Raw genomic sequence first — 72,089 nt, forward strand, 5'->3', positions numbered from 1 at the left:
ATCTTTGACTTTGTGGATAACAACAAAATGTGGCAAGTCCTCAAAGAGGACCTGATCATCTTCTCTTCTGAGGAACCTGTATGTGGGACAAGAAGCAACAGTTAAACTAAACATGGAACAACTGATTGGTTTGAGATAGGAGTATGTATGAAGAAATCTCAGATATGTAGATGATACCACTCTGATGGAAGAAAGTGAAGAGGAATTAAGAAGCCTCTTGATGAGGATGAAACAAGAGAATGTAAAAGCTGTCCTGAAGCTTAACATCATGACAACTAAGATCTTGGCCACTGGTCCCATCACTTCCTGGCAAATAGAGGGAGAAGAAATGGAAGCAGTGCAGATTTTATATTCTTGGGTTTAAAAGATCACTGCAGATGGTGACTGCAGTCATGAAATTAAAAGATACTTGCTCCTTGGAGAGAAAGCTATGGCAAATCTGGGCAGCATACTAAAAAGCAGAGACTTTGCCTTGCCACAAAGTTCTGTATAGTCAGAGCTATGGTTTTTCCAGTAGCAAGGTATGGCTATGAGAGCACCTACTATGTACACTATATACTATAGTGTACTATACTATACACTATACTATATACACTGTGCTACGCATTTATGTATTATCTCATTTGATCATCATAACAACTCTGCTTTATTATCTCCATTTTACAGGGGAAGAAATTGAGGCAGACAGAGGTCAAGTGACTTGCCCAGCATCACACAAATAGTGTCACAGGTCTTCCTGACTCCAGGCCCAGTGCTCCATCCACTGTACCACACAGCTGGGGGAGAAGAATCACTGGGATGGGAAGAGTACGACAGGGTCAATGCACACTAACCATTAAGGTATAAATACAAGCAGATTATCTTGGCTGATGACAGGTCCATTGAGGGAGAGGCAGCTATTTAAACTTTTAAGGCCATTCTTCAAGGCCCAACCTTGTAACAGGTAGTGATATTCGGTCTCCTATGAGGACCAGGACACCCAACTCAGAGAAGGCAGAAGCACACAAAGGTAAGTCCTGAGGCAGTCTTCATGGGAGGTAGCATCTGGTACTTTGAGGTGGTTCTGATCTGGGAAAGTCATTCAGGGCACTGGAGAAGGCCCTGGGGCAAAGACAGAAGACACTGGCTTGGATCTAAGGATAATTCAAGGATCTCTAGGAAGTCTCAGAGATAAAGACTAAGAATATATAAACATGTAATTAGCTTATATTTGGAGAAATCACTGGTGTTATTTTTTTATAATAGGCATGTGATGCTTTTTGAAACATTTCAATTTTTTTTGTTACATTCTAAGTTCCAAGCTATTTCCCTCCCTCCCCACCCCAAACTAGAGAAAGCCACAATTTGAGAATACACACACACACATACATATCCATATACGTGTGTGTAGGCATGTAAAACCATACTATGCATGCTTCTATTTATCAGTTCTTTCTCCAGAGGTGGAAGGCATCTTCCTTCACAGGTCCCCTTTGTAATTGATTTGGATAATAGTACTTAGAATAGCTGTTCACAGTTATTCTTCAAACAATGTTGCTGTTACTGTATCCAACATTCTCTTGGTTCTGTTCATTTCATTCTTCATTACTTCATGTAAGTCTTTCTATGTTTTTCTAAAATCAACCTGCTCATCATTTCTTACAGCACAGTACAGTTCCATCACAATCATATACAATTTTTTTAGCCATTTCCCAATTGATAAGCTTCCCCTCAATTTTCAGTTCTTTGCCACCACAAAGAGAACTGCTATATAAATATTTTAGAACATATATGTTCTTTTCCTTTTTGCCTGATCACCTTGGAAAACAGACCTAATAGTGGTATTGCTGGATTAAAGGGTATACAGTTTTATATCTCTTTGGGCATAATTCCAAATTGCTGTCTCAAACTGCCGGATCAGTTCACAGTTCCACCAACAGTGTATGAGTGTCTCAATTTGTCCACATCCCAACATTTGTCATTTTCCCCTTCTATCATTTTAGCCAATCTGATGGGTGTGAGATGATATTTCAAAGTTGTGTGAATTTGCATTTCTCTAATCAATAATGCGTTAGGGTATTTTTTCATATGACTGTATATAGCTTTGATTTCTTCATCCCAAAACTGCCTATTCATATCCTTTGACCATTTATCAATTGGAGAATGTCTCATATTTTTATAAAATTTGGCAGAATTCTCTGTGTATCTGAGGTATGAGATCTTTGTCCAAGAAACTGTCTATAAATTTTTTCCCAATTTTCTGATTTCTGCATGTGATGTTTTTTATTAATAGAAGATTCTATTGAGATAGGATGCTGATATAGTTCTTTGCATGAACCACAGTGAATCATTTGGACCAATAATTATAAAACTTACCTATTTCTGCCGCTTTCAGTTTTGTAAGTTGGGGAATGACTCAATCTAATAAATTTGAATCGGTTACTAATGTCTCAGAAATTAAATCTTTATAAGAGAAACTTGCTGCAAAGATTTTTTTATCATTCACTTGCTTCTCTTTTGATTTTTGCTGCATTAGTTTTCTTTGTGCAAGAAGTTTTAAATTTTGCATAATAAATAGTTCATTTTAACTTTTGTGATCTTCTCTATCTCTTGTTGGTCATGACCCATTCCCCTACTCTGGAAATATTTTATTTGACTAATGTCATTTGTGCCATCATATTTTTAAAACAACTTTTCAAAATTCCAATCTAAGTATGCTTTTATCTCCTCTTCAAAGTCATTTGAGACACCATCTATGTTTCTGTTATCCATATCATTATTAAATAGAAATTCTGGAGTTGGATTTAAGAGAAGGTTTGCAATGACTGAATGTCCTTTGACTTTACCTTATTCAAATATAAATAACATCTTATTTTCTGCTCTCATTTCATCTAATCTGGGTTTAGAGATAAAGTTCTTCCTTATAATTTCCCTGCATTAATATGCTATACTAATATTTGTTAGATGTTTCCAATTTTATCATAATGTAGTCCTGCTTTGTAATAAATTCATTTATATATTAAGTCCATGGCCAATAAAAAGCTCAAGCCATGTGAGCTCCAGACTTCTCAGACTTGGAGGGTTACATAATCATGTGACTGACTGACCAGATGCAATGGAGATGATCAGCTTTCCAGAGAAGCAGGGCAGTGTTATAGCCTTGCTCTATATCCTCATTGTGCATATCTTTGCTGTGTTTGGGCAAAGTAAACCTCCTCCTTTATTAAATGTACATTGATTCACAGGTACCTCATTTCTTTCTAACTTTGAAGCTGAACCCTGTTTTTAGCTCCCAGCCTACAATACCTACCTTAGGCTATTTCACTAATATACAGTTTTTGTTAGGGTATTTTCCAAATCTGTTATGGTGAATTTTACAGGGTCAATAGTTTATATAAACAATAATATTACATAAGTGTTAATTGCTTTAAACAAATTTTTGCCATTAAACTTTTAAGTATGACAGCAAGTCTTTTGACAATATATAGCCACAACTTTATACATAGTATTTTTATGTTATATGTGTAAAGACCTCACAATAAGGCAAACAGCCCAGGTCTTTTTTTTTTAAAGATGATTTGTCCTTTGACCCATCAATTCTTTAGGATTTAGTCTCCAATCACATTTTTTTCAGTATTACTTTATTATTATTTGTGTTGCACTTTAGTCATTAGATATTTTCAAATATATCTTCTTCTCTGAATTTGTGAGATTTAAATGCACCTAGCTAAAATTTAATGTCATTTGCCTTATTTCATATTATTCGCCTCTACACACTACGTGCTGCAGTCAAACTGTACTACTTGTATTGTGCTAAAACTAGTATATGTGATTTCCCACAAGAAAATTTGATATTTTGCTCCAACATTTAACATTTTCCTTTTTTGTCCTCTTTCCTAGTCTGACAGATGTGAGCTAGAACCTTACAGCTATTTTAATTTGTATTTCTCTAATCATTAGTGATTTATAAAGAATTTTTTTCATATGATTGATATCTTAGATATCTTCCTTTAAAAATTACCTATTCGTACTATTTGACTGTTCATTATGGAATGGTTTTCAAGTCTTATAAATTTGGATCAATTCCTTCTATTACTTATATCAGAGAAACCTGTTGCAAAGATTTGGTGAACAGACATGTAGGCAAGGGAGATATGGTATTGTTTGAAGGAGAGGTCCTGGAAACATTCCTTATGGGTAGAACTGACCATGTCACTCCCTTATTCAATAAATTCCAGTGGTTCCTTAAATCTTCTGGGATCAAATATAAACTTTATTTCCCAGTGACTGACACATGTTAAGTATTTAATGCTTGACTGACAGGCATTATTCTTCCTACCTCACATGATGATTGTGAGAAAAGCACTTTCTAAACCTTAAAGGTTTATATAATTGTGCTATTTGATAGATGCAGTTTAGAGGAATAGACAGACCATTTTAGGCTTGAGGAATAGCGTGGACACCCAAAAGACACACGGAAGAAAAAGAATAGGTGTATGTTGCTCTATTGCTCCTTTAAACATAGATTGTGCCCAAAGACTTTATCCGTTTTTGTATCTCCCAATACTACACTATTCAAAATAATTCCATTTGGAATGAAGTCTGTTACCTGTGCTGAGTGTATTATATCTCAATTTAACCTATTAATTTCCTCTAGGTCAAAAAAGGATGATACTGCCCCTACCTTGGTGCAAGCTCTCATTACCTCATGCTGGGACTATTGCAATAACCTGCTGGTAGTTCTGCTGTCATCCAGTCTCTCCCTATTCCAACCTATCCTCCATTCTGCCACCAAGGTGATTTTCCAAAACACAGGCTCTACCATATTCTAGCCCCTACTCAATAAACTCCAGTAGCTCCCTATTGCCTCCAAGACCAAATAAAAAATTGACTGTTTGGCATCCAAAGCCTTTCATAATCTAGCCCCCTCCTACCCTTTCCAGGTTCTGTAAACCTTATTCCCTTATTCCCCAATGCATATTTCTCAATCCAGTATTACTGGCCTCCTTGCTATTCAAAAACAAGACACTCCACCTATTCCTTGGTATTTGCACTGGCTCTTTTCCTTTTTCATCTCCACCTACCCGATTTCCTGGCTTTCTTTATTCCAACTAATATCTCATCTTCTATAATCTATAGAAGGCATTTGCCAACCCTTCTTAATTCTAGTTGTTGGTTGTGTCCGACTCTTCATTACTCCGTTTGAGGTCTTCCTGGCAAAAATACTAGAGTAGCTTACCATTTCCTTCTCCAGCTCATTTTACAGATGAGGAACTGAAGCAAACAGGGTTAAGGGACTTGCTCGGGGTCACACAGCTCTTAAGTGTCTCAGGCCCCATTTGAACTCAGGAAGAGTAGTCTTCCTGATCCCAAGCCCAGTCCTCTACCCACTTCACCACCTAGTTGCTCTTAATCCTGATGCCTTCTCTATTTCCTGTTTATTCTGTATATAGCTTGTTTGTACATTTGTTTGCCCTTTGTCTTTCCTGTTGGATTATGAGCTCCTTGAGGACAGGGATTGTCTTTTGCCCCTTCTTGTATATCCAGTGTTCATCAGAGTGCTTGGCACAAAGGTGCTTTATAAATGTTTATTGACTGACTTGTTGCGTACCATTTTAAATTAAGACCAGTAACGGGTAAATACAGTAAGAACGAAGGAGGATTCAAGGTTCTATTATGAAGACATTCAGAATCTTGAGCAGAGGGAGCCAAGAGAAGAGTCAAGAACACATGGAAAGCAAGTTCACGTTCAGAAAGTACGACTTTGCTCCAGGAGTCCTTGGAGCTAATGAAAACAGGTTAGTGTTTGTACAATGTCTCATATTTAGGTTTAATTAGCCTGGACTAAGTAGTGCGTATTTCAGGTGCGAGGTGTAAATGCGCCTCTAAATTGCTCTTATTTGCACTATGGTGGCTCCCAGTTTCAGAATCCCAGGGGGTAGTTTTTTTTTTTTTAATTTTAAACAATAACTTGAATTGGTCCGACGTATTTGCCTTTGTCCGGTTGATCCTGCCCTCGCGGATGTATTTGTAGCCTTATCATAACGGTATTTTCGATATCTGAGACGATTAAAATAAATCACCTCAAAATCCAACCTGTTAGGTGGGGCAGCGCCGCTGTGAATGCCAAACCCCATCGACTATAGGGGCACCCTGGGAGATGCCAAGAAAGAAGGGCCCTTAATTCCTCAATGGCGTGGTTGGTGACCTCCCTTAGTGCGGCCCCAGATAGCGCGTGAGTGGCTCTCACCGTCAATAAGCGACGCATCTGCCTGAACACACCTGCCCGTCGTCCCCTTCGAAGAAAAGGTTTGTTCAAGGGCCGAAGCACCGCCTACACAGTTTTTCTCGTTTCGTAGAGATCCCTTCCTTCAGGGGTACACGGCTTAACGAGATATCCTCCGCCACATCTCCGCCACACCGCCCCCTTTTAAACCACAACCTTTACAAGCCCTCCGGGCGCTAAACGCCATTTCGGATACACCCACGTTCCACCTACGTCACCCTGGCAACCGACGCCGCCACGGGTAGCGGAAGAAGCGAGGTTAATGTTCCGGAACTTCCTCTTCCGGGAGCACCGGGTGACTTCCGGTTGTCAGAATCTGGACGCAGAGGAGAAAGCGGCGGTGGTCGCGGCGGGGCGGCCTCCTCTGATGGTTGACGTGCCCTCTGGCACTTAGTGGCTCCTTACTTCCTCGTCGGGTTCCATGCATCCGCGGCGTCCAGACGGCTTCGATGGCTTGGGCTACAAGGGTGGGGGCGGCAGCCGAGAGGAACCCGGGGGCAACACCTTCTCTGCAAGGTCCTTCAGCTCCACCTCCGACCTGAGCCACTGGGTGACCACCCCGCCCGACATCCCTGGCAGCCGCAACCTGCACTGGGGAGAGAAGACCCCGTATTATGGCCCGGGAGCAGCCCCCACCCCGCTCGGGGGGACCGGCGAGGAGCCCTACCCCGGCAGCTGCAGCAGTGGGCCCGGGGCTAGTAGCGGTGAGGGCCGGGGAGTCGGGAGAACCGGGCAGTGACCGGCTCCGGGAACTGGATGTGGGCGGGTTGTGGGAGGGGATGGAGCGGGGACCTTCGGTTGTTCTGCTCCTTTAAAAAAAAAAAGTAGCTAGCTCCTCCCACGGGGTTGCTTTTCTGGATGTTTTTTATCCCTCTGTCCTCCGTGCCTCATCCCAGCTCCTTTCTTTAACTTACCACACTCCCTTCGTTTTCTTCTTTCCCCATCGAAGCCTCCAAGATGAGAAGCCCCATATGAAGTCTGAGGGTATATTAAAGTTCTAGGAAATCAGTTTGGTAACACTTAAAATGAAAATTGTTCTGAGTAAGGTGTCAAAATTTTATTTTACCCAACTATGCCCCACCACGTGACCTTGGGAATTCACTAAAACTTTAATTTTTAAAATGTCAGTAATATCTGCTCTTTCCCAGCCTTATGTATTGTGTACCCAATTATTTTCACTTTTAACTTTCATTAGTAATAACATGGGCATCAGATACATCTGTGAGTCTTCATTTTTTTTATTTAACAATTTTATTCAACAGTTTGTATTAATTGTGTGGAAGGCTTGGTCTTGAACTGTTTATTTTGGAGCCACCATTAATTTAAAATTGAAAGACATTTTTAAGTGCTCTCCTTCCTTCAGAGTAGTATTTTTTTTAATCTTCATTTTCATCTTGAACTTTTAGTTTTTATAGCTTTTCCATTCTCATTAGAAGAAACATCTTTAGGTGAACAGGAAACTGATATTTGGACTTGCCATGCAGTAAACAAAACCTTTAATGCTCATTTTGATCCTTTTTTAAATTTAATTTTACAATTTCAGCTTGAGTTGAAAAACTCATTTGCCTTTATTATGATAATGGTAAAGCAACACAACTAAGTGCCAAAATGTATGTATTTGAGGTTGTAAATAACATCCCTACACCAAAGCTGATTCCAGATTTGGAGTTATGGCTCCAAAGTTTTGTAATGTGGAAAGATTCTATTTTTATTTGAATGATTTGCTTTAACTATAGTCATGTAATTGTAGTTACAGTAACAACTATAAGTGAGAAAAGTTAGGGAGTTTCAGTGGCTTAAATATACGTCAGTAATATGAATCACAGCCAAAAAATTTAATTTGATATTAAGCTGCATTGAAGGGCATAGTGTCCTGAACAGGGTAGACCCATTTTTGCCCTACTTAGGCCATATCTACAGAACTGTGTTAAATTCTAAATACCATATTTTAGAAACTACATGAGCACATGTAGAAGAACTGGCTAGCAGTGCCATGGTAGGATCTCTTGAAGGAACTGGGAATATTCCTTGAAGGCTGCCTTCAATTATTGGGAAGATAATTGTGTGAAAGGGATTTGGTTGGTCCTAGAGGTCAAAAATAGGAGCAATTGGTGGCAACCAAGAAGAACAAGTTTTAGCTCACTGTAAAGGAAAACTTCTTACCAATGAAAGGTATCCAAAAGTAGAATGATCTGCCTTGAGGTAGTGGATTTCTCTTCAGGGAAGTCACATCTGTTTGTCTATTATGTTACAGAGGGAACTTCTATTCAAGTAAAGGTAAAGGATTTCCTTTTGTGGTCTTCTGAAGTTTATAGTGCTACTGTCTTATAGACACAATTTTTTCCCCATATACACATGCTCAACACGCAAGCATTTATAAAGGCCCATTATGTGCCTGACACTAAGACACTGTGCTTGATACATATATAAATATACCATGATTGTAAAATATTGAAATTGACAAGCCACAGATGAAAATTGCTTTCAACACATTATTGTCACTCCTTATGTTTAAAGTATTTATTTCTGGTACTAGAAAACATTTGTAGTGCAGTTGAAAGAGCCCTAGATTTGAAATTAAAAGGGCTTTGTTTCCAGTCTCAGTTGTGCCATCTACATATGTGAATTTGGGCAAGTAACTTAATCTTTATGGATCTCAGATTCCTCATATATAAAATGAAGTTGCTTAACTAGAGGAACTGAAATCTTTTCCATAGCTAAAGTGATAATCTTGTCCTCGTCAGTCACTGAGAAAATAACGAACCGTTTATATAGCTATTGTTAGAGCTCTTTTACTGTTCTTATTTTGAAGATACAAATCCTTTTTTATTCAATTTGAAATAATGTATATTAGCAGGATGAGGGTAGAAGCATGTCTGAACTAAGTCAGTTTCTTTCACTGAAAAAAGTGTATGAAGCTATTGTGGAAATGACAGGTGCCAGTAGGTAATGGTATAGTCTATACAACAAGCAATTGGATTCAATTTAGTTAATATTTTTTTCAGTACCTACCCTATATAGGTACTGTTAAGCACTGTTGGGCCTACAAAGTTGAATAAGATAACTGCTACAGCTCTTAGTTTGAAATCTAGTTTGGACCTTAAAGAAGCTCCTTGGATATGAAATTTCTTGCAAAAGAGAGAATAAAGTAGTAGTTTTTGATTTTTTGTTTCTTAAGCTTTATCGGATATTTCCCCACCCCCTTTTTTGCACTACATTCTTTCCTGGATACTAATTTTTGTGGCCAGAGTGGAGAAGACATTTCACACAAAATAAGAGAGAGGGGTGAAGAGACTCATAAAAGGATGAAAGAAAATTTGCATCTAGTCTTTTGTACTTTTTGAGGCTGATGTGAGTGCATGAATGAATAAAGCATTTATTAAACATTCCGCTAACCCAATAGTTTCTTCTCCACTCCCCTGGACACATACTAATATACTTTAGATTCTTTTAAAGGTGAAAAGAGCAAGGTCATTGCTTACTTAGAAGCTAGGAGATAGAGTAAAAGCATGGTCAAAGACAAATCTCCCTTCTCGTCTCTTTTATTAAAATATCCCCTGCAGTCCGAACTATTTGGTTCATTGTACCTGACCATAACATTTTTCTCTGCTAGGTATAGATATAAAGAAAGGTTCCTTCTGTTTCTGACATCTGTGTATGACTACTTCTAACTGGATGCTTTTCCATTGAGTTTATTATTCAAAAGGCACTAATGACACTTAAGCTTAGACCAGTAAATGAATTAAGCACTCAAAACAAATGGATTTTTTTTTGGGTGGATGGGAGGACAGGGAAGATAAGTAAGAAACTTCCTCCCTTGTATGGTTACTAGAAAAAATCTTATAAAATAGGGACTTTTATGTGATTTTCCCCCCCAGCATTAATGACTTAACATTTTAATGGTGCCGGCTGTAATTGTGTATCCATCTTTATTGTGTGCAGGAGAAAATGTATTCATGAGTAACCAGGAGTCATGGAATACTTCAGGGTCTCCAGTACAGATTCATCACTTATATAAACATTCTAAAATAGAAATTAGTCTTAAGTTGCTACAGTTTACCCAACTATAAATTATTTATCATAATCTTATTTCTTCTCTTTCAGAACAGTTGAATAGATTTGCTGGATTTGGTATTGGACTTGCAAGGTACTAGTTTTATGGATTATATGCTTTAAGTTAATTAGAAAATGAGTAATGTCTAAAATGAAGAATTGATTGAATAGGCAATAATTGTTTTGGGCAGTAAGAATCAAGATTCTGAGTTTGAGATCAGAGAAAGATAGGTTAGATTAAGGGTTCCTAACTTTTTGAGTCAGGGACCCCATTGGCAGTCTATTGAAAATTGTGTACCCCTTCTCAAAATTCTGTTTTTAAATGCATAAATTAAAATACATGGGATTACAAAGGAAACAATAAAGATATAATTTTTTTCTTGTCCAAGTTAATGAACCTCTTGAGATTTATCCTATGCTGAGAACCCCTGTGCTGATTCATTTCTGAAATTAAAATCAAAAGATAATTTCATGGTTTTGCCCCTGACATTGGAAAAAAAGATTAAGCACTGGAAAGTCTGGGTTTTATTTAAAATCAACCTGAGATTTATAAACATTATAGTCTATAGTGAGTAGAATGTATTTGTAGAATAGATTTAATGGAGTGTATGATTTTATTGTTTTGGAGATTTTAACTATGACATAGTCTTGTACTTACTAAAAATTTTTAATTGAACATCAGCTTGGCTGTATGCACAGGACATTTCTTTATATTTCCATCAAATTCAGTAAAGGACAAAATACTGAATTTTTGCTTCTTATTGTTATGATTTTATAATGCTTACTATACTTCAGGAACTTGTATGGGATTTTTTGATGTGAGAATTCCTTTCTCTGTTGTGATAACCCTCTGCAACTTAATATTGTTTCTTTGACCTCAAAACATATCACCCTGTGGCCATCATGTGTAAGCACCTCCCCAAACTTAACTGTGTTATTTATTGAACAACAGAGCACTCAGTTTCACCTTCATACCGTGATGAAGAATCAGAGGAGGACTTTTGGGGTATACATTCTGACTCCACTGTATAAACTAATAACGATTTAGAGAAATGAAAGTGGATGTTTAAGGCTTAAATAAAAAGGATTTACCATGCTTAGCACACATCCACCATTAGGGATTTGTTTTTCATAAATGAATAGTATATATTTTTTCAGTTACATAGCTACATTTCAATTGTGTGATTTTTGTTAGTAATAGTACATTACTTCTGAAGTATATTTTTATGTGCAGTCAAGATCTTTTTAATGGTAAATATATATTAACAATTTTAGAATTTTATAAGCCTATAATTCTTTAGAAAGATAGATTTTAGAGTATTTACACAATTGTTAAAAATTATTTTTGTAGTCTGTTTACAGAAAATGTTTTGGCCCATCCTTGCATTGTTCTCCGTCGCCAGTGTCAGGTAATTGCATAATTTCGGTTACTTTTTGAAAATTTTAATTAAATGCTGACTTAGTACAGGTAATGATGAAGGTGAGACTTCCAGGATTTATAATGAACTTTGGCTCATGGACTTTTTTGACTATCCATGATGTCTTCAGTTCATGTAGCTACCCCACTGAGGAGTATGAGGAGCATCATCTCTGAAGCCTTATATAAAAAAAGGATTAAGATAGAAAGGATCTTTTTAAGAGTAGGGCAAAATATTATATGCAAAGGTTGTGATCTTCGAATAGAAAAGGAAGGCTTGGCATTTTAGATCTCAGTCTGTTTTCTTTCTTTTTTTTTTTTCACAGCCATAGAGAAGCAAAGTTTATTACAGATTTGCCGTATTGGGTTGTCTTAAGAAATCTCACCCTTTGTGATGCTCATTTTCACAAGCAGGCCAGATTCCATCTGAGGTGGATGGAATCTGAGCACCTTTATGGAGGCAAGATGAAACTTATATACACAAAGATTGTAGGAGGGATCTAGGGTGGTCCTGGGGTGATGGGAGGAGGGGTTTAGGGAGAGTCTTGAGGAGGAGTGTAAGAAGGAGTTTGATGGGACTAGGATGAGGTCAGAGTCCAGGAACCAAGAGAATGGGATTAAGGGTAGGAAGAAGTTGAAGGCTACCTGGAGATAACAGACCATGTAGGGCAAGGCTAGTTTAAGGGTAACAGATTTGGGCATAGACACTTTGATAGGATCAAGGGTGGAAACTAGCCTGACAATGGAGGGCTAGACTAGGTTAAGAGTAACCTAGCCTAGAGATTTGGGCCTAACAATAATGAAAGGCTTACGGCCTCAGGCAGATACCTCATCTAGTGGAAAGATTCAAGAGGAGCTCAAGGGGGCTCCCACAGTCTAAACCTCATTATTCCCCCCTCAAACAAATGGGATCCAAATTCTTTTGGGGTTGAGGGAGAAGGTCTCAGCTTCTGAAATGTCTTCCTGCTGGCAAGGGGTGTAGAGCTGTCCCTGCCTCAATGGGTCCAATTCAAGGGGTACACAGTCTGAGCAGTCATCTGGAATTTTATGGCTTCGAGCCTGGAGGAGACATACCTGGCAAAGGAGTTAAACAAACAAGGACCAAACAAGCAGTATAGGAGTGTAGAGAATTGACAATTTCCCTGGCATAAAAGACAATTTCCCTGGGGGGAATTAAAGATGACCATTTCATACCTAGCTCTCCTAACCACTTGTCCTGTGTGCCACACCACTTTGGGGTTCAGGAGTGTGTAGCACACCCAAAGAATTAGGTCAGAGGTATCCAAGAACAAGGGTTGATATTTGGTGAGGCTGTGACTAGCCAGCCCCTGGTGGCCCTCTACCTTCAGGATGCTCTGAGCTCACTGGGCAGTCAGAACTTCTAAGGGCTGGTCAACTAAAAGTTTAGAAGCTTCCTCAATTAGAGTGGCTGTAGCAGTCATGGAGTCTAATTGTTTTGAAAAATGGGCAAATGGCCTAGGGTCAGGTCCTAAGGACTGGATTAGGACTCCCAAAGCCTATCTTCTCCTTTCATCAACATACTGAATGAAAGGTTTTTCTAGATTAAGCAAAGCTAATGCTGGAGTGGTGGGTCAATTTAGTTTTCAAAATCTCAAAAGCTTTAGCCTGGCTAGGGCCCTACCCTAGAGAGAGTGAGTCAGAGCCTTGAGTAGCAATTAATAGTTTCAGTCCCTCCCAGGCCTTGGGCTTAATTGGATATTGACTGCAGTGGGGGAACACTTTAGGATCTCTGAGGTGAACTACAGCTGGGGTGGCAGAAGTTGCCCACTCAAGAATTTCGTGATCCCAAACAGTTGGCTCAACCGTCTCCCACACTTTCAGGGGAACATGGGGAGTTCTGGTGAACAGCGGGAAAAGGGAGAAGGGAGGCATAACTAGAGAAAATTTGCCTCCCAATTTCACCATCAGGTCCCTTCTCAACAAGGGGTTAGGGCAAGAGGAGAACATAAGGAACGAGTGTTCAAACAACAGATCCTCAATTAAGTAGGGGAGGAGGCATGTCTGGAGACATCCCTTAATTTCCCCTTCGATGCCCATGACCCTATGGGTCGAGGGGCCGGTAGGGCCAGAGTAATTATTTAAAACAATAGAACATAACTTTGATAAAGTGGGTAACCTTACCTTCAGCCTTGATTGCAGGGCCCAGTGAGAGAGGTGGAGAAAGTCTCAATCTCTTTTCAATAGTGAATTTTTAAGTTCTTTCAGGGGAACTCATGCACATTAATGTCTCTTTCCTCTAATAAGGTACCCATCTATAGATTCTCTAGAATGATTTGAACTTAGAACATCAATATTTTAGGAACTTAGGTTGACTAGGTGTGTCTTCACATAACTATGTAACAAGCATATTCTACTATTGTAAAAGTATAGTTTAAATGAACTTTAATTACTTCCTGATTTTTAAAAATAAAATTATTGCTTTCCAAATATATTTCTATATTCCCTAAGATAGACATGTATTAATATCATTTAATATTTATTTGGTTTCTCTACGTGTGTAAGGGAAAATGAAATTTGTAATACACTGATAACAAAGACTTAAAAATCTTCCTAACAGGTTAATTATCATGCTCGTCATTATCACCTCACTCCATTTACAGTCATCAATATCATGTACAGCTTCAATAAAACCCAGGTGAGAATGTCAATCTACAGATTTGATTGATGTCTTTTTTAAAAGTGGTAGTTGTATTATGTGTACTCATTTACCTTAATTTTAAAAAGAACTATTCTTGTCCACTTAGATGGACAATGAAGAAAAGAGTTTTTAAAAATGGGAAAGTTTGAAATATATGTATTCGTATTTAATTGGCATATTCTTCATGACTCTAATTCAAACTACTTATCTGTAAGAATATAGCATAAGCTTCTTGAGGGCTATTTTGATTCTGGCATTGTATCCTCAGCACCTAGCAGAGTTCTAGGCACATAATAGATATTAATTCTTACTGAATTTCATACATTAAGAGTATGAAAAGAAATTAATTGAGTCAAGACTCTCTATTAAGATTTTCTCTGGGAAAGCATCAGTAACTATGACAATATAACTAAAATTTGTCCATGTTATGTAGATTTTAATGGGTATACTTTTTTTTTTTAACATTTTAGGGTCCAAGAGCCCTTTGGAAAGGAATGGGAAGCACATTTATTGTTCAGGGCATCACACTTGGAGCTGAAGGAATTGTCAGTGAATTCACACATTTGCCAAGGTATCCTTTTAAAATCTTTAGTGAAATGTAAGGGAAAAAAAATTTGTGTCCATTCTGAATCTGATATCTAGTATGAAATAGCCAAAAGAAAAATTTGCCTATAATATTATAGTCCAGTGAATGATAGAATTAATTGCATTATTTTGAATTGGGGAAGTAGCCATGGTGTAATGCATAGAGAGCCAGCCTCAAAGCCAGGAAGATCTAGTTCAAGTCCTGTGTCAGGTGTATACTGGCTGTGTGACGTTGGGCAAGTCACAACCTCTCAGTGCTCTACACAGTTCTTTAACGCTATAAGTATAAGGGAAAGTATGAACTTGAGATTGGTAAGGAGAATTTCCTTATTAAGGAGCTCCCTATGTTAATGAAATCACAGATCTAGTTCCTATTCCTATCCCTTACAAATGGAAAGGAAAAGGTTTTGGTCTATTCTTATTAAACCATAGATTCAAATTTTGCCTCCTAAAAATACACCTTTCAAAGTTTTACATGCTTTCTAATGCAGACTACAATGATAGAAGGAGTTTTCTCTCTCAAGATTTCTGTATGCCATTGAAATCACAGACAGGCCCAGTCCCAGTCTCCTCAGCTTGTGGTCCTAAAAATCTCTTAAATATAGTCATACAAAAAAGATTTGAAGTTTATACATTTAAATTTTAACTTAAAAAATTTTGGGCTAGCAAATATTTTCATCAGAATATACATACTTAAAAGTAAAAATTTCTGTTCTTGGCTCATTCATACCCTTCTTTTTTGTATATTGCTACATTGAAAGAAAATAAATTAATACTCATAGCTGAATACTCTCAGAAGTTTAGTCAGAAATATAAAAACTGTGAAAATATAATGTCATGTCAAAAAGAATATTTTTGACTGTAATGGGCTCAGCATATATACTGTGGGAAATATTCCCCAAATATAAAACATTTCCTTTGCCCTTAAGAGGCAACCACAAAAGAGAAATAATAAATATATGTTTCAGAGTAGTAGTATTGAATTTCAAAGGACAGAATACAAGAACAGAATTGGTAAGCTGATTGAATAGAGAACACATATCATTCTTACTAACCTTCCAATCTGAGTTTTTAGTCTCCAGGCTTAGTGTATTAGTTTTCATCCTTGTATGGGCTATGGTTTTATTTAACTAAAGGATGAAAGAAGCAGAAATTATTTTTCTCCTGAATTCTCCTAGTACTTTGTATTTCTCTTATGTACTTATCACAGTATGAAAATTAATTGCCTGAATCTCCTTCTGCTTATAGATGGGAAGCTCTTTGAGAGCTCAGACTATGTCTTATTCTTTCTTGTATTCCTTTCCTACCTAACATAGTGGATTGTACAGATTAGTAATGATTAAATATTTGCTGAATAAGTCAATAAAATTTTGTATGTATATACACGCAGATAGGGCAGGTAGTGGATAGAGTATTGGGTCTGGAGTCAGGAAGGCCTGAGTTCAAATTCAGCCTCAGACACTTAAAAGCTGTGTGACACTGGGCAAGTCACTTAACCCTGCTTGCCTCAGTTTCCTCATCTGTAAAATGAGCTGGAGAAGGAAATGGCAAACCACTCAAGTATCTTTGCTAAGAAGACTACCAAATGAGGTCATGAAGAATCATACTGGACTGAAACAACTGAATAACACACAGCTATGATTTCTGTAATTCATTTTGTGTCTTGCCCAAGAAAATTAATACTTAGTCTTCTATTTGGATAAATGTGGTAGTTAATTCCATTGAAGAAAAATATTTTGTAATATTAGATGAGGGACATCATTCAGTATTTATTTTCATATCTAAGTGCATTGTTGTTTTAATTCATTTGCTTGTGAATGCAAAGCTTTCTTGAATTTTTTATGTGGAAATACTGTGTGTGTGTGTGTGTGTGTGTGTGTGTGTGTGTGTGTGTGAGAGAGAGAGAGAGAGAGAGAGAGAGAGAGAGAGAGAGAGAGAGAAATAGCAACGTTGTGATAAGTTTAATGGTTTGATCAAATAGTATTCATTGGTTATGACTTCCTTATCTGCCCTCTCTTTTATCTCTCCCCACCTTTTCCTCTTAATCCCCTTCACTTCCTACTTTCCTGTTGGCTATGATAGATTTCTATACCCATTTGAGTGTGTATAGATATTCTTCCCATTTTGAACCAATTCAGATGAAAATGAGGTTCAAGCATTGCGCCATTGCACCCCCCACCCCTGTCCTCTTTTATGTGCAATAATTTTCCCCATTCTTCCTTTCCCTTCCTCCTTCTCCCAATGCATCCTTCTTTCTCACCCATCCATTTATTTTTAGATAATCCCAACATAAACTGCCCTATTTACTGTACTAATAATGATAAAATTCTTAAGCGTTACATGTATCATGTTCCCATATAGAAATGTATATAACATATACCGCATATGACATATAACATAAGGTATGTAACCTTATTGAGTCCCTTATGATTTTTTATCATGTTTTCCTTGTTATGCTTCTCTTGAGTCTTGTATTTGAAAGTCACATTTTCTCTTCAGCTCTGGTCTTTTCATCAAGAATGCTTTAAAGTCCTCTATTTCATTAAATGTCTATTCCCCCCCCACCCCCTCCGTGAAAGATTATACTTAGTTTTGCTGGGTAGGTTATTCTTGATTGTAATCCTAGCTCCTTTGCCTTCTGGAATATCATATTCCAAGTGCTCTGTTCCTTCAACATGGTTGGTTGTTGTCCTTCATTCTCGAAGAGGACCAAAATGACATCGCTGTGTTGCCGTCAAGGTACAGTATGTTCAACTAAGGCTGATTAGACCAATACAAGCTTGAAAGGCTGTACCATGGGTTGGGCGCAAATAGTCCATATGAACATTTAGACTGGAACATCTCTAGATTTGCACATCTCATGTTTCTTTTGAGCTACTGCAATTCTGCTTTGATCACAGAGCACACCTTCTTTGATGCTGGCATGCTATGCTAGACAGTCCTTTCCTAGTGTCTCCCATGTCATGCAATCAATTTCAAAGTTCTTCAGAGAGACCTTGAGACTATCCTTGTATTACTTCTTCTGACTGCCATGAGAGCAACTTCTTCGTCTGAGTTCTCCATAAAATAATCTTTTAGGCAAATGTACATTTGGCAGAAAGGACCTCAGGGTCTAGTACTTTGTTTTGCCAAATGATCTTTAGAATCTTCTAACAATTCAAATGGAAGTGTTTCATTATACTGTCTAGGTTCCACCATGAGGTCAGCACAGTGGCTCTGTAGACCATCAGTTTGCTAGGCAGTCTAATGACTCTTCTTTCCCACACTTTCCTTTGGAGCCTCCCAAACACTGAGCTACCTCTTACAATGCATATATCAACCTCATCGTCTATGTGGACAGCCCTGGAAAGTGTGCTGTCAAGGTAAATGAACTTATCCACAGTATTCAAAATTTCTCCATTTGCTTTAACTGATGATTCCATATATGAATGGTATGATGCTGGCTGGTGGAGGGCCTGTGCTTTCTTACTGTTAATTGTTAGGTTAAAATAGCATAAGCAGAAGAGAATCAATCCATACTTTGTTGCATCTTAGCTTCAGAGGTTGCATTGAGTACATAATCATCTGGGAACAAAAAAAATCATGCACCAACTCTCCCTCCACTTAAGTCTTGACTTGTAGCCTTTTCAAGTTAAATAATTTACCCTCAGTGTGGTAGCTGACCTTGATGTCCTTGTTGAAGGCATCTGACATCATTGCTGAAAATATGCACAGCCTTGCTTCAGTCCATTATGGGTGACTAGGAAAGCGCAGAAGCATCATGCATTATGAAAAACACATGCAAGCATGTTGTTATAAAATTGACAGATAATACTGATGAACTTCTCTGGGCAATCAAATTTAGATAAAAGTAAAAGACCTTTGCTGTTGCTCTTTCTGACTTCATTCCTCCCAAGAACTCCCTGCTATATCTGTAGTCTGTTCTTACTGTTGCATTAAAGTCATCCAGAATTATAATTATAAGCCTTGTCCTCTTTCAGCACATTTGATGATAAGGGTCTCCAGGTCATCATAAAATTTTACTTTGACCTCATCAGGATTCATCATGGTGGGAGCATATGCACTAATGATGGTGACATGGCACTTTCCTGCAAGTGGCAATCACATTGTCATGAGCTTGTCATTCACTCCTTTTGGGAGGCATACAAGTTTGTTGAATAGATTAGTTTTGATTGCAAAACCTGTGCCAGCTTCATGGTGCTTGCCTTCACTGCAGCCACTTCAGAAAAAACACGTATCCAGCTCTGACTTTGGCAGGCTAGCCTTCATTTCCCAGCCTTATTTCAATCACGGCTGCTATTTGGGTTTGATACCTGCTAAGTTCTCTTGCAACAAGAGCTGTTCATCTTTCAGGTCCACTGGATTTTATATTTTCCATAAGTGTGTGCACATTCCATGTACTGATGGTGAGTGGAATCAATTTTGCAGAAGTTTTTGTACATTTTTTTGTGTTTCAACCACAGGGTGGGATCCTCACATGCCACAATAAGCAGGTCAGGGTTGGGTAAAGCAGACAATTCTTAGAGCACCTTTTCTAGCCCCTTCCTCGTGCCAGGAGGTGAACAGTGAGATTTGTTCAAGAAGGCAGTCCAGATTCCCAGGGGACTGCCGAATCCCACTGCTGCTTCCAGCAAGTATATTGACCCTGTGCTTTGGGCCACTTGTGTGCAGGTTTGTGACTACAACTCCTAGTGTATCCACATCTGCTGCTTTGTCACTTGCCAATTGTTACAGGGATTTGCATTATGTAAAAATGGTAAGATAGTATGAGTGATATCTTTTGATTTGTGCATAAATTGGATTTAAGGGAGGTAGAGTTGTATAAAGTTGTTTGCCTGTCATCAGAGTCCAGTGGTAAGATAAACTCAAGATGACTGGTGGTGGCTCAGAATGCAGTGGATGCCTTGGCAACTTTGCTGTCTAACCAAGCTCTAAGCTCTCCACAGTGCCTGCTTCAGCCACCTTCATGGCTGTTGGAACAAATTGTTCTCATTTGCCCATTACACCAGGGGAAGTTTTTACGTACTTGGGGTAGACACTCCTCTAAATCATCAAAGGGTTTGAGACTCTTTGATTGCTGTCAACCTGATTCAGCCCATCTGCTGAAACAGTTTATTGGGGTTTGGCCACTGTGCATGCTATGGTTTCTTGGAGCCACAGGTGAGAATTGGGTGGATCAGGTAGACACCAGAGGTGAAAAGCAAAAATGCTCATCAGCACTTACACCAGAGGTACTAGTCTTTCCTGAACACACCATATACCCCAGCATGGTAGTTGCTAAATCTTATGTGATCCTGACTGTGGCTTCATGGTATCTGGATGGTTTCTTTATGGCTGCTTTCAGTATTTCATCCTTGATTTGGGAGCTCTGGAATTTAGATATACTGTTCCTGGAAATTTTCACCCTGGTATTTTTTTCAGTTGGTGATTGGTAGATTCTTTCAGTTTCTGTCTTGCCCTTAGGTTCAAAGATATCAGAATAGTTTTCCTTAATAATTTCTTGAAATGTTCTGGGCCCTTTTTTTGATCATAGCTTTCATGTAGTCTAGCAGTTCTTAAATTATCTCTCCTCAATGTATTTTCCAGATCAGCTGTTTTTTCCAATGATATAATTCACATGTTATTCTATTTTTTCATTCTTTTGACTTTGTTTTATTGTTTCTTGATGTCTCATGAAGTCGTTAGCTTCCATTTGCACAATTCTAATTTTTAAGGATTTATTTTCTTCTTCTTTTTTGGCTCTTCCAGGAATTCTTCTTGTCATGTGTCCAATTAATGATTTTTTTTCCTTTGAGGCTTTGCTTGTAGTTGTTTTGACATCATTGTTTTCCTCTGAGCTTGTGTCTTGATCCTCCCTGTCTCCGTAACAGTTTTTTATGGCCAGGTTCTTTTTTTGTTGCTTGCTCATTTTCCAGCCTATTTCTTGACTTTCAGCTTTATGTTAAAGTTGGGCTCTGTTTTTGGCATTGGGGGCAAAGGGCACTGACTCAAGCTTCAGTCTTTTTCACACTGCTGTTTTCAGAGCAAATTCTGAGAGGTTGGATGTTGGGAGAGGTGTAGGCGTTGCTCTTCCGGTGGATCCCCTGATCCCTTGGGACCAGAAGTAATCATATTCCCCAGAGTCCCTGTGTCTTTTTACAAGCAAAACTGCTCCTCAGGGCCCCTGTTCCTTGGGATAGCAAATGACTGCTCCTTAGGGCCCCTGCCCTCTCTCATGACCAGAAGTGCTCCTTTACCCCCCTGAATTGTGACGCAGAAGTGGGTAGAGGCAGTAGAGTTGCCAAACATTGTCTGATCTTGTGCCCATTGCTAGCATAGGGCGCTCCTGTAATCTCTTTCTGACCAATTGCCCAGTCATCTTACCATTTCTAGCTGGAGTGCTCCCAAAACTGTTGCTGCTGCTTTTTCTACCAACAAATCCCACCATGGTATTGCATACATTTGAGCTGCGTGCCAGTCTCAACCTCCAAGTTACAGATCTCTCCTTTCAATCTTGCTGTTCCAGAATTCCATTTGAGGCATTAATTTGAATTCATTTGGAGGGAAATGTCAGGAAAGCTTGGCTGCAGTGCTTCTGCTGATTTACCATCTTGGCTCTGACCCTAGAAGTTTTGCAAGAGTATCATTGGAAGAATGTATTTAGAAAGAAGATGAGAGGACCAAAGTCAGAGCCTATCATTGCAGCTACTTAACTAGGACTTAGATATTTTCTTGATCAGAATACTATGGAAGAATACAAACTTTGGTAAGGGATGGACTGGATAACTTATGAGGTCCTTTACAGATCTATTATTTTATATTGCTAACCATCAGCTGCTTATTAGTAATTTTATTCCATACTGTTAGACATGATGTTTCCTTCCCTGAAGGCTCTTAAATAGAATGTCATTATTTATCTCACACCTGAAGATGGCCTAAGCATCCTTTAGTTGTGGAATGAGGGCTTATTATCTTATAGGATTCTCTCTATCCCTCTGAGAACATTTTGCTATGTCTTTGCAAGGAACCCATATATTTGCTCTTCTTTTTTGTTTTCTTTAAGATATTTTATTTATCCCTCAAATACCCTTTTCTTAACTCTTTGGTTAAATTCCTGTGCCTCCCTTGCTGTTCTAATTATTAGCAAATTGCTTTTGCTAGATCAGTGGGCATGCTTTTCAAATCAATAAAATGGGGGGAAAAAGTCCAGAGCTGAGAAAATTTTCATCCTTTGGTGAGATTGATTTTCTTTTTTTTTTTTTTTCCCAAATGAAGCATTTAGGGTTAAGTGACTTGCCCAGGGCCATACACTTAGTAAGTGTTAAGTGTCTGAGGTCAGATTTGAACTTAGGTCCTCCTTACTTTAGGGCCAGTGCTCTATCCACTGTGCCACCTACCTGCCCCTGAGATTGATTTTCAATACGATTTTAAAAAGACTTAAAAATTAAACTTATACTTTAGATTTGAAATTAGCCATGATGAAACAAAGTTCTTTTGGGCAAACCCATGTTTCTTGGCTTCCTTCCTAGTGAGGGGGAATCTGACTACTTCCCAAGGCAGGATCTTTAACTGGAATGGCATCTTAGGTTCTCTTTGTAAGTAATCCTAACTATTCCCTACCTCTGAGCTTCAGTGAGCAGAGTAGTGACTGGAATAGCTGTGGGAAGAAGGAAAGGATGAGCCATTTCTAAATTTTGTATAATTTAGTTCTGTCCCAAATTATCATCATTATATTACCTTTGCCCTTTCATTACTTGACCTTGAAGGATTTGAAGGCTGTGTGGTACAGTAGAATGTTTGCATTCTAATTCTTCTACCAACTGATTATTTATGTGACCGTAGCTAAATTATTTTATTAATCTGGTCCTATCTTTCTTCATCTTTAAAATGATGGGATTTGATTAGATGACTTACTCCATTCTTACTCCAACATTCTGTGGTTCTATGCATAAATCATTCATGGAATTTCCCAGTTAAAATGGTTCTCTCTTGTGGAAAGCATTTTTCTCTGAAATTGAGAAATTCTCATTTTCTTAAACATTTCATTCCAAGCTAATCTTCCTATCAAACTTAAATACTTCAGTAAAAGGGGGTATTACTACTTTTTTTTTTTTTGAAATTTTTTATTTTTAGTTTACAACACTCAGTTCTCTATAATTTTGAGTTCCAGATTTTCTTCCCCCTCTTCCTCCCCAAGACGGCTTGGAATCCAATATGTCTTCTACGTATAACTTTGCATTGAACTTATTTACACAATAGTCAAGTTGTAAAGAAGAATTATGTCCAATGGAATGAATCGTGAGAAAGAAGAAACAGAACCAAAAAAAAAAAACCCCAAAAACAGAAACAAAAGAAAAAAAAACAAAGGAAAAAAAAACAGGGAGCATAAAGTGTGCTTCAATCTGCATTCAGACTCCATAGTTCTTTCTCTGGATGTAGATAGCATTCTCCATCGTGAGTCCTTTGGAGTTGTCTTTTTCCACCTTGTATTGCTGAGAAGAGGAAAGTCTATCAGGGTTAGTCACCACAGAATCCATATATCTGTGGTTCTGTATAATGTTCTCCTGGTTCTGCTCCACCCACTCAGCATTATATCGTGTAGGTTTTTCCAGGTTATTATTAAGTCCCTATCAACCCCATTTCTTACAGCACAATAGTATTCCATTAAGATTCATATACCACAGCTTGTTCAGCCATTCCCCAATTGAAGGGCATCCCTTTGATTTCCAATTCTTAGCTACCACAAAAACAGCTGCTATAAATATTTTTGTACATATGGGTCCTTTTCCCACTTGTGTGATCTCTTTGGGATACAACCCTAGAAGTGGTATTGCTGGGTCAAAGGGTATGAACATTTTTGTAGCCCTTTGGGCATAGTTCCAAATTACTCTCTAGAATGTCTGCATCAGTTCACAACTCCACCAGCAATGTAACAATGTTCCAATTTTGCTACATCCTCTCCAGCATTTATCATTTTCCTGTTTTGTGATTTTAGCCAATCTGACAGGAGAGATGTGGTACCTAAGATTGTTTTGATTTGTATTTCTCTAATCAGTAGTGATTTTGAGCATTTTTTCACATGCCTATAGATAGCTTTAATTTCTTCTTCTGAAAACTGCCTGTTCATATCCTTTTACCATTTCTCAATTGGGGAATGACTTGTATTCCTATAAATTTGGCTCAGTTCCCTGTATATTTTAGAAATAAGGCCTTTATCAGAGACACTGGTTATAAAGATTTTCTCCCAATTTTCTGCTTCCCTCCTAATCTTTGTTGCATTGCCTTTTTTTATACAAAAACATTTCAATTTAACATAATCAAAATTATCTATTTTGCATTTTTTAATGCTCTCTATCTCTTGTTGTGCTGTGAATTCTTTTCTTTTTCATAAATCTCATAGGTACACTATTCTTTGCTCTCCCAAATTGCCTATAGTATCAGCCTTTATTCCTAAATCATGAACCCATTTTGACTTTATTTTGGTATATGGTGTAAGATATTGGTCTGTGCCCTGTTTCTGCCCTACCATTTTCCAATTTTCCCAGCAATTTTTGTGAAATAGTGAATTCTTAGCCCAGAATCAGGATTCTTTGGGTTTATCAAAGAGTAGATTGCTATAGTCGTTGACTTCTGTGTCTTGTGTACCTATCCTATTCCACTGGTCCACAACTCTGTTTCTTAGCTAGTACCAGGTAGTTTTGATGACTGCTGCTTTATAGTACAGTTTAATATCTAGTATGGCTAGGCCACCTTCCCTAGCATTTCTTTTCATTAATACCCTAGATATTCTATACCTCTTGTTCTTCCAGATGAATTTTGTTATTATTTTATCCAGCTCTGTAAAATAATTTTTTAATAGTTCAATTGGTATGGCACTGAACAGATAAATTAATTTAGGTAAAATTGTCATTTTTATTATGTTAGCTCAACCTAACCATGAGCAACTGATATTTTTCCATTTATTTAGATCCGATTTTATTCGCATGAAAAGTGTTTCATAATTATGTTCATATAGGCCCTGGATTTGTCTTGGCAGATAGACTCCCAAATATTTGTCTATAGTAACTTTGAATGGAATTTATCTTTCTATCTCTTGCTATTGGGCTTTGTTAGTAATGTATAGGATGTTGAGGATTTATGTGGGTTTATTTTATATCCTGAAACTTTGCTAAAGTTGTTTATTATTTCAAGTAGTTTTTTACTTGATTCTCTAGGCTTCTCTAAGTAAATCATCATATCATCTGCAAAAAGTGATAATTTAGTTTCTTCTTTGCCTATTCTAATTCCTTCAATTTCTTTTTCTTCTCTTATTGCTACAGCTAACATTTCTAGTACCAAATTGAATGCTAGGGAGGATAATGGACATCCTTGTTTCACCCCTGATTTTATTGGGAATGCATCTAGCTTATCCCCATTACAAATATTGCTTGTTGATGGTTTTAGGTAGATGCTATTTATAATTTTAAGGAAGGCTCCATTTATTCCTGTGCTTTCTAGTGTTTTTACTAGGAATGGGTATTGTATTTTGTCAAAGGCTTTTTCTGCATCTATTGAGATGATCATATGGTTTCTGCTAGTTTTGTTGTTGATATGATCAATTATGTTGATAGTTTTCCTAATGTTGAACCAGCCTTGCATTCCTGGAATAAATCCTACCTGGTCATAGTGTATTATTCTCATAATAAGTTGTTGCATTCTTTTTGCTAATATTTTATTTAAAATTTTTGCATCAATATTTATTAGGGAAATTGGTGTGTAATTTTCTTTCTCTGTTTTGACTCTTCCTGGTTTGGGTATTCCTTCTTCACCTATTTTCCCAAATAGTCTATAAAGTATAGGAATTAATTGTTCTTTAAATGTTTGATAAAATTCACATGTAAAACCATCTGGCCCTGGAGATTTCTTCCTAGGGAATTCATTGATGGCTTGCTCAATTTCTTTTTCTGAGATGGGGCTATTTAGAAATTTTACTTCCTTTTCTGTTAACCTGGGCAATTTATGTTTTTGTAGATATTCATCCATATCCCTAAGGTTGTCAAATTTATGGGCATACAATTGGGCAAAATAATTCCTAATTATTGTTTTGATTTCCTCTTCATTAGAGGTGAATTCACCCTTTTCATTTTTGATACTGGTAATTTGATTTTCTTCTTTCTTTTTTTTTTAATCAAATTGACCAAAAGTTTATCAATTTTATTGTTTTTTTTTTCATAAAACCAGCTCTTTGTTTTAATTAGAAATACTGAAAATCAAAGGAGAAATTAAGGTATTACTTCTAATAATACAGATGACAACCCATTTATAGCTTCTCATCCTGAATAACTCTTTTCACATCCTATAAGTCTTCTATAGGCGATTCTGTCCATTAGGCTGCGGGACTTTGAGATGTCTTGATATTACACAAATATAAAAATAGCTTATAGGATGTCTGTTAGTTGTCCCTTGCTCTGACCTTTCAGCCCTTCTTTTTTTGTCCTACATCTTTCTGATGGTATCCTTTATGTCATTTTTCTAGGTACTCTGGTTATTCCCACCATGAATCTCTCCACTGTGCCTTGACTCTCAACTGTAATTCTTTGGAGACTTTGATATTTCTTGAGTTGTACTCAAATGGCATCACTGGAAAAAAATATTATTGGGAGACCAGCAAAGATAATTGGAGTATGAGGAAGCAATGTAGTTGAGCTCTGTCCCACAGCTATTCTAATATATATGTTAGGAGGAGCACCAGACCAAATAGTGATAAGAATATCTAAGGAGTAACCACAGTGGGTCATTTTCCTAGCCCAAGATCAATAATTAAATCCATAGGTAAATGAACAGGGCAGGGAACTATGGAACAGGGATGGATTTTCCTGTCCCTTTGAAATCAGAACTATGTTATTCTGACTATAGGGAAATATTATAGATTCTGCTGCCCTGGGCAGAAGAGGGGTAGGCCAGAAGCTCTGCTGCACTTATATCAGAATTAGATCAGTAATTCCAATTCCCAGGCATAGACCCATAATACATAGAAAGTTTTATGGCTGTGACCTTAAAGTGGGATATCAAATCCCGGAAGAGATATAGTCACTGTTACCTTATGACTGCAAGTAATACTACTCCTCAGGACCTCTACTCCCTTGTGACTGAAATCAGTCAGGGCCCCTGCTTCTTTGTGACCAGTAGCTGTACTGTTCCTCAGGGCTCCTGTTCACTTGTGACCGTAAACGTTCTCCACCCTAGAACTGTGACCCAGAAGTAAGTATAGGCAATTGCGTTGCCAAACAGTGCCCTGTCTTACACCCAGTGCTAGCACAGGGGTCCCCTGTAGTCTCTTTCTCACCAGTTACCCAATCCTCCCACCAGTTTGAGAGTTCCTGAAGCTGCTGCTGCTGCTTCCAAGGCTCATAGCTACTGTTGCTGTCACATGGGCTCTGGGCTAGCCTCCACCATACTGTTACCTCCTAAGTTGTCTTGGGCTAGAAAAATGTCTCACTCCAACCTTCGTTAGTTCTGCTGCTCCAAAATTTGATTTGATGTGTTACTTTAAACTTATAGAGGGGGACAGCTAGGTGGTGCAGTGAGTAGAGCACCGGCCCTGGAGTCAGGAGGAACTGAGTTCAAATCCAACCTCAGACACTTGACACACTAGCTGTGTGACCTTGGGCAAGTCACTTAACCCCAATTGCCCTGCCTTCCCTGCTCCAAAAAAGAAAAAGAAAAAAAAGAAGAGAACTTATAGAGGAAGCTAGGCCGCTTCCTCTTCTCTGCCATCTTGGCTCCACCTCTTTCTTAAGTTATTGGGCAAAGAGGAAAGACATTTTTTGGCTGGATTTAGGAGTGGGAACAAAAAGACAGAGACAGTTTACACAGGATACATTCCAATTGTCTGGCAAGGGCCAAGAGAATGGCTTTGAGTTATTCTGTCAAGTGAGGGATCAAAACAACTTACAGAGGTGCTTATGCCCCGTTTCCATCTTCTTCTGGAATTTTACATATGAAATGCTCACTCACATTCCATATTTGTATGTTATTATATGCATGTAATATATGCACGTGTTTATGCATGTTTATATTCAATAGCAAGTCCATTTACATTCTTAGAGTTAGAAAGGGATAGCACTTGCAATTACAAAATTCTAAGAGGCAAAATTATATCCTTATATATAAAATAAGGAGTCGTAGAAACCACAGAGACCAGGCAATATGGAAAACATTGCAGAGGCTTTAAGTTTCATTAGCCCTGCCTCACTTCTCTCCTTTTTGATTTTCCTTTCCATTTGATTTCTGCTCCCTTTTCTTTCTCTTTAAATTCATTTCAAACAGTTGTCAGGTGCTTGAGAGAAAGAATGTTGATGGAGGGTCAGCTTTGGAATCAGGGAAACATGGGTTTAAATACTGGCTCTGACATAGACTAGCTTTCTGACCAAGGACAAACTATTTGTCTCTTAACGTTGTCAATTGGCCTCATTGGAGGGAATTTCTAGCCTGAAAGTTCACCATCCCAATGAAATCATAGGTCTGGACCTTTCTCCCCTTCCTCTCCCCCCACAAAGTTCCTCCTATATACAAGGTACTGTGCTATTTGTGTACAAATATATGAACATAAAAGATTTTTTAAATGACAGCCCCTACCTTCAGAGAGATTATAGTCTAACGAATAAGAGATGGTAGTAGATGGGGAATGATACATAAGTGCAAATAAATATAATACCAAATAAAATGTAATTGATGCCCAGGAAAGGTCTAGACAAAACATTATAAGAAATTTGAGAGGGATAATCAGGTAAGGTTTTGTGGCCCAGGTGGCAACTAAGCTGGGTTTTGACAAGATTGGGGGAACAACTAATAACCCCTTTGGCTAGAACATAGATTGTGAAGGTAGGACAGTAGAGTAAGGCTAGAGAGGTAAGTTACAGACAGATTACAGAAGGCCTTAAATAGCAAATAAGTTTGTATTTTATCCTATGGAAAATAGGAACACTGAAGGCTTTTGAGTAGGGAAGTGATATGGGCACAAGATATAAAGATGACTCTTGAATTTTGTGCCTCATCGGCAGGAAGATAGTGGTGTCATTGACAGAAATAGTGGAGTTAGGAGGAGTGGTAGGTGTTCAAAAGGAAGAAGAGGTCCATTTCATATATGCTGAAGGAAAAGACCTGAGGTTTTACCAAGCAGATTTGGGAGGCGTAAAAGTGATATTTGAAGCCAAGGAAGTGGATGAGATCACCAAGGGAGGTGAAGAAAAGAAGGGGGACCAAAGAAAGTGCCTTAGGGAACATCTATCTTTACTTAGAGGCTGGGAAATTGAGAATGAACCACCAAAAGAACATTCATACGGGTAGGAAGAGGACCTGAAGGTGGTACCATTATGGATGCTAAGGAGAAAAATATCAAAAATAAAGGAATGGTTATCTAATGTGTTATAGAAAGATCAAGGATAATGAGGTCAAAGAAGGGAGCATTGGATCTAGAAAACAGGTAACTTTACAGCCTTGTAGAGATCAGTTCCATTAGAAGTGAGAAAAAAAGCCCGATTGCAAGGGGTTGAGAAGTAAAAGAGTAATGATGAAGTTGAGGTCAACAAGAATAGACTATTCTTTCTAGCCATTTCACAGGGAAGGGGAGGAGACGTGTAGGTTAACTGGAGGTGGTGACAAAGTCAAGAGAAAGTGCTTTTTTAGAATAAAAATAATGGAGCAGGAGTCAGTAAACAGAGAGATTGAAGATGATAGTACACATGGAGCGAACATTCAGATGAAATCGGGGAAATATGGAGTGATTAACTTTGGTAGTGGCGCATCTTCTGAAACTTGAGAGGACAGGTAAAGATATAGGAAGATGAGGGAACTCATACTTACCTCAGGTTCTCAGTAAGATAAGAGGCAGGAGACCCAGTCATTTGCTGAGGGAAGGGAGTTGGAGATTTGAGATAAGAGGAACAAAGTGATAAGGTCATTTAGAGATAAATGAACTAATCATCAAACATTTAGCATTGACCGCGGGAGGTTCTGAACTGGGCAAATGATTGCTTAGTCTGCCAGAGTCTTGGGATGGTGAGGGAAGGTCTGGCTACACTGAGGGGAGTTCATTTACTATCAGTAATTCCCACTAAGCCAGAAGCACAGGAAAGTCTGCCTTGTCAGTGCCTGTGGCCATGGACCCAATATCGTCTGAACCACCGATATGCTGATTTCACTGTGAGAACCACTGACCTGGTGCAGAACTCATGGCTTTGATTATGATTCTAAAACTCTGCAAGTTGACAGTGGTAGCTGTCTAAAAGATACCCTTACCTCAGATGGACTGTTGGAAAGTACATTTTCTCCTGTCCAGGCTTTTCTTCTGATTAATGATTTTCTCCCAAAATATACAGGTCTCTAGGAACTGAAATCAACAACCACCATTCATCAAAATGCAGTTTTAGAATTTAATGTGGACTGTGTCTCTACTGGCAAATAGGACATGTAGGGTCTCATGTGGGGCTGTTTCCATTGGGCACTCTCAAAGCATAAAAGTCTTATGTAATGTTTGGCCCAAGATCGTTTTGGTGCAGGGTCCTCAAAACCATTGCCTACATGTATTTTTTTTTTAACAACATATCTCAAAGGAAAGGGAGTAGGTAGATGTTTCTTACCATAAACAGCAAAAAGACGAAGCTTCTTCAGAGAGAGCAAGCTGTGCTATTAAAAGGAGTGAATGTTGTTCGTTTTTTGGAACTCATTGAATTACCTGATAACGCACTGGACTTTTTAAAAAATTTCCAAAGTGGGAAAGCACTACCTGCATATACTGACTTTTACATTGCCACACTGCCTGATACACTGACTTTAGAAAGAATATCCCTTAATTGTCAAGTATCTTCATACCTGTGTCTACACGTTAGTGCCACCTCCAGTTAAAGAATACTTGCAGGACAGAATGGAGGAAACAAAGTTGCTTATCATAAGAAAAAAAATGGAAGAAGGAGAGGATAGACTCACAGAAAAACTGTAAGAAACCAAAGGAAAAGTTTCACAAAGTGGAATAGGAAGTCTTGTGTGCCTGGTGCACACAAAGTGCACAGAAAAGTCACGCACTTTAGCCCTTGGGGCACTGTGGACAAAAACATACTCTCTTAATTATACCTTTGGCAGACTTGACATACCAGTGCTCCAAGAGTTAAAGAACCCATAAAACCTTTTTAAAGTTAAATGTTAGAAAAATCAGTGTTTTGTGCAAAGAAAAAATGAACCTAATGTACTAATTTCATAGCAGCAGAAATACTGGTTATTATTCTATGTCATGATTTCTAAAGGTCTTCACTGTCTTTCTTGCTGATAGTTTTACTCCACATTGTAATGATGGTAGACTAAACAGTTTCTTTCTTGTATAAGAAACTTCTCTCATAGAAAGGATGTCTCTTTGGGGATCGTGATCTTCATGTTATCCATCAGTTAAGACTTTTAACTATAATTACTTCAGAACATCAGTTCTCTTAGCACCATTGTTGCCAGTGAATGAGGGTGTTTTTAATTGTCTTGCAAAATCTCAGAAGTCTTTTACTGTTAAAAAAAATAGCAAGATTAGGCCATTCTACTAGTTAAAACTTTAATTTTACATGAAGAAATTTGAATTAAAATTATATGTGATAAAGGTGAGATGTACAGATTATATAGAAATGACTAAACAAATTGACAAAAAAAAATCACCATGCATTTGTGAGGTCCTAGTTGAATTTGTTGTAGACCCAGTCAACAGAATTTTGTGACTTGAACAGTAATTCTCAGGAATGGGAGTGGAGTTGTCAATGGTATGTATGACTTATCCATGGTTGTAGATTACCAAGCTGGACACAGCAGAAATACAGGTTAGGGCTAAGGTAAACAGATTTAGAGTTATTTCGTTTTCTCTTCTCCACCTTCTCTTTTTTGTGCTCCCTTTTTTCCTCACTTTTTCCCTTTCAGATCTTCTCTGTCTTCTCTTCTGACTTTTGTTGATTTTTCTTATTCATCTTTTTATATTCTTTTCCCTTTCCCTTTTTGCCCTTCTTCCCCTTCTCCATTTCTTTCTTTTCCACTTCTCACTTTCCTACTTTGCCTTTATCTTCCCTATCTCACCATTTTCATTACAATAATAAAGCACAAATTTTATTTTGCCTGAAGTCTCTACCAGTTCCTCTCCAAATTACTAACTATCGTTGTTTACATCCTTAACCCGCTCTCCCTTTTTAATCTTCCTTCCCCTTTCTGCCACCACAGATCACTGTCATGGTTTTGTGAGAAAATTTAGAACTTAAGATATGTGAAACGCTAAGGCAAATTAGCTTCATCATAAGCATCCCCCTTCACTTTCTCATCTCCAAATGTCATGACCACACATAGGCTAATTCAGGAACTAATTAAATTAAACTCTTTTTTAGGGAACTTTCCCACAAGTGGAGTCCTAAACAAGTGGGAGAACACCTTCTACTTAAAGCGTAAGTATCTTGCCAAAACTATTATTATTATTATAGTGGTAAAAGTTTAAAAAAATTCATATTAAATAAATAGGATTACTGATTGTTTCTCAGTTTTTAAGATTGATCAAATATTTGTGAGAAAAGCACTTCAGAAGAGGGAAGGAAATATGTAGTTATTATATCCTTCCCTCAATAAAGAAATTTCACCACACCTTGGACTGTAAGCTTGACTTTTTTGTTTTCTTTAGGAATTAATAAAAGTCTACACAGTTGACTGATACACATATATGTATATAGACACATGCGTAGATGCATATGTCTGTGTGTAGAGTGAAGAGCTAAGAGCAAATCTGGCACTTTAATAGCATCAACATGTTGTACTAAGGGACTTCAGTAATTAGCATAATAGTGACCAGTTATATAGATTACAACTTTACATATAAAAACAACAACAAACTTTTATTTGAAGATCGTGAAGTGGAAACCCGTGTATTTGCCTCCATCGTGATACACTTCCACACATATATGCACATGCATGCATGTCTCTCTCTGTGTATATACATAGTGTGTACATATGTGCTGTGCATATGTGCGTGCACATACTGGAGGAAATCAAAACATAGTAGTGGCAGGACCCGCCACAAATTCGCAGTATCTAATCTTAAGGGAGCATAACAGTCCTGTTATTTTCCGATTGATATATGTGTATAGATATATAGATAAGTGTATAGATATGTATATATAGATACACGCTTTCATATACACACGTATGTGTGTGTGTGTGTGTGTGTGTGTTCCAGTCAACAAAAAAACTACTACTTCTGAGGACATGACATAAAAGTAAGGAAAGTCCCATACTGGAATTTGCATAATGACTAGGTGGTATAGTCTGATACCAAAGTTGTATGATAAAGCATTGGTGACATGAAACAACTTTGCAAAGCTGTCATTTTTTTTTTTAAAAGGGTACTTCATTTACTTCTGTAGACTGCTTTTGCTCTGATGGGTGAAATTTGAGGACTTAGATTGATATGAGTGAATGATAGTGGTATAATGGCAGTGAGCTCTGCTTCTGAAGCTTTACTTCTTCTAAATCTGAATCTGTGGAATGAATCTTTCATATTGTTTACATAGGTCACATGAAAGGTTTATAGATGGATAAACTAAACCCAGATTGATAGGAAATAGACTCTGTATTCCTTAAAGGCTGTTAACATGTTGTCACTACTCCTAAATTTATTTTTTCTCATTTCTAAAAAATGTATATAATAGGTCAAGGCTTCTGAAGTTAATTTCTTTAGATTATATCTGAATAGTTGAAAACTGCATAAAATTGTGCTACTTTAATGCAAATTGTTAATAATTGTATTTAAATAGCTTTTTAAAAAGCTGGCATAAGCAAGTCTTATATACAAGACAGTGATAAGTTTATTTTGATCCCTACAGCCTAACTTATGTGGTGGCAATGCCCTTTTATTCAGCAAGCCTAATCGAAACTGTTCAGGTAAATTATTAATATATTTATTCTTTTTGTGTGCGTCTTTTAACTGTAATTCCTACTACATACAGATGATATATTTTGTGGACTTGAATTTTGTATGAAAATGTAAGAATAGTATAGATTAACTTTACATCATTTGGACTAAAGTAGTACTTTCCAACTGGTATTCTCACCACATTGTTAGACCCTAGACACCTTTCTAGGTGATGGATGCAAGTCAGGTTGGTGTAGCGCTAATGCGATACCCGCAGCGGCTATGGCTGCTATGAATATGTCGGCTCGCAGTTCTGAATCGCAAAATATAACAGACTCTCTTCATTGAAGGCGAGACCAAAACACTTATTCAAACACTAGAAAGCCAAATCCATCATAGCAACGAAGAAATCTATACACATTAGCAATGCAGGGGCCACTGTCATCCCCAAGCCTTCCCTCCATCTGGCCTTCCCGCAAACCAAGCTCCTTTAGGCAAAATGCCCCTCTCTCACCCATGCTAACTGCTGCTCTCTCTGCCTCCTCACTCTCTCTCCAAGCTGCAGCAACTTTTGACTTCCTGCTCCACCTGTTCGGCAAGCTCCTTCCACCGCCAGCTGATGTGACTTAGGCTTCCAGGCAGGTCACATGGGCCTATTAATGGATGGGAAATATCTTCCCATTTATATTACCATTACAGCTAGTCTCACAGTTCTCATTCTGAGTCTCTTCTTTGTTGCTTAGCCATTCCATTCTCTTTCATCAACTCTTTGAAATCAGAACCTCATTTGGGGTTTGTCATAGGTGCAGGTAGTCCACAGGTTTGGTTTTTTTGTCTTTTTAAGGTCATTTTAGTACACGCAGAAATAGTTATTTGCCACAAGAATCAAATTACTTGTTCACTTCTCTCTTTTCAGTCTTGGCCTTATATTTCAACCTACTTCCAATTTGCTGAACACTATTGGAGGAAATCAAAACATTGTAGTGACTGGACCCAAATATAAATTCATAGTATCTAATCTTAAGGGAGTCCTATTAATTTGAAGCCATGTCTTGAGCTTTCTCATCTGCCTTCTATATCTCAAAACGTCTGTATTTATTCTAACCTACCTAACCTCCTATTCTCTGGTCTTAGAGGATAAGGTAGTCTTCCTTCTTGCCAGGGACAACCCATTCTACCTGTGTCTCTGATCTTGTCTAATCTGGGACTTTGTTCTGTCAGTCAGTAGCTGTTTGATCCAACCTATACCAAGCATCCCCTCTACAGTATCCACAGTGGGACATCCAGTTTTTCTTGGAGTCCTCAGAGAAGCAACCTACTACAAAAGCAGTTTATTCTTTTGGATAGCTCTCCTTATTTGGAAATCTTTCCTTGCATGATGCAACTTAGAGAAAAAATATTCTATGCTCCTTGCTTCAATGTCTGTCTCTGTACAGGTGACTTCCAAATCCATATATCCCATCTTCTTCCTTTCCCCAGGCTCTTGTTCTGCATTTCCAGCTGCATGCTAAAAATGTAGCTCCACCTTGATTTCCTGCCAATAACCTCAAACATATGTTCAAAACCAAACTTAACACTCACACACCCCCTTACCCCTAAGCTGCCCTTCTCTCCACAGTCCTTATGACTGTTGATGGTACCATCATTCTGGTACTGTCACTCAGGACTGAAATCTAAATCGTCTTGAACTCATTCCTCTTCATCTCTTCCTATGTCTAATCAGTTGCCAGATCTTGCTCATTTTACTTTTATAATTTTTCTCATATCTTTTCTTTCCTTTACGATTCATACTGCCACAACCCTAGTTCCGGCCCTTTTCATCTCTCAGAGTGGCCCGCATTGGCAGCACATTCTTTTTTTTTTTTCAATTTTTTTTCTGATTCTTTTTAAAATTTATTTTATTATTATTTATTTAATATTTTTGGTTTTCAGCATTGATTTCCACAAGATTTTGAATTATAAATTTTGTCCCCATTTCTACCCTCCCCCCCACTCCAAGATGGCATATATTCTGATTGCCCTATTCCCCAGTCACCCTTCCCTTATGTCACACCATTTCCCCCCATCCCCTTTTCCCTTACTTTCTTGTAGGGCAAGATAGATTTTTATTCCCCATTGCCTGTATATCTTATTTCTGAGTTGCATGCAAAAATTTTTTTTCATTTTTTGAGCATCTTCTTTTAAAAATTTGAGTTCCAAATTCTCTCCCCTCTTCTCTCCCCACCCACCCTCCCTAAGAAGGCAAGCAATTCAGCATAGGCCACACTTGTATCATTATGTAAAACGCTTCCATAACACTCATGTTGTGAAAGACTAACTGTATTTTGCTCCTTCCTATCCTGTCACCCTTTATTCAATTTTCTCCCTTGACCCTGTCCCTTTTCAAAAGTGTTTGCTTTTGATTACTTCCTCCCCCTATCTGCCCTCCCTTCTATTGTCCCCCCTTTTTTATCCCCTTCGTCCTTTTTTCCTGTGCGGTAAGATACCCAATTGTGTGTGTGTGTGTGTTATTCCCTCCTCAAGTCAAATCCAGTGAGAGCAAGATTCACTCCCATTTTCCCCTCACCTGCCCCCTTTTTCCTTCCTACAGAACTGCTTTTTCTTGCCACTTTTATGTGAGATAATTTACCCCATTCTATCTCTCCCTTTCTCCCTCTCTCAATATATTCCTCTCTCATCCCTTAATTTGATTTTATTTTTTTAGATATCATCCCTTCATATTCAACTCACCCTGTGCCCTCTGGCTATATATGTATATTCCCTTCAGGTACCCTAATACTGAGGTCTCATGAATCATACACATCATCTTTCCATGTAGGAATGTCAACAAAACAGTTCAACTTTAGTAAGTCCCTTATGATTTCTCTTTCTTGTTTACCTTTTCATGCTTCTCTTGATTCTAGTGTTTGAAAGTCAGATTTTCTATTCAGCTGTGGTCTTTTCACTGAGAAAGCTTGAAAGTCCTCTATTTTATTGAAAGTCCTTATTTCGCCTTCAAGCATGATTTCAGTTTTGCTGGGTAGGTGATTCTTGGTTTTAATCCTAGCTCCATTGACCTCCAGAATATCATATTCCAAGCCCTTTGATCCCTTAATGTAGAAGCTGCTAGATCTTGTGTTATCCTGATTGTTTTTCCACAATACTCAAATAGTTTCTTTCTAGCTTCTTGCAGTATTTTCTCCTTGATCTGGGAGCTCTGGAATTTGGCCACAATATTCCTAGGAGATTTCTTTTTGGGATCTTTTTCAAAAGGAGGCGATCAGTGGATTCTTTCAATTTCTATTTTACCCTCTGGCTCTAGAATATCAGGGTAGTTATTGATAATTTCTTGAAAGATGATATCTAGGCTCTTTTTGTGATCATGGCTTCCAGGTAGTCCAATAATTTCCAGAGTCTGAATCTGAGAGCATTTTCACTGCCTGTTCATGTTCCCAGCCAACTACTTGACCCTTGAGCTTTTTGTTGGGGTATGACTGCTTGTAGAGTAGAGAGTACTTTGTCCCAAGCTTGAGGGGCTGTGCTACTATTTTCAAAGCTACTTCTACACAGCTAGCTCTGCCACTCCTCCCCCAAGAACCACCAACTCGGACTGGACTCAGATCTGAGCAGGCTCTGCACTCCCGTTCAGATCTGCCACTTAATTCCTCCCACCAGGTGGGCCTGGGGCTGGAAACAAATGCAGCTGTAGCTCCGGAAGCAGCCTCAGAGCTGCACCACCTCCACCACCCCCGGGGTGGTGGCCTACTGCAAACTCCTTTCACTCTGTCCCAGCAGCTTTTCCCACTAACCTCTGTTGTCTTTGGTGTTTGTGGGTTGAGAAGTCTGGTAACTGCCACAGCTCACAGATTTAGGGCGCTACACCTGTTCTGCCCAGCTCCAGGTCTGGTTGGTCCTGGCGCGGTGCATGCTGGGCTATGCTCTGCTCCACTCCTAGCTCCATGTGATAGACTCTTCCCAACAACCATCCAGGCTGTCCTGGGCTGGAGCCCTGCTTCCCTTTGCTATTTTGTTTGTTCTTCAGCTCTAGAATTTGTTCAGAGCTATTTTTTATAGGTGTTTGTAGGGACCTGGGGGAGAGCTCAAGCAAATCCCTGCTTTCCAGCTGCCATCTTGGCTCTGCCCCCTGGCAGCACATTCTAAATGGACTTTGGATGTGCCCATAATGTCATCTGAAAGTATATGAAAAATTTCCAAATAAATTTTGGGTGAAATAAAAAAAAAACAACAAATCCTTTCTCGGAGTAATTTTCCACCACAAGGTGGCGACTCAAGTACGTTGATTATTAAATAGAGCTACCTCAGACTGGTAACATAACTTTTATTTATTGTAAAGATATTCTTTCTTTTCTCTCAAACATACATTCTAGAACCTATTCCTTTCTAATTCCTTAGGAACCTTTCACTCTAAAGTTCTTCTCTCTTCCCTTTTCTCCCCACCAACAGGCCTTTTCAATTACACTCTCAACTGATTTCTCCTCTTGCTTTAAGCATACACATTTCTCCATCTTTATAAACTTCTGTTTTTCTCATCTTTCTTCCTCTTTTTTTCCTACAAAACTCAATAAATGAGTTCTCCCTATACTTGAGTCTTCTCTTTCCTCATCTTATAGCCTCCTTACAGTCCTCCTATCCCATCTCTAAAATTACTGTCTCTATAGTCACTAGTGATCTCCTAGTTAAATCCTGTAATCTTGTCTCAGACTTTTATCTTTCTTATTTTTTCCCTTAGTTTCCATGATATTATGATCTCTTCTCCTTCCACTCTCTAATTATCTTTTTCCTTTAGTGGTTCTTCAGCATGCTAGTTTTTAGGTATATCCTCTAAGTCAAGTTGATACTCGACTCTTCTATAATCATTCCTTCAGATATCTCAGCCGTGATGACGTTCAACAGTCATCGTCATTTTCAGGTTTTTTTTTAAGATTCTTTTTTTTTTTTGAGTTCCAGATTCTCTGCCTCCTTCTAGCCCATCTCCCGCCCATTGAGAAGGCATTATACATGTGAAGACATGTAAAATATATTTCCATATTAGCTATGTTACCTTCCCCCTCAAAAAAAAAAAGTGAAAAAATATGCTTCATTTTGCACTCAGAGTTCATCAGTTTTCTGTCTATCATTAGGTAGCATTTATATGGTACTTGTTTGATAAAAATGAGATGTTAATCTTTTTTTTTTTTAACTGTTCTTTTGATTGCAGAGTGAGATCATTCGGGATAATGCTGGAATTTTGGAATGTGTAAAAGAAGGGATTGCCAGAGTGATAGGCATGGGAGTACCTCATAGCAAGCGGTTGCTCCCACTTCTTGCCTTGACCTTTCCCACTGTTTTGCACGGAGTTCTTCATTATATCATAAGTTCTATCATCCAGAAGTTTGTCCTACTAGTTCTGAAAAGGAAGAGTGCTCATAGTCATCCAACTGAAAGCGCCAGTCCTGTACAGAGTATGTTGGATGCTTATTTTCCTGAACTGATTGCAAGCTTTGCTGCCAGCCTCTGCTCTGATGTTATGCTTTACCCACTGGAAACAGTTTTGCACCGTCTTCATATTCAAGGAACACGTACAATAATTGACAATACAGACCTTGGCTATGAAGTGCTTCCAATCAATACTCAGTATGAAGGAATGAGAGACTGTATCAATACTATAAAGCAAGAAGAAGGAATGCTTGGTTTTTATAAAGGGTTTGGAGCTATCATAGTACAGTATACCCTGCATGCAGCTGTTCTTCAGATTACCAAAATTATTTACTCCACACTGCTTCAAAGTAATGTTTAAAATGGAGATCCAGCACTCATTAGTCCAGGAAACATAATCTGGGCTCTTCATTACAGTGAAATTATGAGAAAAAAATGAATATTGAAAAAATGATTAGGAAAATGAAATTGGTGGAAAAAGAATCCATGATGACAATTTTTATTATAAGACATAAGTGCTTTATTTTGGATCAAAAATATCCTAAATTCCCAAATCATAACAAAATAGTACTCATAAGATTAAAATGGTGTTGCTGAGCTCTTATATGCTGGATTGAAAAATAATATTCTGAACAGAAGCACATTTTTTTTCTTGTAACATGAAAAGGCATTGGGACATAAAATTTATCTGGCCTCAATATTTATTATCTTTTTAAACATCTAGATTGATACGGCATCTCAAAGATAATCATTTGAGTTAGCATAAGGTCAGTCGATTATGTCTTAATGATAGCATTTGCATTTAGTTAAGCATGGAAAGGTCAATTACCTTGCAGATTATGAGCAGGAGTTTGAGACTGTGTGTGTTTTAAATGTGTTGTGAAAGTGCAGTTATTGAAATAATAATTAGTAATGGCTGTATGTCCAGACAACTTGGTATTTCCATAACTTTTCTCCATATCATTCTCATATACTGCCTAATTTACTGTACTGCAGGCTTAGCCTAAAAAGAAAATAATGATGTGCTTTCTACTTGTATCTCACCAACATCGAAATGTACAGAACATAGGCTCAATCGCTTGATAACAACGGATCAGAATAGACCAGTTGGTTTTTCTGTGTCCGCAGTAGTGAACTGGCGTTATCACTGATTCTAGTTTTCCAGCAGCTTAATGCAAGTGTGATTTACTTGTGTGGCTGTATGAGCGATCAGGACACTGTTTTTAGAGCCATTTTTCACATATTAACCACACTTGAAGTTGTATAAGATGTAGAATAATCATGAGAACTGACATCGTTAGTGCCTGTATTTACGAATTGTGTTTTAAAAAGTCTCAAAATATTTGGTTTCAGAGTTATTTGACCTCTAAGAAACAAAACTAAAATTAATGTATTTGTTGCCCTTTGCCTTTCTTATAGTCTTGTTCAATTAATTTCCTTTTTTAAATTTAGTCTTTGAGACTCTGCTTAAAATGTTCTAAATTACAGGTGCATTAAGAGCAAAGCAAGGTTATTTCCATTTTTAAAAATTTAATGTGATGTTTGAATGAGTACTGAAATAACACACCATAACCCTGAAAGGGAATGTGGTCATGGATGAGTTTTCATTTTTTCTTAATCAGTTTCATGGGAGAACACACTTTAACCAAATAAGTGGGGAAAAAAAACTTGAAGGAATCGGTTTTAAGTAAGAGCGAAGTTCTGCCTTTCTTCTGAATTAGCTTTGGTGAGTAGGTTTTTTGCAGAGTAAATTGATGTGTATTTAACTTACTAGTCATTAAGCATTATACAATTTATTTCCCCCATTAATGGTCCATAATTTAACTGGGAGCCATTTAACACCTCGAAATAAATTCATGAATACAAGAAAGCTGAAATATTCTTGTACTTGTTAAATGTCAGGGGAATGGTTACTTATTATTTTGACTTTTGTAGTTAAATTCACTGAAAGTTTAATGGAAACGCGTAAACCACAGAATGTGTTGTAATCAGAAAATAATGATATCCAAATGGCATAAAAGTATGTAAATCAGGACTCTCTCTACATCTTGTAAGTTGTCCATGTAAAATGTTTTTTAAAAAAAATAAAATTGCTTAAACATACACAGTTTCCATTTTATATGCCATATTCAGAGAGGGAAAGAATAAAATGAAGAAATGCTGCTCAAATGCTGTTTATTTTGGTTAACCTTTTTATATTTTTGGTCAGTCGCTTCAATTGTTGAGTTGCTTTCATTTTTTTTAAAGATTTAATTTTTAATTTTATTTTTTTCACAATTACATGTAAATTTTTTAAAATGTTTTTTAAAAAAATTTTGAGTTTTAAGTTCTTTCCCTACCTCTTACCCCCATTCCTTGAGAAGGCTGAGCAGTTCGATATAGATTATACATGTGCAGTTGTGCAAAATATTTTCATATTAGCCATGTTGCAAAAGAAAACACAGAGCCCCCCAAAACAAGAAAAAGTTTAAAAAAAAGAGTATGCTTTATTTAGTCTGCACCCAGATTCCATCAGTTCTTTCACTGGAGGTGTAAAGCATTTTTTTTTATAAGTCCTTCAGAATCATCTTGGATTATCATATTCCTGAGAATAGCTAAGTCATTCACAGTTGATCATCATACATTATTGCTGTTACTGTGTACAATGTTCTGGTTCTGCTCACTTCACTTTGCATCAGTTCATGTGAATCTTCCCAAGTTTTTCTGAAAGCAACCTCATAATTTTCTTATAGCACAAAAAGTATTCCATCAAAATTATATACCACGACTTGTTTAGCTATTCCCCATTTGATGGGCATCCCTTCCGCCATAAAAAAGAGCTGCTATGTATATTTTTGTACGTACAATTCTTTTTCCTTTCTCTTTTGATCTCTTTGGAATACAGACCTAGTAGTACTATTGCTGGGTCAAAGGATATGCAGTTTTGTAGCCCTTTTGGCATGGCCCCAAGTTATTTTTCAGAATGGTTGGATCAGTCCACAATTCCAACAATGAATTAGTGTCCTTATTTTTCTACATCCCCTCCAATATTTGTCATTTTTCTTTTTTGTTATATTAGCCAGTCTGATAAATGTTGTTTTAATTTGCATTTCTCTATTAGTGATTTAGAGTATTTTTTCATATGACTATAGATAGCTTTGATTTCTTCTGCAAACTGCTTGTTCATATCCTTTGACCTTTATCAGTTGGAGAGTGGCTCTTATTTTTATAAATTTGACTGAGGTCATTTTGAGAAATATTTGAGGCCTTTATCAAAAAGACTTGCTGTAAAATTTCTCCCCCTCCCCCAATTTCCTGCTTTCCTTCTAATTTTGGCTGCATTGGCTTTGTGCAAACTTTTTAATTTAATGTAATCAAAATTATCTGTTTTACATCCTTTAATGCTCTCTATCTCATTTGGTCAAAAATTCTTCCCTTATCCATAGATCTGACAGGTAAAATTTTCCATGTTCTCTTAACTTGCATATATCAGCCTTAATGTCTAACTCATAAACCCATTTTGACCTTATCTCACTATAGTGTGTGAGATGTTGTTCTATACCTAGCTTTAGCCAAACTGCTTTTTCAGTTTTCCCAGCAATTTTTGTCAAATGGCCATGTTTTTGTCTCAAAAGCTTGGATCTTTGATTTTGTCAAACTCTAGATTACTATGGTCATTTATTACTGTGTACTGTTTACCTAACTTATTACATTGGTAATCTAATAATCTCAACCACATTATTTCTTCACTAGTATCAGAATGCTTTGATGATTACCACTTTGAGGGATTTTGGGGCAGTTTTCCTTGAGAATTTCTTGAATTGTGATGTCTAGGCTCCTTTTTTGATCATGACTTTCAGGTAGTCCAATAATTTTTAAATTACCTCTCCTTGATCTATTTTTCAGGTCAGTTGTTTTTCCAATGTGATATTTCATTTTTCTTTTATTTTTTCACTTTTTAAATTTTATTTTACTGTTTCTCGATGTCTCGTGGAATCATTAGCCATCCATATGTCCAACTCTAATTTTTAAGGAATTATTTTCTTCAGTGTGCTTTTGTATCTCTTTTTCCATTTATCCGATACTGTTTTTTAGGAGTTCTTTCCTTCATTGAATTTTTGTGCCCCTTTAACTATTTGGCCTATATTGTTTTTTAAATTTTCTTTAGTTGTGTGTGTGTGTGTGTGTGTGTGTGTGTATGTGTGTTTTACCAAGGTATTGACTCTCTTTTTATAATTTTTATACTTCTCTCTCATTTCTTTTCCCAGTCTTTCCTCTGTCTCTCTTATTTGAATTTTAAAATCCTTTTGGAGCTTCTAAGAATTCTTGTTGGGCTTGTGTCCAATTCACATTTTCTTTGAGGCTTTGCTTGTAGCTGTTTTGACATCATTGTGTTCTGAATTTGTGTCTTGATTTTCTCTCACCATAGGAACTCTTTATGGTCAGGTTCTTTTTTTTTTGTTTGCTCATTTTCCCGCTTATTTTTTGACTTTTAATTTCATGTTAAATCTCTGTTCCTGAGGTAGATGGGGCACTGTCCCAAGCTCAATTCTAATGTGCTGCTGTTTTCAGAGCTAGTTCTAGTAGCCTGTAGGCTTTTGGTGCTTCCAAGATGGTATGGTTTTTACCCAGGAAGGGACTTTTTGCCTCTGCATCCACAAGTGCTTTTAGCCTTTTGGCCCTGGAATTGGAACTGGGTTCCCTGCTTTCCTGCAGCTGAAATCACTAGTGTTCCTTTCTGCTTTGAAATTGAGACCAGGGTCCCTACTCCCTTGTGAGTGACCACAAGCATTCTTCTCCCCTTGAAACAGTGACCAGGGTCCCTATTCTGTGCCTGCAAGCACTAATGCTTCTCTGTCCTGGGGCTGTAATGTGAAACTGTGTATAGGCAATGCAACATGGTCCTGAAGCTAGCATCAGGAAAGGGTCCCCTGTAATCTTTTGCCATCGTTAAAAAATTTTTTGAAAACCGAGTTCATTTGTTTACAACATATTAAACAGATAACTAAAATTACATAGTGCTGTCTACAGGGAAGATAAACTTCATCTGAACTAGTTGCAGCATTTTTCTGCTAAAGACCTATAGGATCATTTACTTGGCTTATAGAAGGTCGTGTTTTGAGAGTTCAAATTTATTTAAAAGTAGCTTTAGTGTCTTTAGAATTTTTAGAAACAAGATCTCTCTAGAGACAAAGAAATCATTACAATGGAAGAGACTAAAATTAGTATTGAAGAAAATGAACTAAGTTGCTGTAATTCCGAGGAAGTTGTCACTAAATCTTTAGGACAGATTATGTGTCATATATCAAAGTTGCCTAGGAACATAACTATTCAGCAGCAGTTGTTGGTGCAAACTTGTGATAAAACTCTTCCAGGGGGTTTTCAAATGACAGATCATGGAAAGGTTTCAGACCATATACATTGGTTTAATAAACTCTCGTTAAATGATTCAAGAACTGAAAGCAAAGTTAAGTCACCTTTGAAATTTCTTCAGAAATGTTCTTCAGACTGTCAGAAGGATAAATTCCTTAATAGAAATGAATAGACAATAAGGGAGGTTGACCAGTTTGAGAGAGGTACCTTCTCCATTGGTTAAATCCATGAGCTGTGATAGTGATCTTTCTTCTCATATAGAAAGCACATCAAATAATTCCTCTGCTGCTCTTCTTTATTCAGAGCACAAGCGAGGATGAGTCTATGCCATTTGCCTAGTCAAGCACAGAGCTAACTTTCAAATCAAGCATAGAGTTATCTTCTAAACCTTGCTCAAAGGTGAAGAGACACCCAGACTCATGGAGTACTTCTCTGAGACCTGCAAGAGTTTGCAAACAGGTGATACTCGGTAGCCAAATCAAGTCAGTTTTGGATGACCTAACTAATCATGAATCATTAGAATCTGTTGTAAATACAAGTACAGCTTTTTCTGTTGGCACACAAGAGAAGAGTATTGTCAGAAAACCATCAGGAAGAGAAAGGGTTTGGTATAAAGGTTCTCCAAAGAATCCAGTAACAAAGGTTCAGCTACTGCCAACAACCAAACCTCTGGAATTGTAATTATAGAACATTTTTTCTTGATTTAGTAATGTATATAGGATTAAGGTTCTGGTGCTTGAACTGTAGCATATATCCATACCAGTGTGTAGCTCAGGCTGATTTTTATCAGTTTTTCTTGGATGTTTTAAAATTTCTGTGACAAATGTCTTGGGTTTCTATGCTTGTACAAATATCACTGCCCTAATCTAACTTTTAGAAAAATTTTCTGACTGGATTTATGAGTTGAGAACTTATTTTTAAGACATAATTTTTTAAAATAAATGGCTTTGAAAAATGAAAGGAAGACTAGGCTATTGTCTCTTTGAATTCCTAAGTTAGGTAAAATTTCAGCAAGGAAAAAGGCTAGATATATCAAGGAAATAAATTAACTTTATTTTTGTCTTATTTCTTTAATTATATTGTTAATGTTCAGAATCTTTGTGGAAAGTTTCATTTGATACCTTTACTATTGATATAACATTTTCGAAACTTCCCATTTGTTTTTTAAAAAGTGTTTCAGCATCACATATACTTAGAACAAGTGTGTTCTGCTGTGCATTTGCATGGACTTTTATAACGTGTTTGAATTATTCTGAGTTATATTGTGGTGTCTAAATCAGGCCAATCAATGTACTATGATTATGATGCAGAAACAATTGATGACTTTTAAGCCATACTGTATGTTTAAAGTTAATTTGCACAAACATGTTTGTACCTGTTGTCTTGTCCTATTTGTAATTAAAAGTATTTAAGGAGGAAGAGTTAAAAAAAAAAAAAAGAAAACTGTTGTATCAGGACATCAATTAATAATGACCTAAGACAGTTCCTGCCCTATTTTAGATATGTATGATTTTATACTAAGATTAAAATGGAAAGAGGAAGCAATTATTTTTTATCATTTTGTTCAAATAACTATTTAATTCGCTATTTTTTTATATCTTCAATTCTCTTTAGAAAGAAAGAACACAAGGAACCATTGGAGGTTTTTTTTTTTCTTTAGAGTAAGAGGTATCAAGCTCAAATTTAATGTTAGACCAAATTTCTCACACAAATATGTAAAAAAAAATTCACAGCTTATTCATTGAATGAAATTATTTTGAATTAGATTTTTAAACAGGTTCCCAAGAAAATGATTAACTTTTTACAATCTGTATTTTGCTTATGGACTGATGTTTCGTTTGCCTTTCCTTAAAAATATAGATGTCCTTCATCTGGAAAAAGCCCAGAATAAGTCAAAGTAAAGTTACAGAAAAGTCTGATAAAAATTAGTCACTATGCCTAGTAAACTTTTAAAAAACTTTATTATATATATTTTTGCTCTATAACTATATTTTTAAATAATTTATTTATTTTTGGTTTTCAACATTTACTTCCATAAGATTTTGAGTTTTAAAATTTTCTCCTACTTTTCCCCTCCCCAAGATGGCATGCAATCCTACATAGGCTCTACTACTACATTCATATCAAGCATTTTCACATTAGTCATGATGTAAAGAAGAATCAGAACTAATGGGAGGAACCATGAGAAAGAAGAAACAAAACAACAAAAGGAGAGCAAATAGTATGCTTCCATCTGTATTCAGACTCCAAAGTTATTTCTCTGGATGTGGATAGCATTTTCCACCATGAGTCTTTTGGAGTTGTCTTAGATCCTTGCATTGCTGAGAAGAGCTAAGTCTATCAAAGTCAGTCATCACACAATGTGGCTGTTACTGTATACAATGTTCTCCTGGTTCTGCTCCCCTCATTCAGCATCTGTTCATATAAATCTTTCCAGGTTTTTCTGAAGTCTATCTGCTCATCATTTCTTATAGCATAATAGTATTCCATTACATTCATATACAAGAAGTTGTTCAGCCATTCCTCAGTTGATGGACACATCCCCTCAATTTCCAATTTGTTTTTGCCTAGTAAACTTGTAAAAATTTGTCCAGTGATTTTGAGATATACACAGAATATATATTAACTTCTCACAATCAGCAGCTCTTTCACAATGTATATTGTGCATATGCCTTTTAAAAATAATTTTTATATTAGGAAAGTGCAATTTAGATTCATATGTGGCTCCAAATCAGCAGAAAATAATTTTTAAAAAGTAAAAAACTTGTTAAAACTCCTGTGGATTTTGGGAAACTCAAATGATGTAAGAGGTTTTATTTTACTTTTTTACTTCTCAAATTTTAAATACTTTGGAGCTAACTCTTGTAGATTTCCTTGATCCATTAAAAAAAAAAATTCAATGTTGCAAAAAAGTTAAGGGTTTTTTGTGTTTTTTTTTTGTTTTTTCTTTTTTGCAATTTCAGCATATAGATATATAAGGCACAAAATTTATTTCAAATTCTTTTTTTCATTTTTGTCCTCTCATCTAAAATAGTGTAATTGTAGGTATTGTGTTGGGAACTAGGTTTTTTTGTTCTTTTGATTGTTCCTTTGATATGAACCACTTAATTCTTAAGAATAGTACACAGTGGGGGCAGCTAGGTAGTGAGTAGAGCACCAGCCCTGGAGTCAGGAGGACCTGAGTTCAAATTTAGCCTCAGACACTTGACACATTTACTGGCTGTGTGACCTTGGGCAAGTCACTTAACTCCAATTGCCCTGCCTTCCCCCCTGCAAAAAAAAAAAAGTTAGGTAGCTAGGTGGTGGAGTGGATATAGCACTGGCCCTGGATTCAGAAGGACCTAAACTCAAATTGGCCCCAGACACTTGACACTTACTAGCTATGTGACCCTGGGCAAGTCACTTAACCCCAACTGCATCAAAAAAAAAATAGTGTAATCTACAAATCCCTTCAAAACTAAGAAACAACTGAATAAAATCCTCCTGAAAACAATTTACACAAAATTGGAATTTGAGAATTTAATTTAGATTATTATTTTCCTTTGTAACTACATAGTTTTTCTCTTCCTCTCTCGTAAAATTAATTGAATCTGTATAGTCTTGCTGTTGGGTTTTTGGGATCATGTATTGCAGAACAACCAAGTGTAATTTGACATTGCATTTTATGAAATATTGTTTCAGGTAGAAGAAATATTTACATTAGTCCTTTTTATGTGATTTGTGTATTAGATATTCTAAATCAATTACATATTGTTAGGGAAAAGTTAACTATTTTTAGAATGATCAATTTTTTTAACCTTACTGCTACAAACATCAGCAAAAAACACAAAATATATAGCTAAAAATGAGGCTTAAGGGCAAGGGCAATTTCTATTCATTCAGTAAATACTTAGGGCATTAGTGGGTTTTTTTTGTTTGTTTTATTTTGTTTACAAATTTCAAACCGGAAATCGAAATACCTGAGTTAAAGTCCTGCCTCTGATAATGACTACCTTCAACTGTCTGCAAGTCACTTAACCTTCCTGGGCCTTCATTTCCTCATCTGTAAAATGAGAAGACTAGGTAGCCCCTGAGAACCCTTCCAGCTAATGAGCTGTGAGTTTATGGTTCAGCCCCTAATAGGCACTAGGCTATATGATGGGGATATAAGAAGAATTGAATCACAGAATTTTACAGTTGGAAAGAACTTGAGCAATCATTTATTCCAAATCCGTTGTTTTACGTTTCATGCCTCTTTTTTCATCTACCCTGACCTGGACCTCCAGAAGAAAGAGCACAGTGGAAGAGCACAGGCACTCGTTTTTGGAAGTCCCACCTTGTAGCTGTGCTGTCCTCATTTGTGAGAGCCTGCTATTTCTTTCCTTTTTCTAAATTTTTTTTGAGCCTGCTATTTCTAGTTGCCCTAGACCTATGTTTTACCCTACCCATCTTCCCTTCTGCCTTTGTGTTTACTCCTTTCTACCTTATATTTTGGAGACAGTGATCATATCAGTCCTGTGGATTGTTGTCAAAAAGTACACTGCCTTGTTACTTTACTCTCCATCCCTTTGATTTCTGAGTGCATAATACCTTTCTGTAGCAATTATCCCCCCATTTATGTGGTCTCTCTTCCCTGTTATATAAGCTCCTTAACAACAGGAACTGTCTTGCTTTTGCGTTTGAGTCTTAAGTGCTTATCACAGTGCCTTGCATGTAGTAAGTGCCCGGTGAATGCTTTTTCACTCATTCATTTCAGATGAAGAAATTAAGGGAGGATAAGTTGACTTGCCCAAGATCACATAGGCAATAAATGGCAAAGCTGGTAGAGGTCTTCTGACTCTAAACCTAGTGGATTTTTAATTTCAATACTTGTTCTAACGTAGCTTCCAATCTGATGGAGAAGATAAAATGTGTATGAGGAATTATAATACAAAGTACAGTGTGAAAGTGAATATTGAAAGGATCTATGAATTTGGCAATATAGTGAATTCCTGGAGTGGCAACACTCTCTACCCAAAGACCAAAACCCATTTATGGTTTAGTAGATGAGTACAAGAAAGTTGCCCAGGGTCAAACAACTATTAAATCAGGTAAGATTAGAGCCCATATCTTCCTGACTTTAAACACAGCATTCCATGCATTATGACTTATTATCTCATCAATAGGATATAAGCCCTTTGCAAGGAGGGACTTTCATTTTTGTCCTCATATCCCTAGTTCCTGGCACAATGCTGGCACTTACTAAAATTTTATTGGCTGATAAAAGTACAATAAGAGGTGCTAATTGGTTTGTATTTCATGCCAGTGGGTTAAGGGTTGAGAATCAGGGAAGAATTTATGGAAGAGATATAAGATATACAAGAGCTGATCCTAAAAAAAAAGTGTAGATAAAGCAAAATTAAAAGTCCTATGTATATTTTTTTTTCTTTGTGTGGCAATTCAAAAGTCTTCTTAAAACAAAGCCTTGTATTTGCATGATTCTTGCTACATTTCAAAATACTTTTTTATCTATTACAAGATGTTTTATATATTGAAAAGTCTCGTATGAATGAGTTATTATCATTTCACTTGATCCTTAGAACAGTTCTGAAAATTATTCAGAGAAGGTGTTAATGACATATGAGTTAATGAGCACAGAGAAGCTGAGAGTTGCCCTAAGTTACACAGCTTGTTAAAAACAGTTTGGTCAAGAGTACATTTCTTCTGACTCCTGTTGAGGCTTTTGTACCAGTGATCTCCAAAATGGGGGTCTGAGTCTCCAGGGGTCAATGGTCTTCTTGCAAGAGGGCCAAAGGCAGATGAGAAGGTAGAAAGATAGTTCATCCACCCTGCCCATGATAACCAATAGTAGGGCTTGTCTACGACACAATCACATTTACACTTATTCTCCAAAACTCTACAACTCTGTCCCATTCCTCCACTGTGCAATTTCCCAATCTTCCTGCTTTTTTGCACTGGAGTTTAGCATTTTAAGGCAGTTATGGAATGGAGGAAAGACCTAACCATTTCTAGGCACCCATAACAGGATCTGTGTAGGTGCCTTTGGGCAAATCACCAAATACACACCTGCCCTCAACATGCCTACTCCTTGTCCCCCAGAACACCTTGTTTCTTTTAGTTAAATTTATTTTTCATTTAATGAAAACATCTTTCCTTCCTCTTATTCCTACCGACAATTGAAAAAAAAGAGCAAAGCCTTTGTAACAAATATATGTAGTCAAACAAAATAAATCCTCATATGGTCTATGTCCATATATGTATATATATTTATATACATATGCATGTATATTTATGTGTGAGTATGTGTGTCTCAAAGTGCACTGAGTTTATCACACCTCTCTGTCAGGAGGTAGATAACATATTTTGCCGTGAGTCACGGTTAGCTGTTGCATTGATAAGAGTTATTAAGTTTATGTTTGGTTTTTTACAATATTGTTGTTACTGTATAAATTGTTTTCCGGGTTCCCCCAGATCATGCTGTGGCAGTAGCAAGCACCCCCAGAGGACAGTCTCTGGCACTGGGACAGTAATAAACAAATGTCCTGCTTTCACATTTTAATTTTGGGTGTATAGTAGGAGCAATATCCTAACCCTTGCCCTTATATGAGCTAGGCTAGTTTTTCCTTAAAAGGTCCTAAGACCTAAAGAGTCAAGATAATGTAGTAGCAAGAAGTATAGCAAGTTTCACCTTCCCTCTCCCCTGCCCTCACTCCCCCAGAGAAAAACTTTCTCCTAACAGGTCTAGAAAACACATCAGACTAAATATTGATTAGGAAATCCAAGAAAAAAAATGCAATGAGTCATTTTCCCAACCCAAGTCTGTATATGGAGACAGATAGAGAGGTCTGTGGACATTAGATGCTGAGCCTAGCCAGAAATATGCACATGCAGAGCATTCTGCACACTAGGGCAAGAGGAGGAAGCTATTCTAGTATGGAGGGGACCAAATTTGTATAGGGTCCAGGAACAGGTGTCACTCACTACCAGTTCTAGGTCATAGATTCAGGGTCAACTGGGAATGGACCTGTGCCTAGGGATGGCCTTCACAGGTGAGGAGTGGTCATGGACCCTAAGCAAGGATCAAGTTCTAAAGCAAGCAGCAGCTGTGTGTCTCAGACTCCAGGAGTGTACCAGGGTCTCAGCTTCTAGCTTCTAGTTTAGTCTAAAGCTTGGAAAGGACTATCCCGGGCAGAAATCCCAGACCTTTGGAGCTTTCTAGCTGGTTGATTGTAGCTGGGTCCAGTAGCAGTCAACTGAAACTCCAAATAGGGCAAGACCAGAGCCAGGTCAGGAACTTGCAGAGCTCAAACTAAAGGGGTATATGACTGTTATGGAATACTGTTGTGATAAGGAGGGGCCAGCTAGGTAGCACAGTGGTTAGACTACTACTGGCTCTGTAGTCAGGAGGACCTGACCTCAGATCTAGCCTCAGACGTTTACTAGCCGTGTGATCCTGGGTGAGTCACTTAATCCTGATTACAAGAAAGAAAGAAAGAAAGAAAGAAAGAAAGAAAGAAAGAAAGAAAGAAAGAAAGAAAGAAAAGGAAGGAAGGAAGAAAGAAAAGGAAGGAAGGAAGAAAGAATGAAAGAAAGGAAGGAAGGAAGAAAGAAATAGGGAAGGAAGAAAGAAAGAAAGAAAAAAAGAAAGAAAGAAGAGAAAGAAAGAATGAATGAAAGGAAGGAGGGAAGGGAGGGAGAGAGGAAGGGAGGGAGGGAGGAAGGAAGGAAGAAAGAAAAAGAAATAATGAGCAGGTTGATTTTAGGAAAACATGGAAAGACTTGTATGAAATAATGAAGAGTAAGAGGAGCAGAACCAATAGAAAGTTATATACAGTAATAGCAATATTGTTCAGACAGCAATGGTAATGACTAAGCTATTCTGAGTCATATGAATATTTAAATAAACTACAAAGGACCTATGAAGGAATGTTATTCACCTACAGAGAAAGAACTGACATATAGAACCATTTTATTGTATATTGTAGTTGTTGTTTAGTTCTTTTCAGTTGTGTCTGATTCTTTGTGACCACTTTTGGGTTTTTTTTGGCAATGATACTGAAGTGGTTTGCCATTTCCTTGTCCAACTCATTTTACAGATGAGGAAACTGAGGCAAATAAGGTTAAGTGACTTGCCCAGGGTCACACAGCTAGTAGGGGTGTGAGGCTGGATTTAAACTCAAGAAAATGAGTCTTCCTGACTCCAGGACCAGTAATCTAGCCACTGTGCCGCCTAGCTACCCATGCTGTATAGCTTCACACACACACACACACACACACACACACACACACACACACACACATGTATCGGTGTCAAATGGTGACCGTCTCTAGTGTGGGGTTGGGAGGGAGGGAAACAGCTTGGAACTCAAATGTGACAAAAACTATTTTAAAAATAAATACACAGCTTATGCACAAATTCAACTAGAATTCGAGAAAAGATGACATGAGTTTAAAAAAAGAGCTTAAGATGTTTTTATAAATGAAATGAGAACACTAAAAGAAAAAAATGTAAGCTATGGAAGAGAGAACTAGAAAGAGAATTAATAGCTTGGCACAAAAGGAGGAAAATATTGCCAAAGAAACAAATTCCCTAAAAATTAGAATGGACCAAATAGAAAATAATGTCTCCATGAGAAAATAAGGAATGTTTAAAGAAAACCAAAAGATTGGGGGGAGGGAAAAGAAATGTAAGGTATCACATCTGAAAACAACTGACCTGAAAAACAGATCAAGGAAAGATAATTTAAGAATCATTAGATAACCTGAAAGCATAGATAACATATTTCAAGAAATCATAAAGGAAACATTTCTAGATTTCTTTGAACCAGAGGTGAAAAAGAAATAGAATCTATGAGTCACCTCTGAAAGAAAGGAAGGAATGAATGAACGAACAAGTGAACGAAGGAAGGAAAGAGAAAGAAAGAAAGAGGAAGGAAGGAAGGAAACAAAGAAGGAAAGAAAGGAAGGAAGGAAGGAAGAAAGAAAGAAAAAGAAAAAGAAAGAAAGAGAAAGAAAGAAAGAAAGAAGGAAGGAAGGAAGGAAGGAAGGAAGAAAGAAAGAAAGAAAGAAAGAAAGAAAGAAAGAAAGAAAGAAAGAAAGAAAGAAAGAAAGAAAGAAAGAAAGAAAGAAAGAAAGAAAAAGAAAGAAAGAAAGAAAGGAAGAGAGGAAGGAAGGAAAAGAAGGAAGGAAGGAAGAAAAGGAAGGAAGGAAACTTCCAGGTGCATTATAGCTAAAACCTAGAGGTTCCAGGTCAAAGAAGAAAAACTGAAAGCAGCCAGAAAGGAAGAATTCAAGCACTGAGGAGCCACAGTCAGGATGATACCCAATTTTGCAGCCTTCAAAATTAAGGAGTATAGAAATTGGAATATGATATTCCAGAAGACAAAGGATTTGGGCTTACAACCAAGAATAACTTAACCAGCAAAACTGAGTATAATGCTATGGGGAGGAAAAAATGTATCTTTAATGAAAGAAGACTTCTAAGCATTCTTTTTTTTAAAAAAAAATATTATATAATTATTTATTTATTCTTAAATTTAAGTTATTATTTTTAAATTTTGAGTTCCTCATTCTTTCCCACCCTGCTGCCCCTCCTCAACCTATTGAGAAGGTAAGGAATGTGATATCAATTATACATGTGAAATCCTGTAAAACATATTTCCATATTAGCCCTGTTGCCAAAAGAAAACCAAGAAAACCAAAGTAGGTTCAAAACAAGTATGCTTCAATCTGCCCTCAGAGTTCATCATTTCTCTCCCTAGAGAGGATAGCAGTTTTCCCCACGAGTCCTTTGGAATTGACTTAGATCATTTTCTTGATCAGAAGTCACTAAGTCTTTTGCATTGTTACAATATTGCTGTTACTATGTACAGTGTTCTCCTGGTTCCGCTCACTTCCTTTTACATCAATTTGTATGTCTTCCCAGCCTTTTCTGAAACCATCCTCTTGTCATTTCTTATAGTATAATACTATTCCATCACAATCATATACCACAAATTGTTCAGACATTCCTCATTTGATGGGTATGCCCTCAATTTTCAATTCTTTGCTACTGTAAAATGAGATGTTATAAATATTTTTGTACATATAGATCCTTTTCCATTTTCTTTGATCTCTTTGGGATACAGACCTAGCAGTAGTTCTGCTGGGTCAAAGGATATGCACAGTTTTATAGCTTTTGGGGCATAGTTCCAAATTGTTTTTCAGAATAGTTGGTCCAGTTCACAACTTCACCAACAATGTATTAATGTTACAATTTTTCCACATCACCTCCAGCACTTGTCATTTTCCTTTTCTACCATGTTAGCGAATCTAATAGGTATGAGGTGGTACCTCAGAGTTGTTTTAATTTGCATTTCTCTAATTATTAGTGACTTAGAGCATTTTTTTATATGATTATTGATAACTTTGGTTTCTTCTTCTAAAAACTGCCTGTTCATATCCTTTGACCATTTATCAGTTGGGGAATGGCTCTTATTTTTGTAAATTTGACCTAAGTCATTTTAAGAAATATTCGACACCTTTATCAGAGAAACTTCCTGTAAAATTCCCTCCCCGCTCCCCCACCTCAGTTTCTTGCTTTCTTCCTAATCTTGGCTGCTTTGGTTTTGTTTGGGCAAAACCTTTTTAATTTAACGTAATCAAAATTATCTGTTTTACTTCCCATGATTCTGTCTGTCTTTTGTTTGGTCATAAATTCTTCCCTTATCTGACATAGATCTGAGAAGTAAACTATTCCATGCCCCTCTAATTTGTTTATGAAGTCACCCTTTATGTCTAAAACATGCCCATTTTGATCTTATCTTAATATACAGTGTGAGATGTTTCTGCCAAACTGCTTTCCAATTTTCTTAGCAATTTTTGTCAGCTAGTGACAACTAGTGAGTTCTTGTCCCAAAAGCTCAGATCTTTGGATTTCTCAAAAACTAGATTAGTATGATCATTTACTACTGTGTCTTGTGTACCTAATCTATTCCACATTTCCACTATTCTCTTAGCCACTAGCAGATTGTTTTTATGATCACTGCTTTGTAATGATTGTAATGTAAAATTTGATACTGCTAGGCTGCCTTTCTTTACATTTTTAAAGATCAATTCCCTTGTTATTCTTGACCTTTTGTTCTTCAAGATAAATTTTGTTGTTACTTTTTCCTAGCTCTATAAAATAAAACTTTGTTAGTTTGATTGGTATGGCATCGAATAAGTAAATTAATTTAGGTAAAATTGTCACTTTTATTATATTGGTTCAGCCTACTCATGGGCAATTAATATTTCTCTATTTAGAGCTATCTATATTTTTGTAAAAAGCGTTTTGTAATTGTGTTCATATAATTCCTGAGTATGTTTTGACTGGTAGACTCTCAAGCATTTTACATAGTCTCTGTTGATTTTAAATGGAATTTCTCTATCTCTGGTCCTAGCCAAATGTTTCTGACAAAAAGTCTGTGTGATTTCAGTTAAAAGTATGGCAGCATCCACTCTTTCATCGAAGAAGAGATGACCAAGGATTGTATCTAAGCAAGAAGGTGAAGTAGGTAACTAGCATACTGTTTAGTTGTGTTCAGCTGCAAAGTGTTCAGTGGAGACTATGCATTTAGTGAGTCTGCCCAAGAATTCTTCAGGAGATCAATATCTAGTGGAGGAGTATCTGTCTGAGGAGTATCAGGCAGAGCCTATGAAATCAGTGGGAGGCAAGTCTAGAGGGGCAAGCACAAACAGAACAAGTCAGCCTTTCCCTTCTGACTGGAGGGCTAGAGAGCAGGGCAATAAACTCCTCCCAAAGCTTTCCTTTATGGGGGGCTCAGAACTTTCCTGATAAACTGTTCATTTTCCAACAATTGATTTTAACCCCTCAACCTCATTCTCTCACACTGGGTACCCTCTGACAGCTGCTTCCTTCTTTCATCTTCCTTTTGTGTCATCTTTCCCCACTAAATTATAAGTTCCTTAAAGACAGGGACCATCTTTCTTTTTCTTATTTGTATTCCCAGCATTTAACATAGTGCCTGGCACATAGCAGGCACTTAATAAACATTTACTGATGATTATTAACTTATCAAGGACATCCTTGATGAAGATATTAGTATAGAAAAAACACTTTTAAAAAATTTTTATTTATTTATTTAATTTATTTAATATATTTAGTTTTCAGCAATGATTTTCACAAGTTTGAATTACGAATTTTGTCCCCACTTCTACCCTCCCCCCACTCCAAGATGGCATATATTCTGGTTGCCCCATTCCCCAGTCAGCCCTCCCTTCTGTCACCCCACTCCCTCCCCATTCCCTTTTCCCTTACTTTCTTGTAGGGCAAGATAAATTTCTACGCCCCATTGCCTGTGTATCTTATTTCCTAGTTGCATGCAAAAACTTTTTTTTTTTGAACATCTGTTTTTAAAACTTTGAGTTACAAATTCTCTCCCCACTTCCCTCCCCACCCACCCTCCCCAAGAAGGCAAGCAATTCAACATAGGCCACATGCGTATCATTATGTAAAACCCTTCCACAATACTCATGTTGTGAAAGACCAACTATATTTTGCTCTTTCCTAACCTATCCCCCTTTATTGAATTTTCTCCCTTGACCCTGTCCCTTTTCGAAAGTGTTTATTTTTGACTACCTCCTCTCCCTATCTGCCCTCCCTTCTATCATCCCCCCTTTTTTATCTTCTTCCTCCTTCTTTCATGTGGGGTAAGATACCCAACTGAGTGTGTAGGTTATTTCCTCCTCAGGTCAAATCTGATGAGAGCAAGATTCACTCATTCCCCCTCACTTGTCTCCTCTTCCCTTCCTACAGAACTGCTCTTTCTTGCCACTTTTATGTGAGATAATTTACCCCTTTCTATCTCTCCCTTCCTCCCTCTCTCAATATATTCCTTTCTCATCCCTTAATTTGATTTTATTTTTTTAGATATCATCCCTTCACATTCAACTCACCCTGTGCCCCCCCTCTATATATGTATATATATACATATATACATATATATATATATATACATACATACACACACACACACACACATATATACATATATATTCCCTTCAGCTACCCTAATATTGAGGTCTCATGAATCATAAACATCATCTTTCTATGTAGGAATGTAAACAAAACATTTCAACTTCAGTAAGTCCCTTGTGATTTCTCTTTCTTGTTTACCTTTTCATGCTTCTCTTGATTCTTGTGTTTGAAAGTCAAATTTTCTATTCAGCTCTGGTCTTTTCACTGAGAAAGCTTGAAAGTCCTCTATTTTATCGCAAATCCCCATTTTGCCTTGAAGCATGATACTCAGTTTTGCTGGGTAGGTGATTCTTGGTTTTAATCCTAGCTCCATTGACCTCCAGAATATTGTATTCCAAGCCCTTCAATCCCTTAACGTAGAAGCTGCTAGATCTTGTATTATTCTGATTGTGTTTCCGCAATACTCAAATTGTTTCTTCCTGGCTGCTTGCAGTATTTTCTCCTTGATCTGGGAGCTCTGGAATTTGGTGACAATATTCCTAGGAGTTTTCTTTTTGGGATCTTTTTCAAAAGGAGGCGATCTGTGGATTCTTTCAATTTCTATTTTACCCTCTGGCTCTAGAATGTCAGGGCAGTTCTCCTTGATAATTTCTTGAAAGATGATATCTAGGCTCTTTTTTTGATCATGGCTTTCAGGTAGTCCAATAACTTTTAAATTATCTCTCCTGGATCTATTTTCCAGGTCAGTGGTTTTTCCAATGAGATATTTCACATTGTCTTTTACTTTTTCATTTCTTTGGTTCTGTTTTATAATATCTTGATTTCTCATAAAGTCACTAGCTTCCACTTGCTCCAATCTAATTTTTAAGGTAGTATTTTCTTCAGTGGTCTTTTGGACCTCCTTTTCCATTTGGCTAATTCTGCCTTTCAAGGCATTCTTCTCCTCATTGGCTTTTGTGGACCTCTTTTGCCATTTGAGTTAGTCTATTTTTTAAGGTGTTGTTTTCTTCTGTATTTTTTTCAGTATTTTTTGGGGTCTCCTTTAGCCAGTCATTGACTTGTTTTTCATGGTTTTCTTGCATCATTCTCATTTCTCTTCCTAATTTTTCCTCTACTTCTCTAACTTGCTTTTCCAACTCCTTTTTGAGCTTTTCAATGGCCTGAGACCAGTTCATGTTTTTCTTGGAGGCTTGTGATGCAGGCTCTTTGACTTTGTTGACTTCTTCTGGCTGTATGTTTTGATCTTCTTTGTCTCCAAAGAAAGATTCCAAAGTCTGAGACTGAATCTGAGTGTGTTTTTGCTGCCTGGTCATGTTCCCAGCCAACTTACTTGACCCTTGGGTTTTTCGTCGGGGTATGACTGCTTGTAGAAGAAAGAGTACTTTGTTCCAAGTTTGAGGGGATGCACTGTTGTTTTCAGAGCTATTTCTATACAGCCAGCTCTGCCACACCAGCGCTCCTCCTCCCTCAAGAACCACCAACCTGGACTTGACTCAGATCTTAAGCAGGCTCTGCATTCCTGCTCTGATCTGCCACTTAACTCCTCCCACCAGGTGGGCCTGGGGCCAGAAGCAACTGCAGCTGTAGTTTTGTAGCTGCACCACCCACACTGCCCCCGGAGTGGTGGCCAAGGGAACTTTCACTCTGTCCCCCGAAGCTTTTCCCACTTACCTTCTCTGTTGTCTTTGGTGTTTGTGGGTTGAGAAGTCTGGTAACTGCCATAGGTCACTGATTCAGGGCACTAGGGCTTGTTCCGCCCGGCTCCTGGTCTGGTTGTTCCTGCTGCCACCCATGCTGGGCTCCGCTCCCAGCTCCGTGCTTGATAGACCTCACCCAGCAACCGTCCAGGCTGTCCTGGGCTGAAGCCCTGCTTCCATCTGCTATTTTGTGGGTTCTGCAGTTCCAGAATTTGTTCAGAGCCATTTTTATAGGTTTTTGGAGGGACCTGGCGGGGAGCTCAGGCAAGTCCCTGCTTTCCTGCCGCCATCTTGGCTCCGCCCCTCCAAAAACTTTTTTTTTTTGCAAATGATGTCTTTCAGTAGACCATATCTTTATTATCACGCAATCGATTGAAATATGTAGAAAATATAAGATCTTACTGTGCTTATTGTTTGTTGATTATGACAAATTTGATTCGGTACAGCAAAATACCACTTTAAAGACCCTCTTTCAACAAGGTATCTCTCACATATATATCAAAACTATAAAAGGATTCTAGAAAGACATAACAAATACTTTTATTTGATGACACACTGATCATTAACATTAGGTGATACATGAAACTGGGAAATATATGTTTCAAAAGTGTTTAACATTGTCATAGAAGACATCAAGAGCAAGTCGAAGAGGGATTCCTGGTAAAGTTCTTCAAATTTTTCTGTTTGTGGATGACATTGGACTGACTGGTTGTCTCAAGTTTTAGAACATTGTAGACCCCTTGAATAAATACATAATCTTTATAAATTATTTGGCTTAATGGTCCACATAAACAAAAATGAATAAATTATGTCCATTGCCCTGATTATAATTAAATAGGAGGAGAGCAAAATGGATACACATGTTCATATACATATGTCACACATATATGTGACATAAATGTATATTTGTGTTATAGATAGATAGATGTATGGATGGATGGATAGAGAGATGTAATAGGGCTTGTTTGGGCACACCTATCATGGAGGCTCTCTATGTCCCCTACCATATGGGTGGGGGTAGCCTCCTTTGATTGGCTGTGTAGCCAGAAAGGCTGAAGCTTAAAACTGGCTAGACTAGAACAGTGTTTTGTTTTTTTTTTTTCCTTCTGGCTCCTGTTCTTTTCTGTCCATTTTCTTTTTCCTGCATCCAGAGGATAAAGGTCACAATTCACCTATAGTGCTGGCACCGTAAGTTGAACTCATGAGAGGGGAAGGACCTTTCCCTCTTCTCTCTTTTACCCCTGCTTCTATAAATGAGTCTGGGGGTGTTTGCTTCAGTTTAATATCATTTGTCTTAGTTTCAGGAGCTGACAGTGATCCCTGCTGGATCTCCTGGACCAGGATTTTGAGCCATGGTGACTTTGGAGCCAGGATTCCAGGTAGGATATTACAGCCAGTCAACCTAGCAGGGAACCCCAGAGAATACAGGATGCCTGGGACTAAATTCCACAGAGGGACTTTGGCTTTGGAGTTTAGGACTATGCTCTGTGGGAATGAAGCTAAGATAATGCCCTTTCCCTCCCCAGAGACTGAGATGGTTTGCAGGGAGGGGGGATTATGACTCCCACATGTTGGGAGAGTAAGTTTGTACCCTTTGAAATGAATATTCCTTTGTAAAAGCTAAACTGAATATTAGTGGCTAAATGGAACTGGAGTGCAGGGAACCTCACATACTTGAGAGAACATCATTGGTGGGGCTGTAACCATTTGTAGAGAGCCTAGACACATACCCAAAACCCTTCCAAAGAACCCTAGCCATCAGGCAGTGGTAGCCAGGGTAGGCAGTATTACACACACACACACACACACACACACACACACACACACTCTCACACATATGTGTATATCATACAAATAGTAGCTTAAAGTCCCCAATTAGGAAAATTAGGTTTTTCCTCTCTGTCCTAATTTAATTTTTTTTATTGATCACAGGCTAACCCTTGGCCTCATGTTTGCAGCATACAAGCAATTTTTAGGCACGAGAAGTAAGCATAATACATTACAATGTATGTTACAGGAAACTTTAACCTCCTTGGACCTTGAAGAAGCGAGTAGCTTCAGGAGTCCTGTACTTCAAGATGTCTGTTGACCTTCAATTTCTTCTCAATTGACCACAGCTCAACCTGCCTTTTGCTTTCTCTTTTCAGCCTTTTTTTGGGGGAGGGGGAGGTCTCCTTTTAGCTTCAGTTTGGACCTGTTGTTCTATGCATTCAAGCATAGCTCATTAAGTCCCATGTGGGGCTCATTACTCTTCCCCCACTGCTCTTGAGTTCTTGAAGCTCTACTTTTCCCCCTCATTCTCTCACAGAGTATGTGTGTCCCTTTATAAACTCTCAGGCATGCCTTAAGTAAATGTTTCAGCTGATAGTCACAAATCACTCTCAAGGCTAACAGGAAATACTTGCTTCTCTAAACTACGAATCTCAGTATGTTAGGAAGTTCTCAGACCACTAGTATGTACTATAGATTATTCATGTATATGAACCCTACATGGTGAATTAAATTATGAATCCTATTCTAAGTTTTTTCTATTAGAGAGAAACTATAGGTTGGCAAAAAGTCAAGTCAGTATTAGCCTCTTCACTCTAAACAGATCCTCTTTCTACAGAAGGAAATATTTAAGTAGGGGAGGTGGAGAAGAAGAAGCTGGACTGAGTGAAGGAGATGGGAAGGCCACTTCATAGTTCAATTGGACATGCTTTTTTTTCTCAGTGATATTTTTAGTATGGTATCAGCTGTTTGTTCTTTAGGCCATGACAATTTGTCAAGGGACTTGTGCAGCCAGATCAGCCAAGTGTGGGATATTTATAGCCTTGGATCTGTTTGGCAGCCATTCCATCTGATAAGCTGTTGAGCTCATTTACTTCATTGTATCAAATTGGCTATCATTTTTGTGGATGAGTTAAAACCAGCATTTAAAAATGAGTTTGGCTTTGATCTTCAAATGCCAGGAATGCTGTTACTATTTTTTAAAAGTCAGGGTTTATAAAGTGTTACAGCATTAGAGATAGCTGGGATGAGTTTCAAAGACTATTTAAATGTTGTGTAAACTAGCAACCAAGAGAGTTCCACTTGACTTCCAAGAATGCACTTGTTTTGTTGGAGGATGATTTGGCAGACTTTTGATCTGGCCTTCATTCTGCCTTCTGAGGCATTCTAAGCATTTCTGGGCCTTCAGTGGCCTTACTTTGGGGTCATTACTTTAAGTGGTTTGAAATGCAGCAAGTGCAGGGGCTAACGTGACTTTGCAGCATTCGGGAGTATTTTCTTAGGTAGCTTCTCTACTTTGATGAATGAGATGTATGCATCTTGAGTAGTCAAAAGTATTACATCCTGTAATTGTTTTCTCTTTGATTACTGACGTCCCTATTGTACTTAGTGCACAAATCCTTACCTTTGTGATTGACTCTCCCCTTCTACTTGGAGCAGTCACTGGAAAACCCCCTTTGCTTTGGAAGATCATTGAAGAAAATGTCTCAGGTGATCTGTAATAACCTGGCTCTAGCTGCTCCAAAGCAAGATAAAGATGGGAGATGGAAAGCGAATGGAAATGTTGCTCTAAATCTCAAGTAAGTGGAAGGTGCTGATCTGAACCAGAGACACAGCTCCTAGGCACTGGGTGAAGATAGATCCACTATGAACTGTCCCAGAGTAAAAAAAAACAAACAGAGGCTTTTTCCAGTGGTCCTGTAGCTGCCTGAATAATCCTTGAGTAGAAGGTGGGGCTATAGGATTTGGTTGTAAGCAGCCCAGAAAATTTCAAAGGCAATTTGGCATAGAGGAATAAAAGAACAATGATGCTGTTAGCTTATTTCCATTGGACTTCTGCCTGAAAGTTGGAGAGAAAACAATCAGTATCTGTTGGAAGAGAGCTGAATTGCTGGGAGCAGTAAAGAGAAATTGAGCAACAGCTTTGGTGAAAGGACCCACCAAACCTACTGGCAATAGAAAACAGTGGCAAGGTTGAGAAGACCTATGCCACCCATGCAAAGGAGTGCCACAGATGTACTGTGATGAGGAGCCGTAACTGGAGGTGAACTTTTATCAAAAGAGAAATGCAGCACAGATAACCTCAGAGAGGAGTGTTAAAAATGAAGAGTGAACAGCTTCCCTCCCTTTGCCTGGATCACAACCAAGGCAGTACTTACTGCAAGCCATAGAGGCTATGCAAATCTCTGGTTAAGGCTGATGTAGTGTGTGGAGGTTTCTTGATTCTCTATGAACTCCAACGTGGGTCTTTCATGTACCCTTTATGGTTATGTAGTTTGAAGTCTTGTGAGTCTGAGTTCATGAAAATGGAGATGATAATTACTGACAATTACCTTTGGGGAATTCTAGATACTTAAGTACCAAGGTGGATGGAGACATGTAGCCCAAGAAGTGAGAAGTCCCAGAAATGTCTTTTAAGACTCTTTGTGTGGGGAATCTATAACAAAAGTGTCACCCTAACACCTGCATAAAAGTTACATTGCTAAACCAACTAAGCTAGTTTTCTTCAAAGTTTGAAATGGAGGTAGTTAGAAAGCCCATTTGTCTTTGTCTTATTCTTTGTTGTATATTCCTACTCTAACCCTATTTTCATGGAAGAGAATGAAGATAGTGATAATAACTTAGAATAAAAGGGGAAGCAATTAGCCATAATATTTTTAAGTTAATTGTTTGGAAATAAACAACACAATTTATATGTATGTATTTGGCTTCCACTAAGCCCTTACTTTGATCCCTAATTGTGTTCTAAAGGTGATCAAGAGTTCTAAAAGACTATGTCAGCAGAATGTAAGCCCTGGCAAAGATTGCTAAGTTGGAAAGGCCTCACAGGGCAGCTAGCTGACACAGTGGATAATGGGCCTGCAGTTAGGAAGACCTGAGTTCAAATATGACCTCAGACACTTACTAGCTGTGTGAAACTGGGCAAATCACTTAAACTTCTGTTTGCCTCGATTTTCTCAACTGTAAAATGGGGATAGTAACAGCACCTATTTCCTAAGGTTGTTGTGAGAATCAAATGAGATATTTGTAAAGCACTTAACATAGCACCTGGCCTATAGTACATGCTATATAAATCTTCTCCTCCTGCTCTCCCTCCTCCTCTTACTCCTCTTCCTCCTCCTTCTTCTTCTTCTCATTATTATTTGAGTCCTGCAGTGGACTCTGTATATGCTGTCCAAGGGTGAACTAATATTGAGTGATCATCACCAAATGATTGGTGGTAACATGATGAATGTTTTTAGCAGCAGACACTCAAGAAGATTGGTGAAGCAAAGAGGGGTTATGATCTGTACCAGTGGAGAGAGTACTTAGTTAAAACCACAGATCCTTAAAGCAAAGACACAAATTAGATATAGTCTATGCAAGTCACATTCAAGTGTCCTTGTGAGCCTTTGAAATATACTACCTGTATTGCTTACATGGTAGATCATATGCAACTACAATCTCTAAAATCATAGTTCCCATAGAAATAATCAGAAACACAGAATCTCAATACTTGCAAGGGTACTCCAGGGCCATCAAATCAACTCAATTAGTACCCATCCAATCTCTGTTTAAAATTTTTGTAATTAGTTTTTTTTTTCCGTTCCCTTCTAAGTTTTTTCTTTTTTTTAATGATGTTACCCTTTATGTTTAAGTCATGTATTCATTGGGAGCTTATCTTGGCATGCGGTATACAATGTTGGTTCTATCTAATTTCTACCAGGCTGCTGTCCAGTTTTCCTACCAGTTTTTTTGAATAGTGAATTCTTACCCCAATAGCCAGGATCTGTGGGTTTATCAAACACTAGGATACTGTACTTGTTTGCTTCTGTATATCATGTACCTAATTTCTCTTTCTTAACCAATACCAAACTGTTTTTGATGATTGCAGCTTCATAATAAAGCCTGAGATCTGGTACTACTAGGATCTCTTCCTTCTTCCTTTTCATTATTTCTCTCAAGATTCCCAATCATTTGTTCCTCCATATAAATTTCTTCGGGTTTTTTTTTCTTCTAACTCAACAAAGTAATCCTTTGATAGTTTGAGTAGTATGATATTGATAAGTTAACTTAGATGTTATTGTCATTTTTATTACATTGGCTCAGCCAGCCCATGAGCAATGAGAATTTCTCCAATTGTTTAGGTCTACCTTTATTTCTGCCATACTAACTAGGTGAAGTTTCCAGGTAGGGAGGAAGGGAGGGGCTTGTTCAGAGAAGCTACATGCCACTTATCCATGTTGTATATTCTTGCTTGTGTTAGGGCAAAGTAAATCTCCTTTGTTAAATATCAGTGAGTTGTGAATGCTTCATTTCTTTCCAATTTGGAACCTAAACTAAGAGGGAACTGATTTTAGAGTCATGCCTACAAAATTTGGCATAGTCTTGGCAGGCTGGGAAAGAGGAGATGGCCTCTGGGCTCTTATCACGGTTAAGCTGAAGGAAGATGTGTTGGTGAGCAAAATGGGCTCTTAGCACTTAGTTCAACCAAGTGCCCTTGAAGAGTTTGGCTTTTGTTTCCTTTGAGTAATTCAGTGTATTTCATTGAGCCTTACTAGGTGCTAAGCCCCAGGCCCAAACCCCTATTAGGTGTAAAACCTACGTGGGTGTGGATTGGTAACTAAGGTGGGGCCCAAGGTGAGGCTAACTCAGGGGAGGGCCTAGTTTACACATGAGTTTGAGTGACATGTCTGGGACATCAGAGTCTTTTAGACCACATGGGTTTAAGTCGCCTCTTTGTGACGATTCTAGGTCACGTGGGTGAGTCACATGTGTGACTCACCCCTGACCCTGAAAAAAATATAAAACCAGGGGTTGGCTTTCTCTTTTTTGGCGCTCTTTCCCACAGTAGTGGTGGCGTGAGTGACTCTGGGCCAGCCCTCGTTATGAGCTCCCGGGCTGAACCTAGATGTATTTGGTCTGATTGTTGATGTTTGTAATTTGTTTGTATTTTGCTCTCAAGTTCAGGGTGGTGGTTTTTTCCCCTGAACTAAGTGAATGATATTTGTATGCTGAATTAAAGTAAGCTTGTCAACCCCTTAACGTTGCTTTCCTTACCAGAGCAGATCAAAAGAACCTGTGCTTTTACAGTGTGCTGGGAGCTTTCTGGGTGCTGGTTGTTGGCGGATCTTACACCCCCACAGAAGCTGCTAGCTGGATTGTTGAAACAGAAGAGTACTGCAAATATAGAGGAGAGTGGACCGATCATTTGGCTCCTTCTTACCAGATCCCTCCTCATCATGTTTGGAGAGTCCTCTCTGTGGGACAGGTTTTCACCAAGGCAGAAGGTTCCACTGAAACTAACCAATTAGCTCTAGGAATGCTACAGGAGGCTGCTCAGGAGGGTAAAGAAAACTTCCAGGCTAGCATTCTCTGGACATGGTTATGCAGTCAGACTGAGAGTAAACTACTCTGTACATTCAGCATCTGGAGACAGAGCACTCTGCTTTCAGGGACCATGCAACGAAAGCTGAGGGGCAGCTAATAGGGTGGCCCAGAAAGTAAAGAGCTCTCTCCTGAAGGGGTTGGGGAATAAGAGGGCCTTAGACTATGGTCTCTAACCCAGTTCCTGTTGAGGAAGGATTCATAAGAATCAAGGCTCTCCCAGATTTGATTTGGGATAGAGACTGTGGAAACTCCATGAGTTTTTTACAAAGCCTCAGGCCTATCCTATCACTGTTTTCAAGAGGAGGCAGTAATTTCTCCCCTGAGGAAGCAGGTTGTAGGGGGACCCTCTCCACAAAAGATCAGAGGTGGTTGCAGAAATTCAAACTGAAACCTGAGGAGTCAATGACTCTTGAGGGTGTAGTCTAATGGAGTCAGTATGAAAGGCTCTGTGCTTTGGACTTCCATGATCTGGGGAACTCTCTGAAAAAAACTTCTTTTTACATATTCATCTAAATTTGTTTAAGCCTCCAGAACAAGTATGCTTTTTTTGGGGGGGTGGTGGTGGTGGTGTAGAGATATATCTGCAGTCTGTTTGACAAGATTTAGATACTGGAAAGGAAGATACTCAATCCTAATCAGGGGCCTAGTGGTCTTTCTGGAATTGTGGATTATAGATAGATGTGCCAAAAGCATCCTTGTTGATCTTCTAAGGACAAAGGGTGGTGCATCAATTTAAAAGTAGAAGCAGTTTCTGCTCCTACTCCTGTAAACTGTAACTCCTTCTAGAACTTCCATTAAGGGGTGGGTGAAGGGCTCTAGCCCAGTTCCTAGGTACCCTCCTGGACCCTGACAGAAATGATGTTGTTCACATATGGCAGCTTGAGCAAATGTACTGACAGAGGAGTCTCTGGTCACCTTTTTATTTTTCTATATTTTTGTTCCTTATATTGCTATAAGAAATTCTAAAATAGACATTTTCAGTCTTTGTGGTGTTAAAGAAAAACCCCTGTGCACTGTTAAATGGAAGAAACTCCAGGCCCAAAAAGCAAACCTGGAATGAACTACAATCCAAATATGATTTACATAGATTGTAAAAGCGTTTATTGCATGAGAATAAGTTTGCAAGCTGGAATAATGTCTGTTCTAACATGTTCAAGGCCCAGTTGGAAAGAGTGAGATATTTATACCTTTCAAAAAAAGGGAGGCAGAAGATCTGGGGAGGAAAGCAGGAAATAATCAGTCCCCTTTCCCAGGGAAAGGGAGATTCAGGAGACTAATAAGGAATTCCAGGGTCAGATATGTGGCCCTTCAATACACAAATTAGCCTGATAGTTCAAGGCTTGAGCACAAACAATAAGATAAGGGCATGTAAAACATGATGTGTCCTTGAGTCCCATACCCAACAATTAGGGGAGTCTGTGGAGATAAGGATGTCTCTTGAAGGTCCTTAAACCACCAAATGACTCAGGGTCTACTTCAAAGCTGGTATGACCTTAATTGGCTTCACAGTTGCTGATTTTCTAGACATCCAGCTATGTTTACTCTCAGTCACTGCAAAGGATTGTTGGTATGTCAAGCCAATACAACCAGTACTCATAAAGTTCTTCTGATTACCTGGATGATTGGTAGGAGGGGAGGGGTTCGAGTAAATTAAGGTATCCATTTTCACAATGGCAACCTTGTTGAGTTCAAAGTAGCAAAAGTTACTGGGACCCGACTGATAGTAAGAGTTTTCAGCATCAGATAGGATAACCACTGATAGGAGGAAGAGTTCAAGTCTTGGGCTAGTTGACCAGAAACCCTTGGAGTTGCCTGAGCTATCGTGTGGTCATTCTAGGCCATCTCATTGACTGAAAGAAAAATGCAAAGGGAACATGAATATGATAATGGGGGAACAAATCTCACCACAAAGAAAACTAGAAAAACTTGAGAGTTTTTCTTTGAAGGGCTAAAAAGAAAAGTTTTATAAAAGCATTCTTGCTACTGAATCAAGAAGAAATATGTGGAAACTGTGGTACAGAGAACTGAAGTAAATTGTCCAGGGTAGTATGGATAGCGCCCAGGACTTATGTATCCAAATCTAGTGACCTTTCAACTTTACCATTGGACTGACTTGAGTCCATTTGAATTGAAGTTTATGTAATCTTAATTTTGCACTCTTTGTCAAATATTAATATGAACATTATTGAGAAGTCTAAAATATTCTTTATTACAAATGAGAGTTCAGTGAGGGGAATCACACTGAAAAATGACTGTAGTATAAAAAAGGCATCAAAAAGTATTATTAAAAGGATTCCTATGTTGGTGATTAATTTGTGGTCTATATTTTTTGATTTTCTAGTTATTCAAATAAGTTATTCTTGGTTGTAAGCCTAGATATTTTGCCTTCTGGATATCACATTCCAAACTCTCCAGCCCTTTATGTAGTGGCTGCTAAAACTTGTGTGATCTTATCTGTGGCTCCTTAATACTTCACATATTTCTTTCCAGCTGCTTCTATTATTTTTTCTTTGATCTGGGTTGAGAATTTTCATTTTGAGAATTCTTTCTGGAAGTTACTGGTAGATTCTTTCAATTTCTACTTTTCCCTCTGCTTCTAAGTGATCTGGGTAGATTTTTTTTTCATGACTGATTTCTTGAAATATGATGTCTCAACTTTTTTTTTTTTGGTCATGGTAATCCTGTATTGATTCTTAAATTATTTCTCCCTGATCTATATTCCAGGTCAGTTGTTTATGATATGGGATACTTTGTATTTTCTTCAGATTATCTTTCAATTTTTGACTTTGTTTTATTATTTCTTGACATTTCATGGAGTCAATAGTTTCTATTTAGTTCATTCTGACTTTCAGGAAGTTATTTTCTTGGGTAAGGTTTTGGACCTTTTGTTCCAAGCTATTAATTTTTTTTTTCATGCCTCTTTTCCACAGCTGTCATTTATTTTCTCCATATTTTCTTGTGTTTACAATTCAGGCTGGAGCTCGCAAGCTTTCAGTGCTTTCTTCTGTTACATTCATGAAGTTCAAGTCACCTAAAATTATTGCATTACTTTTTGCATTTCAGCTAGGTATAGTTTACAAATCCCCCATATCCTTCAAGCTCCTTTCTCAAGGAGTTCATCATTCGGCTCACCATTTTCCTCTCCTCCCCACCTTCTGCTCTCATGTAGATGCTTAGCCTCAAACTCCCAAACTTCCCAATTCCTCAGACTCCTTAAAGCCCATGACCTACTCTTTCATTCCATCTCAACTGTTTACTTATCATTTCTATAGTTTTTGTTTTCCAGTTTATATTTCTCTTCTCATTTTTAGTATCTTCTCTCTTGTGCTTATTTTCAATTTCTTTTTGTTGTTTTTCTAACTTGTAAAATGCATATCCAATTCATTAATACTCTTTTAAAAATTTTGCTAATGTATGTAGGGATATAATTTTCCTCCTCAGGACTGCTTTAGCTACATCCCAGAAATTTTATATTTTTCATAAACATCATTCAATTTCATATATTTATTAAATGTTTCTAAGATGTGTTATTTGACTCACTTATAATTTAGTATTTCATTGCTAAGTCTCCATTTAGGTTAGTGTCTTTGGTTTGTGAAGCTTGAACTAATTACTATTTTTGTTGCATTTTGATCTGTAAAGGATGCATTTTGATTTCTGCCTTTTTTCCTTTGTTTACAATTTCTCTGTATCCTAATAAAGTGGTGTCAAACTCAGGTAGAAAGGGAGGCCAGCAATCCATACTTATGGATCTATGTGGGCCCTATTGCCTTAGTTTCAAAATATAATATTATTTATGTTTTATTCTAACTTTACTTATTTTCAGGTACCTGAAATAGAGTAGTGACTACATGGGCGAAGAGAAGAGGATAGAGGCAGATGTTTTGCGGCAGAATTAACAGGACTTAGCAACCATTTGGATGTCTAACAACGTTGTTCGCTCCAGACCAATAATTTCATTCAAAAGCAAATTGACAACTGTTCTACAATGTATAGTGTTACAGAGTTCCCTATGGGTGCTAGGAGTTCAAGTTTTTTTTGCACGATCACACAACCATTATGTGTCAGAGTTTGAAAAGTTTTTCCTGATTCCAAATTCTGCTTAATATATAATATGCTATGAAGCCTTGCAAGTCATAACTGGACTACTTCAAAACTCTCTTAATTTTCATTAGAGATGGCCTGGTATAGGAAAGAATTGCATTTAGAGTCTAGAGGACCTGGAATCAAAGTCCACCTCTCACACATACTGGTTGGGTGACCCTGGCAAAATGATTTAACCTCTCAATGCTCTGGGCAAATCTCTAAGCCAGTAAATTATTAGAGCAATTGTAGAACAATGAAACCATAGGTCTGATCCAAAAACAAACTAGTCTTTGAATTTAGTGGTAATTTCCTTTTGGATTAGTTAGACAAATTTTATGTTCCTATGAGAATTTAGAGAGAACTACCTTTTCAGCATGCTTTCTTCTTCTGAACTTCATTATATCTTCTCTTTTCTTCTTCCTTAAGCCAAAGGCCAATAAACTGTCCTTAGGGCTGTTGCTATGGCTAATGCATGTGCACACCTATTCTTCCCAGAATTCTCCCCATGAAGAGAGATAAGAGAGATAATTTTTGTAGACTCTTCAGTCGGACTAATTTTTATCATTGTGGTGATGATGATGGTGATTATTATTACTGTTAAAATCACATTTTGGTATCATGTTTTTATTTCAAATCATGAATAAGGATTAAAACTAACAATAACATTGGCATTAGTTTTGCTTAGATATACTACCAGTAACAAAGATGCTCACAGTTTAGATAGGCAAACAGAAACTATTCTGCCCAGTCTCTCAAATGATTACATTAAAAAGAGAATTTAAGTGACTCATTCTACATCTCTATATTTCACATACACACACAAGACACACACACACTCACCATAGTGTTGAAGCCAGAACTATCTTAGTCATCATGACATTATGACTACATCAAGATAGAAACATTAGGAAAATGAAGAAGATAAACATATCAAACAAAAGGAGATTTACTGGAACAAGGAGTCAGGCATGTACGCTATACAAATAAACTACGGGAAGGGCTTTACCATCAGGAAATAACCTTCCTGAGCACTTTTGGGGGCATTTCCTTTAATCACTTTCTTTTCAACACAGCCTAAATAGTGGAATCACCCCAAAGTGTGGGGCAAAACAGTTCCAACCTGGTGGCAGTTATATAATGGAGATTGTTAGTAGTTACATGGTTATCATTTCCTACCAAAGTCATTCATCCACCAATCAATACATACATACTATGCACAGTTTTATGTGTTGGGGATACACAGACAAAATGAAAGAGACCCTGTATTCAAGTAATTTACAACCTAGTAAGGGAGACATAACTATGGATATAAACAAAATGGATGCAAAATTGATAAAAGATAATTTTGGATGGAAGGTATTAATAGCTTTGGGATCAAGGGAGTCTT

At 37.7% G+C, this 72,089-nt stretch overlaps 1 protein-coding gene across 1 annotated transcript; it reads left to right on the forward strand.

The window, feature by feature from the left end:
- Nucleotides 1-6,558: 6,558 nt before the first annotated feature.
- Nucleotides 6,559-41,374, forward strand: SLC25A46 (solute carrier family 25 member 46). The gene is made up of 8 exons (XM_036769580.1): nt 6,559-6,969; nt 10,370-10,412; nt 11,670-11,727; nt 14,314-14,391; nt 14,865-14,965; nt 32,343-32,399; nt 33,828-33,885; nt 39,054-41,374. Exons 1-8 carry the CDS (start codon nt 6,687-6,689, stop codon nt 39,630-39,632), a joined length of 1,257 nt encoding a protein of 418 aa, XP_036625475.1. The 5' UTR covers nt 6,559-6,686; the 3' UTR covers nt 39,633-41,374.
- Nucleotides 41,375-72,089: the final 30,715 nt, after the last annotated feature.

The sequence above is a fragment of the Trichosurus vulpecula genome, chromosome 1, assembly GCF_011100635.1.
Source record: "Trichosurus vulpecula isolate mTriVul1 chromosome 1, mTriVul1.pri, whole genome shotgun sequence".
NCBI classification, from domain to species: domain Eukaryota; kingdom Metazoa; phylum Chordata; class Mammalia; order Diprotodontia; family Phalangeridae; genus Trichosurus; species Trichosurus vulpecula.

What these genes read in the sequence shown, in the direction of transcription:
- SLC25A46 (XM_036769580.1), top strand. Translation starts at nt 6,687, where the DNA reads ATGCATCCGCGGCGTCCAGACGGCTTCGATGGCTTGGGCTACAAGGGT. An exon ending in TGGGCCCGGGGCTAGTAGCG is followed by an intron (nt 6,970 to 10,369) that starts GTGAGGGCCGGG and finishes CTTCTCTTTCAG; the next exon opens with AACAGTTGAATAGATTTGCT. An exon ending in GCCTAATCGAAACTGTTCAG is followed by an intron (nt 33,886 to 39,053) that starts GTAAATTATTAA and finishes TTTTGATTGCAG; the next exon opens with AGTGAGATCATTCGGGATAA.